A 60,948-nucleotide genomic window follows, 5' to 3' on the forward strand; every position below is an offset into this window, starting at 1 on the left:
TTTTTAAAGTCTTTTATTTGATTTCAATCAAAAAATGAAAAAACGTAAAATACAGCTAGAAATAATAACATGAGTACACATAAGATAATTTTGAAACATATTATATTTGATGAAAAAATTAATTTTGCAGCTTCGATATAAATACTTTGTACAAGAGAAAAAAAGTTTTGGTGTTTTGAGCAAACATCCAAATGCCCAAAAGAAAGCCAATTAGCCAAAGGCTCAAAATTATTAAGTCATTACAATTTTCTTCTTTGCTTTAACTCAACAAAAGTACGTGTTAATTCTTCTACGTCCAGGCTTTCAGTGAGGTCGGATTCTATCGCCATATCAGAAAGTGCATTTAATTTGCACTGGCTTAGAGAGTTTCGTAAATGGTTTTTTCACTCGTTTTAAGACAGAAAACGAGCGTTCACCGCTGCAGTTGGTGACAGCTGTACTTAAAACTGTTCTTAAAACAATTTCCATGTTTGGAAATATGTGCTGCAAGGCTCTTGCCATAAATGAATTGGAGAAGAGTCTTGAAGGATGGTTTCTATTTCGTCTTATTTTCGTTTTCCCTTTCCCTCTCTGAGTTTTCACTTTTTAAATAGAACTTAAATTGGACACACTCATCTAAGAAGCATTCTTCCAAATCATCAAACTAGCTCTTTGCATTTTGATTTGATGACGTTGTCTTCCAATGTCTCCAACTTCAACAAAAATCCAAACTTGTTGCTCGACGCCCGTGTAAGCGTTTGCCCTTTGTCGAGTTCTGTAGATAATCTATCTACAATTTTATTACGAAAAACACGTTGACTCGGAACATTTCTTTGGGGTCAACAGGCTCGTTATTTTCATTGTTGTTTGTAAATTTCATACAAAAATGTTACGTTTTCTTGCTCTTCTTTCTCCCCAATCACCTGTGTTAGCCAACTTTTCTGATGCTGATGCATATTCGTCAAAACTTGTTTCTTAGTTGATTTGACATCAGATTTGAGCGAGTCAAATAGTGCTCCTGCGGTTCCAAGGTCGATACTTTCGCGTTGCAGAGTAGCATTTACCTTCCAAAATCGTTCCATTACCTCTTTCCAAAAGATAAGTAAGAAGGGCGTTTTTAAGTTTCATCATTTTATTTTTTATTCCTTTGGCCTCTTGTCGAGTTGCAGGCTTTTCATTTACATCATTTATTATGGATTCTAGTGCCTTTATTATTTCTGTGAATGAATTTATAAACTGCTTTGAGGGCGTCGGCCCGAGCTGACCACCTGGTAACTGAAAGTGATTTTACAACTGGGAATCTATCTTTAAGGATACTTTTGAGAATCTCCCAGCGATGAGTTGAAGCAGAAAAAAAATTGTATATCCCCCCTGCACTAGGTCGAAAAAATGCTACAGCTTTATCCGATGCCTCTGCTGAAGCTACTCCAACTAAGTTCAAGGAGTGTGAGGAGCATGGAATGTAATCTGCCAGTGGACATTGTTCCTTTATTCTGGCTTGAAGACCAGAGTACACTCCTGCCATGTTAGACGCATTGTCACAACTCTGGCCACGACAATCTTTTAATATTAATACCATGACACTCTAAGAGATTTTCAACAAAGCTGTAGCCAACTGTTTCCGATTTGTGGCCAATGTTTGGGAGGAACTGTAAAAAACCTCTCAACTGGCGCAGTGTCCCCTTACCATTGGGCAAGACATATCGCACAACTACAGTAAGTTGATCTACATGGGCAATATCTGGGGTGGAATCCAGAATTATGGAGTAGTATTTAGCCTTCCTTCAATTCTCGGATAATACTTTTGAGCACAGTGTTGCCCATTATTAAAATTATTTCATCGCAAGTGAAATGTGAAAGGTAAGATGTACTACCTTGGCCTTTGTAGGCATGTTTAGATATATGCTGGGATAGAAATGGATCAAATTGTGCCAATAGTTCAAGTGCGCCTATATATGCACCGTTTCTGCTTGAACCGAATAAAATTGTCTGATCCTCTGGGGGGGGGGGGGGGTAACCTCTAGTAGCAAGGTATTTAATGGTCGCAACAACGCGTTTTAAAACTTCACGCCAATATTTTATATCAGATTCACAAGCTTCAACAAGTTTTTTTGTCTATGCGGTTTTCTACTGTAGCTCTACTGACATAAGATAAAACCGAATTTCGGTGGGCGGGAGAGTTTTCATGAGACCTGTAGTACGGCTACAGCATTTTTCCAGTCATTAAATCTTTCTTCACATAAAGAGGATGCAGGTGCAGGTGCCCAAAAAAAGTCTGCAATAAGCACAAAAAACTGATGCCTTTGAAGAAGAGTAAACAATCCAATCACGGGTTTTAATTTCACCATTCTTAAGGCGTTTTTCAAAATAACCCTTAGTAAAATAAATAACCACCTTTTTTTACCCCGTAAATCCGCTCGGAAGCCAAAAAATCAGCTTCAACATTTTGTTTGAACCCATTTTTAACTATGTGTTCTCTAGTTTTATCGTCTATGTTCCACAAAGCAGGGTCATTAGATATATTTATTTCTGTTTGGGACTCTGGCTCTGCCTCTAAAATGTCCGATAGACTTTGCAAGTTCTCTGAATTGGCAACACCAACACAAACAACACACCTTCATCTTCAAGTACATCATCCACGATCTGACTTCCCGATTCTGCTACATTAATTTCTCCAGTAAATGGACAAGCAACACTTACACTATACTATAGTATATGTGAGAAAGTAAAACCTTCACCTATCACTCTTCACACGCAGACATCTTAATTAAAACAGTCATCGCATCTCAAGCCACTACACTAAAAATAACTATCATAAGAACAAGAACTGACTCTTAATAGCATAATATACGATTAATATACGAGTCTGACAGTTACAATAATCAATAATGAGTAAAAAAAATATAAAACAAAGACCTGCTTGTAGTTAACAACTTATATAGATTCACATCACACAATCACAACGCTGACAACACTTCACGCGAGGACACGGCCAATGGCCGACAACCAAAACACATACACAGTGACTACTGACTAACAGGTGCAATGCAATTAGCTACTGTCTCGCGGAGTGGCTGGCTGTACGAGTTCAATCATTTGTCAAAAGGGGAGTCAACGTCGCACCCCCGAACCTAGTTGACCTTGGCCACCCGCCCCGCCGAGCGCCAACACCACCCGCCGCCGCAAACTTTTTTCTTTTGTGTACTTTAAAATTTATGCGCCCCCTAAAAATTTTGCGCCCTAGACCTGGGCCTAGTGGGCCTATAGGGAAATGCGGTACTGCTCCTATCGACGATAAAAATTGTTATATCTAATTCTATCTTCGAATAAAAGATATTCTTAAGTCTACTATTGAATTCGGCATGAAAAGTAAATTTAACTGAAAATGAGGTGAAGGTATTACGTTTTGAACGTATTAATCTCGGAACTTGTACCATATAACGGCTTTTAAAGTGTATTGTTTAACATTGTTTAGATGGAGGGCTTCCATTTGTATAACAACAAACTCTCCTGGATAAATCCCAAAAATGGCGAAATTGATCGGAAACTTAATCTTTAGAGATAATTATTATTACGTTGATATTTCTATTCAGTCTATAATGTTTTTGATATTGTAAACACAGCATACAAGTAATGTCTATCCTGACCAGTACAACAGAGAGTAGTTGGCTCCAGGTGAGACTGAAGGTGTTAAGCCCCGGTAATCCAAGTCGAGGGCGGGGGAGCATGCTCCACAAACACACGCCATTAGGGCCGCCGGGTTGGGCAAGGGTTGGAGTGCTAAGTGACAGAAATCCCACCTTCGTCCTGTTTAGTCTTGTCCGGTCCAGTCACCTTTTGAAATGTTCAATCCTGATAAGTAGGTGCTAACAGGTTCTTCTTGGGCCTTCCTGGAGACAGACCTCCGTTGTCTTCAAGACAAGACTTCGTTGTTCCGTGTTTATTCTTGGCCTCGTCAGAGTCCAGACTACAATAGCCACAGGCTTCTCCACTAATGGCTAGAACATACTGGACGTGAGAAGTCAGGTTTGAAGATAATTAGAGGAAACGCTATAGGAAAGGTGTTTTTCAGAGAACGTGTTTGTGGAAGGACTACAGAAGAACTTCGACTTAGTTTGTAAAACACATCTGAGTCACTGTCCTCAGGAGGGTTCACTTCTGCCTGGTTAATACCATCCAGTTGAACCTACACTGGGTGCAGCAAAAACCGATGTATCACTTAAATCTGGGCAATCGAACGGATGTCCAGGAGCGACACATCACTAACCGCAAATGTCGAGATATGGTGGTGCAAGGTTAGATCGATAGGTCTAGTCTACTGCGAGGAATGATTGTCAAAAAAATTGTTTAAAAATTGAAAATCTTTTTACATAGTCTCATATGTTTTATGAAGATCTATCAGGGCTCATATTGGAGGCTGAGGGTGGATGTGTAGCCGGGTACAAGCGGAAGGTTGGTGAGTGGTCGCGCCTCCTGAGTGGATCCTTAATAGAGGACATTTTATTACAAGAAAAGAACTCTGTGATCTAGACTCATCCCCTTGCAGAGATTTATATGGAGACTGTTTACCTAAAATTAATCAATTGTATCATTTGGGTTGTAATATTGTGGTTGAATCAATAAATCTTTCAGCGGTGCGTTTACGAGTATTTGTGGACACTGACTTAAATAATTGGACGATATGTCGATCCGTCAGTGTTTCTAATCTCACTGGATAGTAACGGACTAAATTTTCAGGTCAGTGAATGGATTTTATTTTTGTCAGTTGAAATAAAGCACACGTGTGCTTTATCCCGATATCAACGACAGGCTAACCACTGCTATAGCTCCAGTCTGACCTGGGCAAAGCCCTTAGGTGCCTAGAGATCGGCTAATTTTATCGGCCGATTTTTGAGTTTATGGGGCCGATCAATCGGACAGTACGAACGGCCTGTCAGCCTGCGCTAATTGGCCGGTCGTTATACAAGTTATAGCGTTGCCCGGTTAGTTACAGGTCGCCCGCGAGATATGGACGCCTTGTAACGGATCAGGACTCGTTAGTTAACTTTACTCTGGGTAAGTATGAATTTTACTTCGTAATAAAAGAATTAGTTTATTTATCGTAGTTGACTATGTTGTCTGGAACATAGTTCATGATTATTTAGTATAATGTATAAAAAAATACAATAATTAATTTATAATGACTTATTGTAGACCGTTATTAACTACACAATTTAATAAAAACTTGAAATCCTTGCTTTATAATATACTTACCAGTTGGTTTTTGAGAGTTCCAAGGTTTTTCAACTAATTACGTACTCTACTTGATTGGTAATTATTTGTTCAGTTACATACTTTTTCAGTATACGAAACACGTCGTTGTTTGCACCAAAACCTAAGTTTCATTTTTGTTACTTATATGTTATGAACGTGAGTAGGAAATAATGAAATATTTTTGTAATTTATATTACAAATATCCTACCTTTCTGATGACGTTTGCAGCACTAGGAAGCATAAATGTATTGTTTAAAGTAAGATTTCTTAGTTAAATAGTTGCGTGAGGAGTAATCTTTAATTTGTATAGTTAAAAAAGTTGTTTATATCCACTAGGGTAGCAATATAGTAGTTTTTGACTGCAGAAAAGTATAGTTTGGATTATTTTAAAGATAGCAAAAGAAAATTTTCCTCTTGATTTATGAAATTAACTTCACTAACATTAATTAAGACTCTTTTTATCGTTACAATTTTTAACGTAAATTCATACTTATAAAAAGAAGACTAAGACAATAACCTTTAAATGTATATATAAAACATATTTCTTATAATTATGGGACAACAATACAATGTAAAATGTTTATTTTTTTTATTAACGTTAAACATAACCATAAAGTGTACAAGAGAAATCTAAATTTGACAAACTAAAGAAGATGTTAGTGAGAGACCTCTTAAATGTTAACACACTTTATTTTAACAGTGTCTCTGGTTTGAGTGTGCCCTCAGTTTTCGAGTGTTGTGCTGTGAAAGTAGAGTTGCCCCAAATTTTAATAGTTTTAGGTATTTACAGGCCAACTAATCAAATTAAGAGCCATTTAGATTGTTTCTTAGAAAAGCTGAACGCAGTATTAAAACACATAACATTAAATTATCCTAAGAGCACAATAAATTGTAATCTCTGGAGATTTTATTATTAATCTATTTGGGAATAACAGTGATAAAACACAGTTCATAGATTTATTGAAATCATATAATTTACGCCCACACATTTTTGAACCGACACGCATAAGTAAACGATCTCGTACTTGCATAGACAGTATAATATCGAATATATATTCTTCACGTTATAAAACCGTTGTCTTTGAATGTGGTCTTTCCGATCATCTAGCGCAGTTTATGGCTATAGGTATAATTCCTATTAAGAATATAAGAGCTAATCATTGTCCTTCTGTTTCTAAAAAGATAAATTTTGTAGAAATAACATAACTAGACTTATATGTAATTTAAGAAATGAATCCTGGATCTCAGTATTTGACTTAACCAGTAAAAATAATGCAAATGTGACTAACGAATTTTTTAATATTTTTTTTATTTTGACTTGGCCTTTCCTTTGGTTGAAATGAGAAAATTTGGACCTGTTGGGAGGGGCTGAGTCACTCATGGGATAAAATATCGAGTGTCCGAAAGCGAGAGCTTCACCAGCGGTCAAAACGTTTGAATGATCTGATTTTCATTGCCTATGTAAAAGAGTAGAAGAAGATTTTTAAGAAATGTGTTAATGCAGTAAAAAGATTGCATGACAAATATTTATTGCGGAAATCATGTAATAAACAGAAAGCAGATGGGAATACAGGTATAATCAAGAGTGAGCTGAAGCAAGAGTCAATCAAACCGGTCATTATTCTGGGGGACTCAGGACTGTCTATAACTGACCTTTACGCTGTTTCATATAGTTTTAACAAATATTTCAGTAATGTTTACAACAAGTGAAATGTATGCCCAAACGCCCATTCTTGTAGACGATGTAATAAAAATTATATCGGAAATAAAGTCTTCTCGGGCAGCTGGCTGAGATGGTGTTTCTCCTTTCCTTCTAAAAGAATGTGCCTCAATTATTGCTCACCCCTAACCCACTCTCTAAATATGTTCTTTCAAACTGGAGTGCTTCCCGACAGACTAAAATTTTCATCTATCACTCCAATTTTCAAAAATGGCGAAGTCCGTGGAAAGCTATAGACCAAATCCATTCTTCCTGCATTCTCTAAAGTTTTTGAAATAAGCTGTTCGAAATTTTTTAACTGATTTCTTCGAAAATAACACTCTTCTTCATGACTTTAAATTTAGATTCCGGAAAAATAAAAACATACATTCCGCCTTGTACACCTTTCTTAATGAGGTCACCACTGCTGTGGATGAGTCACAGAGTGCCGTCGAAATATTCTGTGACCTGTCTAAGGCTTTCGATTGTGTAAATCATTCTCTTCTTATAAACAAGCTATCTTTCAAAGAAGTGCTAGAGTGGATGATTCCTACCTGGAGCCACTGCTCAACACTCCGATAGGACAGTTTCTGGGCCTCCAGATCGAGGGCAGTGTCACCTGGGGAGCTCACGTGAGAAGACTTTCACACACCTTAAATAGAGCCCACTATGCCATTCTCACATTATCAAAAGTCGTAAACCTGGACGTAATTTTGATGGTTTATCGTGCCTATGTATATTCTCATCTTCTCTATGGTATTATGTTTTGGGGATCTTCACACCATAGTCAACCATTTTTAAAATTCAAAAAAGAATAATTCGTGTAATTGCTAATACCACAAAGAGATCATAATGCAAACCTCTTTTTTCAAAATTAAACATACTTCCGCTCCCATGCATACATATCTATCAAACACTATTATTTGTAAAGCAGAACCCTCTCAGTTTCCCCCAAAGCTTTCACACTCAATCATCCTACCTTACAAGACATAGAAATAATATGATCCTTCCACTTCATAACACATCTTCTTACGAAAAAACACCTGGCTATATGGGAAGAAAACTTTACAATAAACTCCCAATATTCCTTAAAAACGAACCATCAATAACAATCTTCAGAAAAAGGCTCCGTGAGCTCCTCATGGATGGCATTTTCTATTCAGTAGACGAATTTCTTTGATGACGCTGGTGGGGCTTTCCGGTACATCAAATGCCATACCTTAAATTGGTAAAACATTGGCAAGTTTATTGTTAAATTAATTGTTATTGTTAGGTTTATTAAGTTTATCTGAATTTTATATTCATTATTTAATATCATAATATTCCATTACTTTTATCTGTTGCATATTTATTCAGTATCACTAATAATAATATAATTTTTATACTAGGACTTAAATTGAATAATATTATATCGACGAATACAACTAGTATGATTAATACAGTTTATAATAGTGGACAATATCACTTGTTAATATAGTACTGCTGTAATATGTAACGTCTTGTGAAAATAAAGACTTGAATTGAATTGAATCGAATACTGCTCCATGAAGTACAAATTGTTCCGCTCCAGTAGTAAGTTGATTTTCTACTGCAAATAATTAAGCACAATTAACATAAAATGCCTACAATTTTCCAACATGCTACTATATTATGCAGTGTACTTTTTCCAAGCTCGGGCTGATGTGCGGAAGCCCGATTGTAATTTGTAATCGGCTGTCGCACTGTTTTGTCGATACGGCGCTGTGACTGTCGGCCGAACACATCGCGCCGGAATCCAGATGCCATCACAGGTTATACAATAAGGTCTCGTTGCATTTATACATGAGCAGACGGGACTTTCCGATTTCGGAGTTTTTTTCGCTTCCGGGCCGGTACGAGTGAACGCGATACGGAATTTCGTTGCAAAAACCCGAGTATTCGCGTAGACCGAAGATATCATCGAGTGGCTCGTGGTGACGCGACGCTGCGCTTGGATTTTCTCCCATTTCAGAAGTAAACTTAGAAATCCAAAAACGTGTCATGTTTGGTACTTAATCCCCAAATAATCTGATAGTATTCTTAAACTTTTTTTAAATTTTTATTATGTAATATTGAGTTAGTAACGAAAAGTAGTTATTGCATATTAAATTAACTAAATTAAATTAAAATAAAGAAATTAAATATGGTGGATAATGTATTCGTAACAATAAAATACCCTGTTATATTTATATTCCTCTTCAATACCTATTGGGTTTAAATTTAACATTATTTACAGCAAAAATAATTAGTTTTTCCTGTAATGAAATTAAAATGTCAACAAGACAAAAGTCAAAAACACAAGACAAGTATAAAAGTTATTATTAGAACATAGTTATCTAAAATGTGTTTTATTTTTATAAATAAAATAAGAGATTATATCCAAATTTGTCTTTTTAAAAGTCTATAATAAAAAGTACAGCGGAAAATTGTTAAAACTACGTCAATTATTTTTTTTACTGACACAAAAATTTAAAGGGACACTTTTTATTGTTACAATTTGAAAATTTTCTTTAGTTATTATCCTTATTAAATAATACGAAGATGATTTGTATTTAAATTGATTTAAACTTTAATCAGGCTACTCTATGACAAGTTATGTATTTTTCTATTATAAAAACAATGAACATTTATACATATATTTTCTATTATAAGAGCAGTAAGAAGACACAAAATTTGTTTTTGTTTTTGATGGTGTGACTATTTCCACTTTATCTCGTAATAATTTGATTTATATATACTTGATGATCATTACCTTTACTTTTTTTCGATACTCTAATTGGTTGTTTGGAACACAAATTCTAAAGAGAAGAGAAATTTAGAACCTTCTCTCCACCCACATAAAGTATAAAACATTATAGTAAATTGTCTTCGGGATATTCAATTTTTCGTCAAACTGAGTTACCACACTGCGGGGGATGATTAAATGATGGTTAAATGTGAATTAATTTAAAACAAATCAAGTTCCACTGACGCAATAAACTATTTTGCTTGTTTTAGCACCCAAGTATTTATAGCTTATTTCGATGCAACCGAAAAATACACAAAACGTACAACCAATGACTAGTTATAAACATTGTAATTTTGTATGTATGTTTGCCTCATTATGTAAAATATATACAGTTGTATGTATGCAAATACTTCACTAAGTTATAGTATAAGTTGAAACATTTTGGTTCCCTTGCTGTGAAATTTCTGTTACTGGATTGAGTGATGTATTTAACTAGTGCGCAAAAAAATGTATTACAAAATAACAATGTTGTATTTTAACATGACGTTAGTCTAATACCACTATGTTTATTTATTTATTTATATACGGCATACACCATTTTACAACAAATGTTAAATCCGATTCAACAAGAGATAAATTATCTTATAATACAGTACAACAAGCAATAATATATTTAAAGATAACAAGCAACAAATAACTAACACCAACTATATGAACAATTAAAGAAATATGGCAATAATCACAGCAACGATTTATGTGTGTGTGTGTGTGTGTGTGTGTGTGTGTGTGTGTGTGTGTGTGTGTGTGTGTGTGTGTGTGTGTGTGTGTGTGTGTGTGTGTGTGTGTGTGTGTGTGTGTGTGTGTGTGTGTGTGTGTGTGTGTGTGTGTGTGTGCGTATAATATATGTATACGTGTATAATTAAATATAACTTGCAGTAGAATATGAAGTTTCGACAAGTAATAAAGTATCTTATAAAATATAATAACAAGCAATAAATACATTTATAATATTTAACAAGCAATAAAAAACAAGATAACAAGCAAATTATAAAACGTCTTATTACAGTACAATCACGATGCCAGAATGTTTAGAGAAGAATCACTCATGCACTCAACTTTTGTCATCACACTGATGTGTGACCCTCTAAAGGCGTCACCAATCAATCACTCATCACTAACTCTATCATTTGCAGTAAGAAGGTGCACGGCTTGGCTACGAAATCGAGCCACACCAGGAGAGAAAAAGTCCACAGATCCACCTATCTCATTGCCGAGTTGTAAAAGGCGTGGGAGCGTACTGCGTTGCTGGTATAACGTAGAGTACTGAAGCCTCTTAAACAAGTCCTGGGATCTTGTACGACCAGGAATGTGAAAAGGAAGCTCCAGTAACAGCTCAGGGCAGCCCACAACACCATTGATCAACTTCATGAGGAGAACTGAGTCTTGAATTCTTCTGCGAATGTCTAAGTCATAAAGACGGAAGTGAGACTTCAGTTAGTAGTGGTACAGGGACTTCAAGGTAGTTGTATACCATTCGGCAGCCAACTACTCTGATGAATCGGTCCTGGACTCTCTCAATATGTTAATTTGACAAAATCTGGCATTAGAACAATGTATGTAAATAATCAAACTAATTTTAGAAATTGAATAAAAAACCGTAGAGGTAATGTATTTTCATTGCTCTATTAAAATGTGATGTTTTAAACTCGCACCTCATAAATGTAGTAGAACAAAAAATTTGACATTAAAAAAGTGAAACGTGATCACAGGTGTTTTCCAGATATTTATGAGATATATTACCTTGGAAGCGTCTATGAGAAATTCTAAAGTTTACGTTGATTTTTGTAGGTTTTAAAGGGTCCTTTTGTAAATTTCCATAAGAATCTTTATTTAGTATATTTTTATGTATAAAGGGTTACATACATAATTTTTATTGTTAAAAAATCAGAGAAAAAAGCTGCACAATGTTAACTCAAAAAGAAAATTGTATGTAATATTTGACGTATGAAAAAATATATTACATAAAAGTACCCGCATTATAATAAAATATATTTAAGATGTTTCAAATGTCTGAGGTAGCCAAATTATATACAAGTTAGTTTTGGTTACAAGAATATATAGTGTTATGAGGTACAGAAATAAAAATCAAAATAATTATTATGTTTGAAGAGTAAAGAGCACAGTGTTAAAGTTTTGCCATTGCTAAGCAACACCGTTGTTTAATATAATTATTTCGTTAAAGTTAAATAATTATATTAAAATTAACTCTTATGCTAATTAATGTGTTTTTCTACCTTTTTATGAAGATAGCTGATGTAGAACAGTGTACAAGTCAGTTATTACTTCAAAACTAATAAAACAAAAAGAACAAGATACAACACTTCTACTTCAAACTCAACAAAGGCAATCATGTCGGATTCCATTAGAATGTCACGAATATCACTTGATCTGCAAGCATAACCCATTCTGAGGTATTGTACAATAAGCTGTGCACGATAAGACTTGCTCAATTCGAGTAAAACTTTCGAACTAAGAACAAAATTATTTGTTTGCAAAATTTGTTGGGAGCAATCTTTGCTACACAGAGGTTAATAATAAAATCACATATAGGAAACCACACATTGTTAACTAGAAGCAGGATGAAACAAAGTTAAAGACCATTAACATTAAAACAACTTATAGGCTTTTATTTGATTGATAATTTAAAGGTATTTGACCGGTAATAATGCTTTAGCGGTAAAGTACAAATTCACCATATCGTGAACTATCGCACTTTGAAAGTTACGCGATTTACACCAAATGGGTCGTCGATGCTTTCAGGGTTGTGTATAATTTTATGACATGGGTAAAAGAAGTAAATCCGTAGTCATCTTGAAAGGTTTTGCTTTTAACTGATCTTTATTCGTAATTTCTATATTTTTCTTTGAAAAGACATAAGAATAAGACTTTAGCTTAGTTATCGATCCATGTAAAACTACAATGCTCTTACTCATACCAATAATTTATGAACTTTTAAGTAAAGCAACAATACACACGGAAAAACAGATATTTTAAATTATATATGCCATTGATTTAATTAGATTTATTGGATTATATTCTGCGATAGAAAAATAACCAGAGGTTTTACCTCATAAAGGCTATAAGGGCTTATATAATTTGACGGCTAAGAGGACACATTTATAAAATTATGTTTCGCTCTAGAACGATGCTAACTTAAGTAAATAAAATAAAGGCAAAAATATTGCTAAAAATCAAATTTTTAATCATGGAATATGTTAAAACAGTTTATTTAAAATACAATTAATATTATTATTTTAATATAGTATTTGCTAGTTATATAATTCTTGTATTCGTAACCAAGACAAAAGATGCTCAACTTTATACTATTGATGTATAGTACAAATTTGTTACACATCGTTCTTCTTCTCTCAATTATGTTCATCACAGGCGATTGGGGCATGTACCTTCCGCTACAATGTCAGGGCGATAATTGACTTTGTTCAGACGTATACAGAATGAGCTGGACCAGCAGACCAATGGACATGGACCGACGCCATGTTGGATATGGAAATAAAATGGCCCATTGTTGTCCTAGGACTGTTGACTTTCTCAAGTGTTGAGATGTCCTTTCGGCGGTATTGCTGAAGGGTTTAAACAGGTCACACTGGGCGGTCACGCCTTAAACAAAGCTAAAGAATTCCTCAACTGGTTCTACAAGTAAAGCCTTACCTCTGAGTGAAAGATTACTAGGACTAGATTTACCTGGTTCCTTCATTTGCCGGAAGTTGAATATGGGTAGAGTGTTCGAAATGAAAGGACTGACATTTACTAACTCAGAGGTTAGACTTGGCTGATTACACTTACCATACAAGTATTGAACTGGTGCTAAGTAACATCCTGTGTTGTTTATATCAAGCGGAATGGTGCTGTGCGTCTGTCACAACCTTACCGTGTGACATTAGTAATGCTTTTAGCTCTCACAGACACTGCTGCATTAGACTGTTGAAGACAAGAACTGGTTAGTATAAAGGTCTGTTACTCGGAATAAGATCCTAAGTACTTCTCGCAAAGGTAAAATTTAACCAAGGGGAAAAATAGAACCAAAAGGGGGAAGTTTGGAGACTAGGCTGAGTTTTCTCAATAAAGAATCTGTACGTTTCTTAACAATCCATAGCTAATGTCGCAGGTTTCTCCAGGTTTTACGACTTTAGTAAGAAAAACAACTTGACTGTAGTTCTTTCAACTTGATAAGAATTCAAACATAAGCTATAAGACTATCATACACTTTTTCGTTCTTATGTTTTTCCGATGACCACTATATCTGAGGGGGTAGGTTGCAGAGCTTTAGGTTTTAACAAATTGCCACATTACCAATCAAAAGCAATAACTTGCTTCTTGGACCATTTCCTGATGAAAACATTACGTATATGCCAATCAAATCAAGCAGTTCAATTTACTGGCAGTGAGAACTCGATATGTCTGATTTTGTCCTTAGACTCTACTGTTAAAATCCTTTTAGTGCCAAAATGTCAGCTGTTTGATACTATTCTATAGTAGGAAAAGTTCATAGAAGATATACCCAAAAGTCATTTTATAAGTTTAGATTGTTTCCAATAATCATAATCGTTGAAAGAAGCGTTGGGTAACCTTTCAAGTTCAAATGAGACTCCGACTCAAAAAGAAATTTGTGATTAATTGTATAAGGTGAGGATATTTTTTCACTGTATTTACGGAACTGTCCATCTCATTGTGTAAGAAGTACCTGTAATTTGAAAGAAAAAAGAACATAGCCACTTCTGCAATTATGGAGGAAATTCGGTTTTACTGGTCGCAAGGTACTCAAACCCCTTGCTATCTGTTCTTACCTGTACATTTCCTACCTTACAAAGATATATGCACTACGTATCGGTCAATAGTCATCAAGCGATGTCGACGATTCAAATGTTTTCTAGAAGTGATCAAAATCGCGTACAGTATAAATGCAGCGGACGAAGAAATTCATAGTATATTTTCTCATTCAATAATTTTGCTCGCATTCACCTTCTCTAATTGCTCGGTCATACAGTTTAACTTCACCAAAAATCGAAACATTAAATGTTAGTAATAAGAATAAATTGTTTTCTTCCTGAATTGTTAAGTCACAAAACTAATCTGAATCGAAGTGTGAAAATTAAAACGTGTTTGTACTGGTATTAGTTAAATTTCAATTTCTCAAGCATGTATTTTTGTATATAACACTTGAGTTCATCATAATAATACTTTTCGTCATTACCATACATTATCATTACAAACTCGTTTTTATTGTAAATGTTCAATTATTGAGATCGTTAAACTTGTGAGCAATTAGTTTTTAGTTGGATTGGAAAGTAAATAACAGTAATTTTAAATGTCCAAAGTTCAAGTCTGTTACAACATTGTACTAGATATTTTAAGATTTGAGAAACACACCTTCATATAACAACATATGAATCACGTTACCGCGATACATTGTACAGCTATAGATGACACGTTAGGTTTGGGCAGCTTTTCGTTGTAAATTCCTGGAATAAAATATTCAGATGGCAAAATATTGTAACCTTCTTACACTATAGTTAACATATATTCAATTAAAGTTAGAAATATAAAACTGTATATAATGAAATATGTATTTTCTCATCAAATGAATAAACAGAGTTTTGCCTGTCTCCCAGGCACGCGCCTTGACCAGAAGGTGTCGGCGCCATTGTCATGCGCAGAGTTGACCGTCTGCTGCACCTGTATAAATATTTATCTTCAGTCAATGAGCTCTGCAGAGGTCCGTGCCTTGGCAAGACCTCCTCGGGAAAAACGACTTTGATCACTTACGTCACTAAATAGAAAGTCCAACCGGGTCTTGTAATGTTTGAGCATGGGCGGGCTTTCTGGAAATGTCAAACAAAAGCAATGCCTTACACCCTGAGTTTCAGGAGAGTTATTACTCAAATGTATCAATATTTTTTTGTTTCATTATGAGGCAAATTTTGCAATAAGGCCATTAAAAAAAAGTTCACTCCCAGGTTCACTGATTTTAAATGGATTTAGATTATTTATTTCACGGATGTCGAGACACTTAGAAATCCTTCCCATAAGCCCTATTTATAATTTTTAGGATAATTTAGTACACAGTTGTGCATAGTGTAATGGAAATAATCCTGCAACTAAAATATTACGTTCTGCATGGGGTCGTCAGAAATTGCATGGAGGCATTGCCAACACGCGGATGTGCTTATCATAATACATACTGCAACCTTCTGACCTTAAAATACCTTCAAAGCCACAGATGAAATTTTTGCCTTCACGGGTCCATTGGAAATATGTTTGACAAAATACCTTTGAATTTAGGTCAAAAAAATAAAATATCTTTGAATTTAGTTAAATATGTTATGAGTAGGTAGATAATAAATATCAAATTTATGAAAACTATTTCATACGTTATACATCTTGCACTACAACATTTTCACTATTAAGTCTTTAGATGATGAATGTTTTTTTTACGATACTTGTTTCGTAAATAAGAATAATCTCAGGAATTTTACTATATGATGACTGTTAACCAGATCAAGGTGAGATTTTTTAGCAATTGTCTCTAAATATTACATGTTCCATTTTTAAATTTTACATTTTGTATAACAATTAAAATAATTCAATGTGGATACACTCCCAAAATCAGAGCAAAACCATACCAACTTATTTTTTATGTACATCTTATAAACCGTAGTTATCAGATACAATTAAAAAAACATAAATAAAAACTCTCAAAAAAACAAATTGAATGATTCTTTTTTTGAGGAATTTGTTTTGTGTGTTGCCAACACTGCAATCTAGTATATCAGCATGAGTTTTCTCCATAAACTGTAACAAATTGTAATCTAAACACATTTTAATGGCCTGAGTTTAAAGTCTCGCTTGTACTTTTGATATAACTTGCTAACTTTCGGCCGTTCGCAAAGAGTTAAAACATTTTTATTTGATGGAAAATGAAACAGAATAAATCTAATTTAATATAATCAGGTGCCATGATCAGGACGCACAAGAACATCAGTTATGATTAATATTGGTTTATTAAAGGAAACAGACCCAAATTAAGTTGTTTTTAGATAAAAGCGTAAAAATTTGTATTTGTAAATTACGTTTTTTATTATTTATAACACAGTTCTGCTTGGGTGAAGGAAAATAAAGCTTTACCACTAAAATGCTTCTTTCTTCCTTTCAAGTAAACTACATCTATTGTAGTTTGTCATAGATATGTTCGTATACATATTTTTAGGAATCACATTAAGAATTTACAATTTCTTTAATACGTCTTGTGTTATTCGTTCTTCAAACATTTGAATTTTTATGGGATGCTCTTTGATTATTTATGGTAACATTATTTTTGAACACAATGTAATTTGGGGTTGTTTGAAGCACAAGATTGAAGTGTATCTTGACATACATTTTTAAAATTATTCCTTCAATTTTGCGTATATCATTTTCTAAATTGTTATTCCTGTTCATACGTTTTCGGATGTACCTTATACATTGAATTGGTCCTTGAAATTTAAAATTGGTATAAACCGGTTTTTAGGAACGTTTTGTAAATGGCTTAATGGTAAGTGAATACTAAGTTTATTATTATTATTATAAAACCCAATAAATAATGTGTCTGTATATGTGTTTTATAAATAATAATTAATTACTATTGCTTGAGAATTTAATTGTAAGACATTTACTTTACATGGAACAAGCAGTCGATGTAATTCTTAAATTATTGTTACACTTGCTCCAACCATTATCAATACTGTATTTTTTCAATATTTCAGTACAGAATTTTGATATTGGTTATAATTTTAAAACTTACCAGTCCTCATTATCTTCTCATTCAGCAGTTTCCTGAATATATCCTCTCTTCCTGTGCGGCGTTAGGTGCACTTTAACATTATATTTCTGCCGTCGTATCCTTTCAGATATCATCAAAAATCAGTCCTCTTCTCTTCATCCTTTTCTTTCCATTCCTTCTTGCAATTCTTTCAACCACCTATCTCTCAGATGTTCCTTCTTTGTCCTCTACCGTTTGTTCTCCTCTCATGTAACGTTTTGGTAATCTTAAAAAAAAAGTAAATATATGTAACTCAAGACTTTCTGTGAACCCACACTTCATTCAACCAATATTCTTCCTTTCTATCAATCTTCTTCATTATCATTCCGTAGTTATACAGTATATGAATACAACTATCACAAAAAAAAAAAAAAAAACAGAAGTTCTCTCAATTTGTTAGTTATTTTCAAATACGTCATGAGTTCAAAGTCAGGAACACAAAAGGTTTTTCTTTATCTTTCACGCACTATATATATATATATATATATATATATATATATATATATATATATATATATCAGTCATTACCCATAAACTTATTTTAAATTTGATATATTTTATAAATGACGAAACTATCATGGCTATCACGAATCAATTTATCTTTTAATTTTTAGTAGAAAGATTCAGGTTTGTCTAATATAATGATATTGTAAGAAACCGAATATCTTCTTTCCTGGGTATTTTCAAACTACCTAACATATTTATGTGCGTTTCAGATAAACACCTTCCGACTCCTCGATTATATGCAGCGTTAAAGAATCTGTAGTAAATTAATTTGTTTAGTTGCATATTGCATATTATACTTCAAATTGACATTTACAATTCTACTTTATTCTTATAAATATTCCGGAGTAAGAAACCATTATTCTTTATCGGTTCTTTAACCTGTTTAAGCTCAATTACTAATCATAGGACCACCCAAGAGCACAAGCTGGAGGGGATGATGGCTATCTAATGTAGGCCGGGGCAGGCAGGCAAGACTTAATTAATAATAGACACATTAAATAACGTCCCTTTTTCAAATATAAAAATGAAATTATTGAAGGTACCTCTAGCTTACGTACAGGCTAACTCCGCCCGTTTAAACTCAATTGCTTCATATTAGAAAACGTTTTGGTTTAAATTGTATTCTTGTGACATTATGGATTATTTGTATTACTTTGGAACAGTAGAATTCTTTATTCATTATTTTTCTTCCAGCTACTCCCAGAAGTTTTAATTTACTTAATCTGCTTAGCTCAGCATATTTACTTCAAGAATTCTCTTCTCTTCTGTCTTACAGAAAGTATGTCTTCTCGTCTGTCTTGTCTGCTTTCTCTTCGCTTCGCTTCGCTTCTTCCGCCCCTTTCATCCAACTATCCTTGTCTCCCTCTTCACCTCTTTCTATTAATCCTTCTCTCATATATCGTGGCAACCCTTGTTTCATCATCCACTTCTATGTCCACATAGCTTCAACCGCTCACTCTCCACCATTTGCAAATAAACAGGTTCGTCTAGTGATTTAATTCTCTATCCTATCTCTTCTAATCACCTACGCTGCTTCTGAGATACCTCAGTTCGCAACTTCACAGTCTGTTGGTACTGCCGATTAGCTCCATCTCACAAATAGGTCTGCTCCATACAATAATATGGATGTGTGATACATCTGCACATCATACATAACGAGCTTTTTTCATTTACAGAGGCACATTCTTGATCTATACACATATGCTGTTTGTCCTCCAGCTTGTCTGCTCCATACAATAATATGGATGTGTGATACATCTGCACATCATACATAACGAGCTTTTTTCATTTACAGAGGCACATTCTTGATCTATACACATATGCTGTTTGTCCTCCAGCTTGTCTGGTCCATACAATAATATGGATGTGTGATACATCTGCGCATCATACATAACGAGCTTTTTTTCATTTACAGAGGCACATTCTTGATCTATACACATATGCTGTTTGTCCTCCAGCTTGTCTGGTCCATACAATAATATGGATGTGTGATACATCTGCACATCATACATAACGAGCTTTTTTCATTTACAGAGGCACATTCTTGATCTATACACATATGCTGTTTGTCCTCCAGCTTGTCTGCTCCATACAATAATATGGATGTGTGATACATCTGCACATCATACATAACGAGCTTTTTTCATTTACAGAGGCACATTCTTGATCTATACACATATGCTGTTTGTCCTCCAGCTTGTCTGGTCCATACAATAATATGGATGTGTGATACATCTGCACATCATACATAACGAGCCTTTTTAATTTACAGAGGCACATTCTTGATCTATACACATATGCTGTTTGTCCTCCAGCTTGTCTGCTCCATACAATAATATGGGTGTGTGATACATCTGCACATCATACATAACGAGCCTTTTTAATTTACAGAGGCACATTCTTGATCTATACACATATGCTGTTTGTCCTCCAGCTTGTCTGCTCCATACAATAATATGGATGTGTGATACATCTGCACATCATATACATAACGAGCTTTTTTCATTTACAGAGGCACATTCTTGATCTATACACATATGCTGTTTGTCCTCCAGCTTGTCTGGTCCATACAATAATATGGATGTGTGATACATCTGCACATCATACATAACGAGCCTTTTTAATTTACAGAGGCACATTCTTGATCTATACACATATGCTGTTTGTCCTCCAGCTTGTCTGCTCCATACAATAATATGGATGTGTGATACATCTGCACATCATACATAACGAGCTTTTTTCATTTACAGAGGCACATTCTTGATCTATACACATATGCTGTTTGTCCTCCAGCTTGTCTGGTCCATACAATAATATGGATGTGTGATACATCTGCACATCATACATAACGAGCCTTTTTAATTTACAGAGGCACATTCTTGATCTATACACATATGCTGTTTGTCCGCCAACTTGTCTGGTCCATTCGATTACTTCTTTTTTATCCTATTACTTGCCCCGATACATTTAGTATAAGTACAGAAATACCATAATATGCAATATTATGTTATAGAAATAATATATCATCACGTGACTGTTTCCAATCAAGCACTGGATAAAATACTTTAGCTAAACCTCTTGACGTAGTCAGAAATAACACAAATATTCTAAAGAAGCTTATTCACTGTGCTTTCACTTAAAGACAATAAAAAAGGAGGATGATTTTGACAACTTACAATAATCCTTTAAATCACGAGATCGAATATGTTCTCCATTAACCACTTGGTTTCTTTCCAAAAAGGCAAGACATTCTAATTAAGATTATGTTTGGAATATTTATCATTTGATAGATATTTGAATCACTTGATGGGGGTTGTATCAATTTAATTAAAACTTTAATTAAACATAGTAAATATATTTTTACTGTGAACCTCCAAACCTAACTAGGCCTACTTGAAAAATCATGTGCAGTATTATAGAGAACAGAACATTTAAGAAATATTGATCATTGTATGAGTTTTCTTCGCCGAAAATCCCAGTTGTATAAAAATGTAACATTTTGGTAAATATTACAATTTTTTCCAATTGTTATAAAATATAATAAGTATTTTCTTATAATACGTTCTGGCGTGTGGCTTTCTTTACCTGAAGGCCGAGGTGTCTCCAAATATCCTGAGGTCAGTGATGGGGAAAATCCCATCCTCACACCTATTCCGTCTAATTGCACGTGGCCAAAAGCAAATGGCCTTCAACATAGACATCTTAGACCATTTCCCCATTTTCAATATATACCACCATTTCTCAAGTATTCTGAACTAATGTTATTCAGTGGAAGAAATCACCATCCTCGCATTCTATCCCATATCAATGCATTAAGTTTAAAATCTCTTGGACTCCAAGAGAGACGCCATATAATCCTTACTTGGGCAATATTCCTAACAGCGAACTTTAAATCAAGAGTACATAAAAGCTAAGTGTCGAATTTTTTCTGTTGGTGTTGCATAAACTAAACACCGCAACCTTTTAGACCATTTGGGCGAATCCCTTAGGTAGAGACCTAGAGTGCTTATTTAAAGAGGTTGCACAATAGCTCTGTAACAATTCATGACATTTTCAACAATCATTGATTAAAGCATTGATTGATTGGAGAACTGTTTTAGACGATTTCACAGTTTTTTAGTAACTATAGTTTATCTTGAATCTATATCTGTGTAAACTTTAATTGAGTCTTTTATTAAAGCTAGTGGGGAGGTACTCCAGCCATTCAGTAAAAGGTCCTCTAGAGGAGCATCCATATGGTAATATTAGTATCCTGAAATTAGAGCATTTTCTAAAAGAAAGCCCAAGAGAAACATAGATGTATATACAAAATATCTTACGTTAGTTTAAACACAGTCCTCAAATTCACTGATTTTCACTTTAGTTATTATTTTTATTTGCTCATTTTTTCTACCGTTCTCATTAGATGTTGGGTAACTTTAATTTAATTTTACTCAATACCTAACCATATGGCATAATTAACACGTTTAATAATTTATCTTACTAGTATTTATGGCTTACTGAAACAAGTTTGGAAACTTGTATAAATTCATTTTAGGAACAGAGAAGGAACTGAAGATTAGCTTATAACGAATTTAACCATTATATTAATTAACGTTCAATAACGAAAAATACTTATACCAATTTATGTGCATCATCGTCAGCGCCTCTAAGCAGTAATGTTTAACCTTCTATCTGCATGGTATAATATAGAGAAAGCCGACACGAGCCAACAAGCCACGGTCGAGGCCTAAGGCCGAATCGGTCGTGACTGGCTGCCATAACCTCTAGGCCTGAGGCTTGCTCTGCGCAGGCTCCGTGAAGGCTCGGGCCCCCATGCGGATGTCGCTCTGCGTATGGGTACATTTTCGCGAACTTGAGGATTGTAGGAGTCTAGTTTCACTGCAAACTTTAGAGCAATCGAAGTTAAGCATTCACATTTCCCATCTGTTATATAATGATACTTACGTAAGATTATTAAACACTATGACTAGCTTATTAAAGCTGATAAGTTATTAATATAACTTTTACTATTATTTAGTGCAGTAATACAAAGATCTTCAGTATTTTTGGTACCTCGAAATGTAATTAGATTAAATATCGTCATAGATAAATGAGAGTATGCATTTATCTATGATGTTACAACTAGCTTATAGTCTACAGTTAAATGCAGCATGTTACATAGTTACATAACTTTTCTCCTCCTTCTGCGACAAAAGGATATTTCGTAACTTTTTAGATACAAGATTCTTGCTATTTACTGATAGTTTAATTACACCATTCTCATAATACAGTTAGATATAGTCTTTAGTAAAAAAAATTATACAATTAGATAAAGTGTCGTAACATATGAATAAATATTGAATATTGTTAGCCCTGCAACAAGATCAAGATTGAGATTTAACTAATTTATAAACAAAATGTACTGAAACTAAATTAAATATCTTCAGTTTGTACTTATCTCTTGAGGTGGAAATTATAATTATACTTCCTACAAACTTTTTCTAATCAATATAAACCATTAACTTAAATCATGGTTAAGTTTCAAAATCCCGCATGAATCGGGAGCCGCAAAATTACGTCTACTGAAAACTAAAATGAATTTTTGTACCACCGAAAATTCATACTATCAAAGGTAGAAAGGTAAAGTTTAAATTATAGTCTGCAACATAAAATGTATGTAATACCACACGCCGTACATTACTTACACAGTTAAGGTGTTAAACGGTGTTTAACACGACATAGAACATTGCTTCTGATGTTTCCAGTTCGTTTGTGGAGGTAACTAAAAACTTCAAGGTTTTACGTAATTTCTAAACTGTTAAGAGTTCATGAAATACCCTTGACTACTTACATTACGCACTAGAATGTAATTTTATATTATTATAAATAAATCACTTTAAATTATATGTTTTCTACTATTGTTCGACCACAAATGTTCCAGTAATCATCTCGTACTTCTTTCATCTCGTTGGCTGTTTCAAATTCGTACAACAGTACGTTGATACTATGTGACCGAATATGATAAAAATAATATGTAGGCTATTAAATTATAACTTTTATATGTTTTCAATATCTGATTTGAAGGTACAAATGTGGAAAATGATTTTTTTCAATAGTAGAAACTTAAGTCACATTGTGAACATTAGCAGTACATTATATCACAGATGCAGCCTTTTTATCGACAAGGAAAATATTGATCGTGAACATCATCTACTACTGTTCTTTGATTAAAGGTTGTTATTGACGATGGATGTTTTGAAAGGAAGGTGGGCTTTTGGACATCCGAAATAATTATACGCAACAAAATAATTCTAAAGTATATAATACATACCGCATATCAAAACTCATTTAAACATCCATCTCCTCAGGTATAATTTGCTTTCAACATTACTTGCGAAATTAGATTGTGAGCATATTTCAGAGAATACCTAATGCAATCCGTCCCAGCAAACTGGGAATAACGATGCCACAATACCTATTTCTCAAATTCTTGGTTTTGAACACATTCTCTACGGAGAGTATGATCCAAGACAACCGATCTGAAATTAAAGAGACCAGCAAGGGTTTGCCGTTGACTATCTATTCGCGTTCCTTTCTTGTGTGTTTATTTTTTAATAGATGGTGGGATTGGCGTTATCATGATCCAAGTTCCTTAACTTTCATATCTTGAAAAGATAAGCTTAGAGATTGTCATAGTCAGTGGCGAACTGGGTTAAATCAAAAGTCATCCCTGCCCTACCCACCAGGTCTGCAATCCATCCGTCTGTAGTGTTATCATCCTCTTGTCCTGTGTTATCATCGTTATCAGTACTGTTCAGTTATTGTTTCTACCCTCTTTTCTATGGAAGCAACAAATTTATGGAAATGCCAACGAGGAGAGCTCCACTGCACTGTCGACTTCGTGTTCTGATTCATGCCACAGTGAATCCACATTTTTTCACTGAACTGTAATAGTAGGACAGTTTAAAAAATTATAAATCAAGGTAGATGCTGAACTTATCTAGGTCAACTCGTAATAGTTATGATCTGAGATCTTTCGTAAAACCGGGCGTTGAAGTCTCCAATGTTAACCAACATATTAATTTGATTGTTTGCCCCATTTCCCATTGCGGTTTTTAAAGTATTCTTTAAAATTTCCAGCACAGGAACCACTAACAGTTATCTCAAGAAGCTGCTGCAGAGGCAGTCGTCTTGATTTTAGCCTCGTAAGAATGACTGAACTAAAAACACTTTTACTTTCTATTTATGGTTGTATATTAATGTAAGGTGACTCAATTTCAAGATAAATTTATTACCCATCCAAACGCTGATTATCCAGAATAAAATATAGCATTATTTTGAAGTTTATTGTTATAAAACTCAAAACGTATACACGTTACCAGAAAAACTAAAAGAATGTATAATATTTTTAATAAGTAATTTTCCATAACTATATGACCAAAGATGGGGCTTGTAAAAATTTAATACTTTTCTTATAGTATGCAACTTCCTGTCGTTTCACTCTTCCTTAAAGTAAACAAATGTAACATTTCATTAATAAATAGTTGAACGGTAATTTGTAACTAAGACTAAAAAATTATTTTCCTTTTTTAATTTTGTAATTTTAATATAATATGATAAAAAACCAAAATAAATGATTAAGGACGAGATTTTTAAAATGTCTGCTATGAAGGTAATATTGAGTTTTAATATTGGTTTGTCAAAATTAAATGTACTTGAATTAAACTATTTAAAATCAAAACTACTTTTACATTCTTCAATACTTTGCTAAAAAGGTCACAAAAATAAATAAAATACACAGTTTAAAATAAAATTCACTTTTATTTAATTTCTGTACAATAAAATACATTTTTTCTATATGGAATGAGATCACAAAATGTACAAAAACAACGAATGTATTCACTTCAAGGCACCATGGCACATATATAGAAACTGTACAGTATTAGAATATTTCCAGCTCATGAGCAGGGCTGTAACTATAGTTCCTGACACCCTAGAAGAGAGGTATTTTAATACATTATATGTCAACCTATCTGGCGCTGCACAGATGGTCATTATTTAACCCCTATTCACCCAATAAACCTGATTGTTGAAGGGTGACATACTACCTATGACATACATAATCTCTTTGTAGTTATGGCCCTGCTCATGATATAAAGTATAAGACAAATTAAATTAAACAATAGGTTAGTGGTTAGCAAGAAACAGACAAGAACGAAATAATCTGTAGCAATACAATTTGGCACAAGGAATTCACAAAATATGTAAAAACATATAAAATATTTTTGGTATAAAATACTTACAGTAAAACATTGCAAATTCAACCCGAAGTAATAAAGAGGTAAGACAAATAATAGAGATTATTATAAAAAATACACCAAAAACAGATAATAAAAAAGCTCTTGAAGCATTTTAAAATAGTAAATTATTGTAAAAGAAAAAGTAATGTCAAATATTTCTGAAATTAAAAAAATTAATGAATAAAACTCAACAATTCACTATTTCCCAGTTTATCAATATAAAATATTGCACAAACAACAACAGAATATAAGTAACGACTTTATATCTAGTACTATACAATATACATCATATACAATAAAAATATAATAAACAAATAATTTCAAAAAACTAATTACAATATGTACTATTTTTATGTAATTAATTTTACATTTATACAAATGAATTAAAATATTTATACATTACTTTACAGTATAGTAAAATGCAATTCCATTAACAATTACTCTCTTTATAGATGTAAAACTTGCAACATACTTAAAAATTTAATACAAATAGGCAACAGTATTCTAATAATAATTGTTGTATTAATTTTAATCATACAACAATTATTATACATATATGGAATTTTAGTGATATGACATAAACAATAATGAACTGATTAATCTGAAATAAATCTAAGATAAGTTTGTATTAATCAATTAATAAATATGATTAAAATTACTATTGTTTTTAATGAATGAAACAAAATTAATACAATGTAAACAATTCTAATCAGAAGGTTAAAATAAGCGAAAAGTTAAATTCATTATTGAATTACAATTTCTGGAAGATAAATAGTATCTCTAGTTGAGAGTTTGGTTATGTAAAAGAATTATGCAGCTTTGTTAATAGAATGCCTGGTGATTTAACTTATATACTCTTGATAGTGATTTTAATATACAACAATACTAATTAAAAAAGAAACACTCCAATAACAACATTTTTACTTGTATCGGGCCTTTTGTTTCCAAAGAAAGTATTATCAGACCCACAACTGAAATTAAAGTGCTTATAATAGTATACACAATTTTGTGTTTAAATAAAATCACATATCATTAAAAAATTAAAGGAGAAAGTATTTTAAAACCAGGATGTATATTATATTATTATTGTAACAACTTTAATTTCAGTTGTGGGTCTGATGATGTTTTCTTTGTAAATGAAAGGTTTCACAAATTAAAAAAAAATATATTATTGGCGTGTATGCTTCTACAATGTACAAAAATACAACTTAAAATCAATTTAGTTGTTAAATAACAGCCTTAGAAAATTGGACAACAAAAGAGGAAACCCCTCTATCAGTTCACCAGCAATACTCGATTGGTCCAACTAAATAAAGTATTTGTACAAATACATTAAAATTATTTACAATCTGGTTTAATACACCTAACCTACACAGCATGGAACATCTCATGATTTTATCACAGAATTTAAAACACACATCAATATGAATGAATACAAAACAAATTAAAACAAGTGCCTAATATATGACCATTTAGAAAGAAGAAATGAGTAAGCCTAAGCCACTTCAAACTGAAAAGTAACTTCATAAACTCTTTTGTGAAATTAAAAAGTGACACTATTTTATGTTGTGAGAAAAAAAACCAAATGTTTGGTTTATTACAAAATATGTTATTTAAATTTCACCCAAAAATGTATTGCGAGTATTTCAAACATAAACAGTGAACTATTTATTAGTCAAACAATTTCAAGCACTATTCTTAACTTGTAAAGTAACAACAAAACATGGTATTCTATATTTTTCAGAAGGGTATTTATAGCACTGGAACCCTTCAGAATTGCAAAATATCGCGAATCAATGAACAATCAAAACTCATCAGGTGCTGATTCTACAAAAATACCAAAGGTCCTAAGCATATTCCTTGTGTTGCAATAAATTCACAATCTTTAAGGAATGCTTGTTTGGTCCATTTAAGAATAGGCTTTAGTTATTAAAAACTTGTTTGGCACGCCTAAAAGACGAAAGATCACAGCAACAGTGACGCCAAGAAAGGCACTTTTTCTTCAGAAAACACAGCACCAAAATATTCCCGAATGGATTAACTAATCAGAACGCAGTTTGCACTCCCACTCAGGTTCTCAGATCGAACTACTTCCACCCAGTCTTCCAGTCTTGGAGCGCAAGTGATGCTGAGATCCCCGAGCTTTCTTCTGGCCATGAATACAAATTCCCCGGTACCGTGCTTGGCGCCGCAATGTCCTGGCACCGTCAGTTCCACCAGGGTCTCTCTGCCTCCTGGCAGGACAGAGTTTTCCTCCTCTTCTTCCTCGCTTGACCATGACGTCACTCCTGAGGAGGAGTGTCGGAGGTGCTTGGTGACCTTTACCGTCACTGATGACGTCTGAGCATCTTCCTGGTTCTCGATAGCTCTGATGATACCTCTGGTAACTGGAAAAGAAAAGCACTTTAAAATCTCACTGTTTAGATAGAAAATAAGAAATTGAAGGTACAAAGAGTTACTTGTTAAAACACATAAGTTCAAATTCAATAATGTTTGTTAGCTGCACCATTTAGCCATCTATGATTACACAACATTCTGACTAAAAACTCAAGTTGAGCCTTCTGTTTTTTTTTTCTATGACTGACCAAACCGTTCATATGAGGTTCATTAAAGAGAGTTTTCCTATACAGGCAAAACAACCATCGATATATTGGAAGCACTCTGGATATAATGAGTTAATTTTAGAAACCAATTTAAAAAACCGAGGTCATTAACTTGAAAGTCCATCTCAAGATAAATAATAAAACGGTAAATGGAGGACTGATTTGTATTCCTAGGATTAGGTTTGATTTATTACTAAGGCTTTACCGTCCAGATTGAGGGGATTTATATTGTTTAGCAACTGCTGCCATAGCGACACGCGCTTTAAGTGATTGCTTGGACAAATAGCAAACAGCAAACAATGTTGTTGACTGTTGACGGACGAGACGAGGCAGCGATGGAAATATGGCGGCTGTTAACAGAGAGGTGATAAGAGAGTTGACACTGATAGCTAGGCCAACGTCCTCTGATAGCCTACGGCGGCGGCGCGCGGAGTTGGACAGATTGTGAAATGTTTGCTCTTAATTATTTATCATTGACAGATTGAATTATCTATTGGAGACGAAGGTGGATCTTGTGTTTACCGCTCCATGAAATATTTGCCAGAAATATTTGAAATTTGCACAAATTAATATTGCGTCCATATTTTTCGTGTCTAAAATAAGAATTTTGACATCCTAAAAATGGATTACTGGTGTTTTTTCATTCAAAGAGCAAAGATGGGCAGTCCCCAGAGGATTAGGAGGTCTGCAACTAATAATAAAAACCTAGTACATGGTAAGAAATGTAGATGCAACTCTGAAATTATAGAATGATTGCAGGAGCAAAGAAGGCACAACTAAATCGACCGTTCCTCAAAACACAACGCAATAAGCAAAATTATTAATGAATAATTAATTAATTTAACTAATAGAACATCTACAGATGGATAATCGCCAAAAACAGCAGTTAAAACCAAAATTGTTTAGTCCAAACTGTATAAATGAACGTCTCTGTTGGATATTTGCAACAGCTAATAGGATACTTCGTTTTTTTAACCAAGAGAGCGCTCTACGTCTATAACCGATATCGCGTATTAGCGATCGACCCGACCGCGTAGGCTATATAGGCACTAGCCGAACTTGAATTTTAATTTTATAAATTCTAGATTTTCTTTACCTTCGCCTTTAGTATTTATGAGTGTTTTTTGCAATTTATTTTTCCTTCTCACTTCCATTTAACACAAGAAAAAAACCGATCGCGGAAGAAAGTTCGATATCATGTAATACTCCCTATTAATTATAGTTGTGTGTTTTTATTTATTTTGCCGATAGTGGATCCAGAACAGGAAATAAGTTTAATAAAAGGATCACTTACAATTCTATGTTTTTAGAATATGTGTAATGTGAGTGGTTACTTACCAAGTTCGCTTGTGCAGTACGCATGCGTCATCTCCTCTTTGAGACACGGTCTGCATTCTGCAACAACAAACAATTGTGTGAGGGACTGCAGTTATTAGCGGGAATATTTATTTAGTGGTGGGAGATGGCAACAGTGACAGATCAGTTGGCACTGCAATTAGATCAGCTGGCAAGCTAACCGAGCAGCTGCCGCCTGCCGGATCCGGATGTCAATGCTCAGCCAGTGCACTGCCATATGATCTGTTTACTTGACCGTGTAATACTGTATAAATTATTCAGTAAGTATTCGTTGCCAATTTGTGGTTGAAGTTATTAAAACATTACTAATACGATGATTTCAAATCAGATTAAGCTTAGTGTGGTCGGATTTTTTAAAGCCGATTATAAAAAATATTACAATGTTTAAAATCTGCATTATAATTATTAAACATACATTGTTTTTCTAACATTTTGAGGTTTACAATTTGTAAAAAACTAATATTTGTAAGGGCTATACTTGGCTTACAAATAACGCAAAACTGTATGAATAAAATAAGTTGGTGGACTAGATAGCGTATTGTAACAATTCTTGAAAACGAAAAATATGCCATAAAATATTGAAACGTACATTATCATTATAAAAACGGTATTTTGCATAAACTAAATAGAGATGATTCCGCAAACACGGTAACGGCTTCATACATCTAAATATAAAAACTTTAATAAGTCTCATAAATAGCATCTAATATAATTAATATGAAATCATTAAGAAACATTAAATACTATTTTACAACACCTACAGTAAAAATGTTCTAAGCATGTAACCCTATACTATTTTCTTTTCAATAAGAAAATAAGATTATCTTAAAAATTTCACAACCGACCTGGGCATACTTAACAATAACCTGTGCTAATATAACATTTGTCGGGGGAGAATTAAGGAAGCGTTTTATATACACTATATAATAAAATAATCACCTTCAGCTGGGTCATAGGAGCCCTTATGTCTGGGTAGCGCTTCCAGATCATAGTACAGTTCGGCGACCTGCTTCGGGAAGGTTGCCGCTCCAGTGGCCTCCACGTACAAGGCAGCCTGGCCACCCCTCGAATGGAAACACCTCACTTTCTGCCTGTGAACATAAAAACATACGTTAATTTTTTTACAATGTTAGAGTATAGTTTATACCCTGTGTATACAAGTATAAACGAAGGCAAGTAAATAATTAGTCAACTCTCTTCAATTTCACTACTATTCAATTAACGAACATTGTACATTTAAAAATTCATTGGTCAAAATGGTGTTTTTAACATCCTTTAAAACTGCTTACGGTACATTTTACTATTTACTGTAAGAATGTGCCCTTTGTTAATTTTGTTTATATGAACAATTTGAAAACTTAGTATATTTAATTATCAGTGCAAATGGTTTGCATTGGAACTTTTCCTCCATAAAACTTTTTTTTTAACGTGAAGTTGTAATGGACGAAATTGAACATAATGATTAGAGTGGATATGATCGGATTTAAGAGACAATAATACTAACCTAGAATCTTCTTGGTCAATCAGTCTGACGAGTGATCTTGGGCCTTCCAGAAAGACGCGAGCTCCCGCCCATCCTGCGGAAGATTTGATGCATCCCCGGAATTCCCTCCCGGAGGAGCCCAGCCTCAGCAGTACCCTCAATGCACCTCCCGGGTAGCTCCACGTGACACGGCCCTGAGAGCACCTCAAGTATACAGGCGTCACGCCCTTAGCAGGGTGCAGGCCACTGGAACAAAAACAAAATCATTTTTATAAGATACTACTGTAAATTGATAGATTAAAAATAGATTCCAGAATACAATGTTTTGTTTCTCTCTCTCTCTCTCTCTCTCTCTCTCTTATAAATTGAACAAAACGTTATATCGTTTTAACAAGTTTTGGTGCCTACTATAGCAAGGATTAATAAATAATTGGGAAGAGGATTTCGAATTTGATTTCACAAAAATGATACAAGGTTTATAATTCTGACATATAACCTAGTTAAATTAACGATGGACTTGACAAAAACCCAGCTAAGATTTACTAATATTCATTACAAATGGTCGTTCAGAAGGAAGGGTGGGATCTAAGTTTCATATCGCGCCAGCAGTATTAGTCTTCGGAAGGCAGTAGTAATTAATTTTCACAAACTCAGCCTGCAGCATATAAGCCAGCATGATCATGGTTAATACTGCACGGAGCTAAAGCGTGGTCTGCCCAACAATGCCCGGGGTCCCCCGGTTTCCCCACACCTTGTACGGGCGGGCCGCTGACCTCCGTTGCGCCGCTTGGCCCCCGGCCCCCACAACGGGGTCGGGCTCTGGCTACACTTTCCCCACAACAAAAGATCTCTCCGGGCACCGAGCTTTGCTTTGATTACACCGAGCCGACCGACTCGCCTTAGACGGGTGCAGCAGCGCAAGATATTTTTGCACATAACGCACTTAGGTCCTCCACGGGCCGGATTAGTATCCGTCCACTCTCACATTCCGGCCTGGGCTGAGATTGCAAGAAGCAATTTCGGAGAGAGACGATAATTTGTATTAGACGCCGGGTCTCCGATCGCTCTTATGCTTCAGGTGAAAGTTACGCTCGTTGTACTGTTACCAAATAACAGTTATTTCAGCCAGTTGATACGTGTCGAATACGCTACGGCAAAAGTACTCTCCTCATTTCCGTACTATTTTATGCAGAAAGTCACATTTGTTTACGCATTCAAACAGTATTATCCAATGTTACATCGTTGCTGATGACGCTAATATTGTTTATTACGCTAATAAATGACCATTACATTTTGTAAATATTATTTTGAAATATATGTTTGGAAACATGTAGGTTTTGCAACTGGAATATGATAAATATTTCAAAATATGTACGCTGCTAATAGCGAGGTAAACGACGAAACAAGTAAATGTGTATGAGTGTATAGCCCAAGAGCAAGCGGATTAGGACAACAAACAACAACAAGAACCGACAATCAAACTTGAGGAACCACAAATGAGTTGTGGTCAGTGGCCATTCAATACGTTACCGGGGCAACCAACCATGAACCACTGGAGATGAATGAATGGATTTTTCTCATCGTTTTCTTCGCTTGGCATCGTATTAAGCGACAACCTCGTTATCAGTAACAATCATAGCAAAGTAATAGATTAAAAAAACTGTTGCATCATTGCTAAGTTAAATAACGACAATGGACAGTAAGTACTAAATAGAAACGTTACACCTCTGAGATAAATTATTTTCATTAATTAAAAAGACAGCTACGAGTTCTAAAGATGAAATAATAACGACACCGTTTGGAATGTAAAGCCAACGACCCGTCTTGAAACGTGTGGTATACAACCTGCGAGACAAAAAGTCCAAACAAGGCGAAGACAATGTCTGTTTATTATTAACATATTCCTTGAGTAGGTGTCCGCCGTCAGTTGGACCTTGTTTCACCCTTACAAGTCTCAAAGAGAAAAAAACAAAGAGTAACAAATGGTAGGACAGGAGGAGTGTTATATATCAAGGCGTTGGCCGACCGGTCATCCCACGGCCTTCCATATATCATCAGCTGGCTAATCCACTACCTCCTACGTCACGTGGTCACTGCCACCAGAACTGCTGTTCACTGTTTATGATCTAAACACAGCACATCGGCAAATATTTAGTATAAAGTGTATGCCAAAACAACGAACTGCTGCGGATTCTGACAATGAGATTTACGAAGAATCTTATTTTTTTGTGGTTACAAATCTATATAGGCATTACTCGATTTCTTCCAAAACGACCCCTACGAAAATATTTTGACTCCATTTAGACCTAATTGCAGAACTTGTATATTTGATATAAAATGTTTATGATAAGTTGAAAACCTGAATATACTACTTACTTTGATATCAATGTAATTTTGGATCAAATTGAAGAAATGTTTCACGGCGAATTGAAAGTCTATACAAAACAGAGAATTGTTTGTAAGCACAAGTCTTTTAATAGTTGAACCGCTAAGAGAAATATTTCATTGCATTGTTTTAGAATGTTCAAAGGCTCCACAAATTTGCCTTTATTTAAAGACAGTACGGTGTCCTTTTGGATCAAAGCATGTAAGCTGCAGGAAGGTGCTATTAATTGGCACTAATGTAGATCGCACAATAATATTCTCAAAGCCGGTTGTGCCAAAAAAACTTCATGCGGGAACATTATAACACGTCGAATGGAAGAGGAAGAAGTCGTGAAAGCAAACGGGAACTGAATTAATGCAAAACTAACGCTAAACCACCCCATCCGCCAGAGGTAATCTACGATAATTACGGGTTGAGAGACGAAATGTCAAAGAAACCCTCCGTCATCAGTCCAGTCACGACGGCGGGAGATTAACAAAAATAATGGTTGTGGTCGCGCCAGCGCGCGCAGTGGCTCCTCCATGCTGTCTCTGCACAAGACACCTGAGTGAGTTGCGTCGCGTCGTCTTGAGGACAAACTGAGTAACTTACCCAATAACTGAATTCATTCTTGGGTCAGATTTCAAAAACAACATCTAGAGCTGCAATTTTAAACCAGGAGTGAGATTTGGTACTTCTGGAATTTCTGATTATGACTTTATTAGCCTTAGAAGGTTTAGCCATTTATATGTTAAGAAGATTATCAAAAGGACAAAGGAGTACAGTTGTTACTTTGTATATTTGTACATTTAATGATCAACACATCAACATGTCCTTTTACAAAGTTGAAACCAATACTATACAAATGATCTAATGGATGAATCAAAGTATAATATTTAGATTCTAGATAATTCATATTTTCATGCTATTTAAACGAAACAAAATCCAGATTTTGGAAATTACCTGGTACCCATGTAGCCTAATCATTTAAAAAGTGATATAAGCATAATTGAAAAGTTTGGTTATGTATGCCTTAATAATTTAATTTAAATGTTTCATGTTTTTGCTCTAAGACCGTACATTCAGAATATTTTTAAATTCTCAAGTTTATTTGTAATATATTATTAATTTATCATCTTCAAATTGAATGCTCTGTACTTAATTTCCATTTTTTTCCATTTCTTTTTTTTTATATTTAAACAGGTTAAATGTTACCAACCTCTGAAATCCCTCTGACTTCCATCCATGTGTTCCCACTACAGGCCACACAGTTGTTGCATGTTACTCAAGTTTACTATGTGTAGCGTACAACAACTGGCCTGTCCTTGTTACAACAGCAAGCTAGCGCTCGTGTCTCTGCCTTTCACCCAGTTCACCTTTACGTGATCTTGACCCAGCGGCATGGACCCTGTCAGTACCACGGCTGTAGGTTACGGGCAACAGTTGTGAAATTATCGACCCAAAACCAGTTTTCCAATAGTACCTGGATGTGATTAATCTTCACAGACATATTTATCAATTCGAAACCTTTGATCTCGCTTTGCCTCGCCACTTACACAACGACAGTTTTTACATGACCCAGTTCAATCAACTGATAAGTCAGTATAGAACTTATGGTCATATCCAACTTTTACCAACACTGAAATAAAAGAATTCGAATAAATCTTGTAATAACTTTTTTATGATTCCTAATCCTGGTTGTCGTGTTCTGACTAATTTGTTCATCTTTTCATACCCAACACAGAAACCCGAGTTTGAATGTTTCAGTGGATTGTAGTTAAGATCACAACTGCACAGCGGACACTGGTCATGAACATCACATTCTGGATGAAATGGCTAGAAAGCCTGTTTGGACATTGTCCAGCAAAGTTAATTTTGCAGTTAGAACTGGTGAGGAGGCTACAAATCATAATTCAATGTGCGGCCGAACTAAACAGCAGTAACTGTAGTTTTTTATGTATTAAGGCCATCAAAAGGTTTAGAGGGTCTCCAAATGAGAAAGATCGCTCGTTGCAGGTCTGATGCACATATGAATCACAGAAGAACGAAGAGTTGAAGATGATACGTAAATCCTTCACTTCGGATCAACTTCTAAATAGTGTTATAGGAATTGAATGTTCACTACCTTATTTGGAATTACCTAATCAGTTTACTACGACGTATAAAATTTCATGGGCAGAAAATTCGACAACGTTTCGAACCACTGCACTGCGCGTCATCAAGTGGAGTGATCGCGTTTCGCGCAGGGCGGGTCCATTACGCGCAGGTGGCCAGCGTCAAGGTTCGCCGCGTTCACTGTGGCTGTTCCGAGATTACATTACATTCCTCCTGTTCTTTTGTCACTCACGAAGTCAATGAGCGAGATCCCGGTCCACGAACAGGCGCATGCGCCCATTACTGTATGCGCCCATTATAGTCGGCGACAAAGGGAGTGTTATTAACCATTGTGCGCATGCGCGACCCGGTCGGTCGTGCGCGCTCATGTTTTGTCATGTTAATTGTTGCCGAGAGGACTGCTGCGCTATAATTAGCTAAAAAGTAAGGTTAGAATGTTATTAGCCCTCCTGTTGTGTTCAGGACAATTTACTCCGGTCGTAATGCACGTGTTTTATTTGACTCCTCACTAATGTTTTGTCGGATTGAATTTCTTCAGGTAGTTTGTTTTGCATTTAAATTACCTCTACTCCTTCCATTTATGTTTCGTCATTTTCTTTTTGTTTTTATTTAAGATTAATGTATATATTTTCTTACAATTAACATCACGTCCAGCCATTTATTAGAAAAGTAATTAAATTACGTAATATATTTACGTAATGACGTTGGTGTGCGTCATTGTAGATTATAGGCCTAAAAAGATCCGAGTCATTGTTGGATATTTCACTTAAAAGAATCAACACCACGACAGCCTTAAAAAATGTAGGTTGTTACTCGGGTTGCGGAAGTACACTGTCCAGATGTAGTATTTCCCACCAAACAGGCCCATTGACAAAGGACCTATGAATGAAGATGAGATACCGACCGAGTGGCACCTGTCCAGCGGCATTTTGCCGAAAAAATAAAGGTTCGAAACTATATCCCTACGGTACGCCACATCACGGATAGTCCCGACCCTGTTCTACGCGATATCGGGTGACCTCGGGGGTCAGACAACCCCTCCCCCGCCAACCATATGTTGGAGGCCGTCCCAGCGGTGCCCGGGGGCAAGCAAGGCCTGGGCGCCAACTGTAATAAATCTTCTGGGACTAGCCACAGGGTATCCTGCATGCAAGAACTCAGATAAAAATGTGAGCGAGGGTAAATTATGATTACTGAAAATATTTTTGAATGATCAACTCTCCTCAATATCAGTTAGTGTATTATTAAGATAAATTACGTTCTACATAGGAGAGCAACACTTCTTTACTTAATACTTTCCTTCTTGCAAGGAGAGGATACTGCTATTCATTAAACTAAATACTTTTCAAATGTACATTTACTGTGTTCTATAATCGAGCTGTCATAATAAAACGAGATCATGCTCTGCTTGAATTCAGTAATTTTAAGTAAATCCAAAACAGAAATAAATGGATGAAAGCCCAATTCTTACTTCGAGTGAAGTAGCATTCACTACAAGACAGTCAAGAGGACGAAGCGGTTATTAGGTAGGATTTGAATGATTCAATCTCCGGTCTTGATATTATCGCCGGAATGAATAATTAATTATCAGACTAATACATTTTATCTGTGTTGGTTCCATCTATATCTGATTCTGAATAGAGAATTATACTAAAAGCGTTGTGAAGACGATACATAAGGGGTTAAGTAGAGAATTACTATTTTCGTTTAGTTCAGTAAGCCTCATGCAAAATAACAACTCATTTGATTGCATTTTTAATAAATTTAAAAACATTTGAACTTCAAATACTGATGGTAAAAATTTGATGTATAATCAAATACCAGACGAAATTTATTTCAAGTAGCCTATGTGTACACGAAATTGTACCATCTCTTATTTTATTATTGATTATAACAAATAGAGAAATTATGTCCCTTTTTGAATTGCGAAAGAAATCTGTTTTGACAGTTAATACTCATTATCTACTTTAGCAAAATTAAGTCCAAGCCTGTGGCTATAAATGTTACGATTAACAACACCCACCGATAACTCGGTGAATTTTGAAATTATGGGTCGATGTAACTAATACGTGTAAGTTATTTTATTTAACATTTTGACAAAAGATTCGAAATTCCGCCAGCCCTCGAGGAAAATATTTACGTTACAACTTCTTAAATAGGTTTTCCTAATAGAATGGTTTAGTTTTTGTTTAGAATAAAAAGTGTGATAACGTGTTGAACAAAAATATATTTTTCGTTTCTAACGCTCTTGACTTTCCTATGCAACTTAATTACAAAGATTTTATTAGTTCACATCTAAAAGCTAGATGGAAGTAGCGTAAAGGAAAACAGAGAAATGGTTGCCTTTCCACCACAACTTTATAGCAGATCCTGAAAACTGCATTCACTCAACTTATCCGCTCAAGATGAATGAATCAATGTTAAAATTGATAGACGAAATCGATTTAGGTGACAATTTCAATATAATAATCTATGTGAGAATTTAACGATGGCAGTCTTGGCGTCAGTTTGAGATATAATTAATATATATATATGTTAAATTACAAAAGTAAGTATAAATGGTTATCTCGTTGTCAATTTAAAAAAATATAGCTGACATTTTGAAGACAGAATTTATACGTCATGTAAAAAGTTCCTGGCGGAAATGATCTGCCTGATGATTTGAAGATCTGTTATAAATGAGCTAATAGTGAACAAGACAGCTTCCCTGCATCTCACATCAATGTGGTGAGGATACAAACCAGAACGACCTTGCCCAAAGATTCCACGGTAACCCCCACAAATTGCCCACCCGAATCACCACTCCATGACCCTATTCCTCAGTCACGCACGTTATCCCCCCCCCCCTCTATGGTCGGTTACAACACCAGTCGTGCCGCCGAATCATGATCGTGAGAATAAGAAATTGTTAATCACCTGCTAAATGCCAGGCTACAACCCGGAGGCAACCAGTACCGGTCAACAGCAGGCGGCACGAATACTCAACACATCTCATAATATTACTTCAAACTATTAGATGTTACGTTAAGGTTCTATGATTTCCCGATTCCGCATATTTTACGTTTTGTCTATCGCAATCATTTGCAACTGATCATTCATTCTTTAGTTTTACTATTTGAAATTGTGAGCAATTTTGGAAAATAAAATTGCAATCTTACGTACTGAGAATTTTGGCAGTCGTTGCTTCCGTGCTTAATAAAACATCTTAACAGTAATATCGTTGCTGTAATGGTCATTCATTCCAAAGTAAGTAGTTGATTTATTGGTTTTCCTATACATAAGGTAACAATTAATGCCAGAGGATAATAAAATGAGTATTTATTTTCTACGTATATTTAATACTGTAGAACCCATTCTTTTGTAACAAAATCCTGGATCATCCTTGGATGTAAATCCTCACGCCGCATCTTCCCTTTCACTCTCCTTGTTTCCGTCAAGTCTTCCTTTATTTTACAACCTTCGTTCCCGTCGCTATCGTAAGCTTTCTGTTTATTGGCCCGCAAACGCGAGATTTCATTACTTCGTGACCGGACTATCTCCGCAGTCCCACGGTTACGCAAGCAATCCTGTCAGGTTCTGGTTAGACGGTACGGGCATTTCATTCATTGCTGTGTGAATCCTAGATATAGACGGTAACACAGAGCGTTTCTATGATAGAAGGGAAGAAATCGGATGATAGAACGGGCTTGAATCCCTTTAAGACATTGGTAACAGACAATAGCTAAACACTTTAGCCACGAGTATAAAAACGAAAAAGGTCTCAATATGGATCCTTGCGGCACACCAGACAATAGCCGCGGAATGCTGAGTCATAAATGTCACCCAGTGAAATATTGGAATTGGACTGATTTGATGACCACGACTGTAACCCACAACACGGCCAGAGACGCAGGCGACGCGGCGCGAGCTTTTTACAGAGCAATTTTAGCGGTGACACGGAGCCCCGACAGTCGGCTTGACCTTGGCGGCCATTTTGGACCAGCTGTTGGTATTGACAAGTGGATGTTTGATTGTTGACAACTGATAAGGCTGCAGCGACAACACAAACAAGAGATTAGCTCCAAGATCTCCTTCTTACACAACCTAAATTTGTTTGTTGTTCGACAAGAAGAAGAAAATTCCTCGTAATACAGGAACAGATAAACATCTTTGTTTTCGTTGCGACGACGTTGACGTGTCAATAATAGACAATTTAGAGGATTTCCATTCCCTGCTGTTTTTATTTCGTATTTTATGTATTACAAACAAATTGGTTCTGTAATAAGGATTTAATCTCTGGCTTGTCTCGAAAAAGAAATTACTACTACATAATTCAACTTGAAAGCAATCGATACAAGAGAATCGCCATGTTATTAATTTATAGATAACAGAAACGAATGATGAATATTAAGCGCAGATTAATGTGTTTGTAAGACGTACCTAGTATATTTGGTAATAATATGTATTTTATGGGAATTACAAATATAAATATAAAATTATGATAACATTTGGGGAGATTATCGTATTTAGGTTTAAACTGCCAGTTATGATTTATAGAATTTACAGTTAAAAACTTAACCAATCTTTAGTTTAATGTAAAAGAGACAGTACACTTGTCACAGTAAAAGAAGAGAACAGGTGGAAGATATCAAGAGGCAGTGATATTTTCCCTCCAACCCCCCCTCCCTATCTGCGGCCGCCCTACCTGCGCTGCACATGTTGGCACCACTTGTCTCATTCCTGCACCCTCCCACCCTACATAGCTTAGTCACCCTACACGGGAAACGGGCGATTTGTAGCGGGAAGATAATGGGGCACAGATCTGTTCCTTGCGGGACCTTCTGTTGTGATTTTTGTTCCGAGCTCCTTTGAGGAGATACGGATTATATCCATACTCCGGTAAAATCGTAATCTATTCATCCTTTAAAAGCACCATGACTCGATAGGTGTGCGATTACATCTTTGTAGCATAGACAATATATCCAACTGGCGTTTTACACAAACTGAATCCAACAAATATTAAAAGGATCCGGATTGAACACACTAGTAAGGGATAATATTACGTTATTAGAACCTTAATTGTATTATAACAAAGCGTAATTTCATTACAGCCGGTAAAGATCGGCTATTGATATAATATTCCATGACCTGTTTAATTTTAAGAAACATGAAATATATTAATTTATAGAATACTAAGATTATGGGCTAATAATGAATAACCTAGTGCTGAAAATCTTTAAGTTTATATGCATACCTTGAACGAACTTTGAAGTATAATACGATCGCAATTTTATGTGGTAAACCCTCATTGACCACGATCGTTCATAATTTTTATCTTGTTGAAAAAATTCGTCGGTTCTGGCAACCTAAAGTAAAACGTTACGATTGTGACAAACACATTTCGTAGTTTCGTGAACTGCCATCTACTGTCTTCTTAAGATGTATTGACTCATAAACACAACATTATTGTATTATTGTTTTATGCTTGAGTCACACTCCAGTATGGTAAAAATAACAAGTAATCTTATCTCAGTAATAGCGAATTTATTAAAAACAAACTACCGTCCATATATTTAAGGGCCTATTATGCGGCTGGAGTTTGCGGTTTTTTTTACAAACCATCAACTGTTCTTTCAACAAAGGAGTTATTATTTTAGTACAGGAACGTTTCTTGCTCAGATTAATCGATTTTACATCGATAAATAAGGTGACATCGTAAATCCTTTAACACCGTACTTTGCACTCGTACCACTTTGTCCTTGGAGATTTACGAGGGGGAGTAGTTGGAGGTAAGGATTCAATAAGAATTAATTTAAATAAGATGGCGCCAGAAAGACAGGACCGCCCACTGTACAGACGAGCGGAGCGTCACTGTAACACTCCACGTACGACCATCTGTTTGTTGGGAACGCAGAAAACTGAAGGCGTTTCGGGTGATTTCACCGGAACTCGCGGAGAAGGTAAGGATGGATCGGAAACAACCGAAGAAATCCGATTAGAACGACGTACCTGGGCCTGATGGCGCGGGAAATGACCGGCTGATCAGCGCATGGGGCATTGTTGCCATTCTCCGTGCAATTACCGCCATATGGCCTCCAGCTCTGCTCATGCGTACCTAGTACTTTGTCTGTATTACAAGTAGGATGTTCCTTCACCGCAATCCTTAAGGTACACAGATCGCACCTTGTCACACTTTTAACAAGAAGGAAGGGCCTCGTTTGTGAATTTAAAACACGAAAACATTAAAGTAATTGCAGTTGTCTAGTTGTTAGTATATTTTCGCACTTGTAAGTCTTCAACTACATAATAGTTGGACAACTTACTCTTCAGTCTTCAGACTCAACGAGTCTTCAACAACTGAGGAGGAACCATTTTTAAGAGTGTAATGAGTAATTAATTTGAGATTTCAATCTTTCCCTAACCAACATTAAAGCCAAAATTAATTATATTACGCAATTTCTCATATAAAACTAAAAAGAGCTTTTCTTAGTAGGTTTGATGAAAATGACATATTCAGACGAGCATTTTATTAAAAAATCACTATTCCAGATATTACTGCAAACAATGAAGGACTCATCTTATCGATTTAGTACGGGCCAGTCACAATAGTCTGCTTTACATCTCGGATTTTTTCCCTATTAAATGGTATCTTTTAGTTTAGACCAGGTATTTTTTTCACAACAAGAGGAGCAGTGAGAAAGTCTTTAAAAAGTACTAAGAAAACGATCATTGCCCAACACTTAGGATGGGGATGTACACTGATATCATCATTTTAGTATCTATCTGAACTACAAATAGATCATTTTGGTTTGTCAAAAACCAGTAATAATGACTCTGCAAGTCAAATTATGTTGTACTGCTTCCATCAAGATTAGTACAGAAAAGTTCAACTGCGGAGGTGCCAAGTGTATTTATAAGACAGGATTACTAGATGTCTGCCGATTGAGAGTTTTACATTTTAGAACAAAAATGTCGAAAGCCGTTCAGTAAAGAGTGATCTACAACGACTGCGGGAGAGGTTTCAGAGAACATTTGGTCAGCTAACGGTCTCCAGAGCACCTCTCGCCCGGGGAGAGCCTAGCATGGCTGTGGCAGGGCGCGGCTGTGGAGCACAATTATGTAAATCCACTCGCCCGCGCCCTGGAGATAAAGCTTTTATTGTTACAAGCACAACAATACAATGGCCTATGCCTTGGTCACGTGACGGCCAGAGTACCTTTGTTGTCTGGCCGTATCACGGTCCGAGTGGGTTAAGAGGGTATTGATAGCTCTTAGTCTTTTATTTGTTCTTGTACTATACTTTTAGTGGAGTCGTTCGTTGGAGGGCCACACTGACGCCACTCATGATTACCCCAGTAAAACTTTTAGGTCCGGCATTGAGAACACTACAATAAAAATCTTTGAAGCAGTCGTACTGACCTTGACAGCTGACTAAAGTTTAATCTCGGGATATACAAATTGCAGATCAAGTACAAGTTTTAAATTTAAATATACCAATCATAACTTAGCCAAAACTTAGGTATTGGCCATTACTATCAATAGAATCAATGAACCAGTTAAATTATTGGTATTTGAATCATCACAAACTGTGGTCTCACACTAAATGGAATGCGAGTCAGATAAAATGTAGGAGATAACAAAGGGAGTTGTTGAAAATGAATAAAAAATTTTAAATCAGTTTATTACGTTTACTTTAGTATTCCTTTTGTAATTTAATTGAAACAAAAAAAAAATTGCTAACAGGCTTAAATCCAGTTTATTTAACACTTAATAAAAATAAGTGGCCACCGATAAAAATAACCACCTGCATATCCAATTTGTGAAATACTGATATGAAAGTGTCTTGATTTAGGGAGCAGGTGTGGGACCATTTTTGAATTGATTTGCAGCCTCTCGCTGAGGGTTCCCATTTCACAAGGGCGGATTGAACAGGAAACACATTCATCCCAACATATCATTGTGTCCATTGCCGCTACACACTCGCCCCCTTACGACCTCACCACCCCTTGTCATATTTTAGCCTCCCGGCCCTTCCTTAATTGGCTTCCCTCCTTGGAAGATTTTCTAGACTGTTTATTTTTCTTTAGGGACGAATTTGAAAGTAGAACCAATCGAGTCAAATATTTATGAAGATGTTAAGGCCCTTTTTTACTACCAGCTGTTTAGTAAGCACGAGGAAAAAAATAAATATTGCGTCACAATTCAAATTCCCAACACTCTTCCTCTATGAGATAACCAAATTAATGGCATAAAGTTGGTTGGGGACGTGTTGGTCCCTGCTTAGTTTATAATAAGGTTGTGTAATCAAAATATTGTAAACATTAAAACAATGGAAACTCAAGCACTATGATCGGTTCCGTAACCATTGCGTCATAATTAGCTACACATAAACATGATTGGAGTTCCCCAAGAATTAACCTTGAAACCACTGCTTTTCTCGGCATGATAGGTCAACTACACACCAATCTGCACGACGGTTGGGATTCAAAAGGTTCGGGTGTAATTTCGATTCCCACGAGATAAATCAAACACGGAACCGACCTTGAGAAAGAGCGGGATGTTGATGAAGACGAATGACTGGAGAAACAGAGGAACATCCATTAGACTCCAACAAAGAAAGGTAGGTACCAACTGGGGTTCGCTAATTTCCCAAACCGGTGGTTTCAAACGGACGCGCCGCCGTTTCCTAAGTGTTTCGGTTACCGTCATCAGACAACCCCGGCGGCGCCCGGGCTCTAGCCGCCTAAGGCCACCCAGTTTAAGCTAATGACAGAGGCCCACTGAAATTTGATAATTGCGCGTAACAACTGGGTAATTGTCTAATGTTGGTTTGTGGCAGGCTTCGGAAATTGACACTGTTCTTAGAACTTCGGGATTTGGTTCGTCCCGCTAGCCTTCAATTATACTACACCGTCGATCCAAAATGGTCATTTTTTAACCATCGGACTGTGTGATATCGAGAACTGTTTCTTCAGAAATATTAAAGAGGAAACTCAATTTGCACTCTTGAATAGTGTTGGGTACCAATAAATAATTTTAGAAATACATCAAAATTTCTCTTACGACATCAACAGTCGTTTTAGACGACTGTAATTATGAAGCAGTTACTCCATATCCTTCAACAAAAAAGGTACGTTAACGATCTAAAGGAAGGGAAACGTGATGCCATTTTCACTCGAAGAAGGTTTACAGCCACTTGGGCCAGTAGTGGAGCGGTGCTCATGTGCTAGGGTATTACTGTACACTGGGAAAGTCGTAACTAGCACTCGTGGTGAAGTTTACAACAGCTAATGACAGCCGGACAGAGAGGCAAGGCGTGGTTAATGTGGCGCTGGCTCATCCGAGCGTAGAAGAAACTAGGCGTTTGGCTTCTGGTAGACAAAATATGCTCTGCAAATGTCGACCTAACCCGTTTTACGTCACATTTACAAAAATGTGAATAAAGAATCACAAATGAGTTTTTTATTCTCCCACGCCCATTGTAATAAAAAAATTACAATCTAAGAGTGTGGCTAAATGCAGCTTTCTGTTTCTGAAGGGCAGAATAATATTTAAAAATATAAACCTGTGGTATTATTGCCTTACATTTCGGAAAGGGTATATAACACATAAAGGACTAAAATATTGTTGGCTTATAATTTAAACCAAAACTTACAACTCCACAACTTAAATTGAGGAATATACATACATTATGATTACTAATACACAGTATAAAGGTGTTGACCCTTAGAAAAAATATAATAAAAATGCTCTTACATTTGTAGAAAGGTAAATGTCATCGGCACTTTTGATAAGTGTCTGCCACCGCGTTAATGGAGTTGGAACGTGTAATTTTTCATTATAAATTAGAACGAGCCGGTGCATTAATCAGACCAGCAATTACCATATTGATGTCTTAGGAGGATGAAGTGTGCAGCGGGAATTTTGGGAGTGGAGGCCATGGAGGGGCCTGGGGCAAATCCATTTGGTACCTGTCAGTCCCTGCGTTATTAGACTGGCCGGGTCGTCCTGTCTCAGTAATAGAATACAATAATCGACTGTCCAACTTTCAACTGGACCATTTGTTCCCTTGTTCTTTGGGTTTCTCTACTGATATTCTTCTGTCAGACTGATATAGTTTAGAACACCTATTACGCAAGAATTGTAAATGGAATTGGTTACTTGTTCAAAGACACAAGATAGTAACAACAAATCCTATGCTTAATAATAGAAAAGCACATTTTGAAACATAAACGTAAACATGTTTTTGGTCTGGTTGAATCTGATCTTGTTATATGGTGAAGCATGTTTATGATAATCATGAATCATGTTTGAAGGAGTGGTTAGTATCGACTTCTGTAGTGCATCATTTGTGATCGTAATCCAGGTGTACGGAATTTTATTCATTTGGAGCGTGTTTTGACTTTAGCTTGCACGTCGATTTTCCACTCAGATACCTAGGCGTACTGTAAGTAAACACAAAATAAGCTCTAAATTTACTTACGTCTTACCGCTGTAGGGATAAAGAATTGTCTGTTAACTGATACCAAACAATAAACAAAGGTGGTTATATCACATTGATATTCCACACGTAACGTGCTGGCAGCATGGATACACCCAAGGTCAGAAGAACAGTATTGGACCGGTGCCAGAACCCCGTGGTCGTCCATTGCTTCATTAGGGATACTGGGAGTCGTTAATTGATGAGTTATTGCCATTGCCCCTGTTTTGGCCACCGCCGTTACTTTACTTGTAAAACAACTTTCTTTTCACCATCACACGACACACCAACCTCTACGCATTTCAATATAACTGTTCTTGATTCAAACCAGTTAGAGCGCGTGGAGAATTAATTAACTTCCTTTCCAAAGTATTTTTAATAAGGAAATGGCATGTGCTATAAAAGACCTCATTCGCCAAATTAGTAGCACATTATCTGATCAGAATTCTGTTGCAGTTAGTCGCCCAGACAAGGATAACTGACTGCAAATTCAAACGGAAAGTGTTTAAAAACGACATTCCCAAACAAAACTGAAAAAGGTGGATTTATGAAGGGTCGAGAGTAACTCAAAAGTAAATTTGTTCAGAATAATTACAACTGTCGTAATAATAGGGCTCATACAATTCATACAAATGCAAAGCGTGGGTACAATGAATTTATTCGTATTGGCGTTAATTAAAGCAGAAAAACAATAATTCTTGTCTGATACAAAATGGAAAGACAAATAGGAGTATCTTCACAAAAACGGCAACAAAAGCCATCGGTGGCAAACCTAAAACTTACATTGGCCATTTAACCACAACCCACGAGGCCACTTCTGCTATTGTGTAGCCATTTTCAACAAACAACCTGACATGGGATCAGATCTCTCCGAAAACCTGATGGACTCTGACGTGGGCAAACCCCTGTCAATGGCTCGTCCAGGTAATCCGCAGGACCATCCTCAGAACACTAATTGCTTTCTTTGTTGGACAGGTAAGAATTCGCTCTTTGACGAAGAAGCAGCCAACTAATAAGGAACAAGAAGGGTTGTCTTGTTAAATATATTTCAAAGATATCCTTTTAAAATGGTCCTTTTCTTGTTCAGTAGATTTCAATTATTGCGGATTTTCTGGTTATGGTTTTTGGTAAGCCTCTAATAGGAACCCATTTAGACAAAGCTACTTCACCAACCATGTCGATACATTAAAAAGGTCACATGTGCAAATAGTAGTATTTAGAATAATAAATTGTGGGTGGATACAATGTGAGGTGAATACAGTTTGCCATCGTTCCTCTGGTGAAGGCAATTCGGTTAGTTCCGAGAACAATGCTTTGCGGAGCATTATCTTTACAAAACCAACAAAACTACCTGTATTGTCTTTGAGTAATAAAACAGACTTAATTGTAAAGGGAAACGCTGCAACAGTGGAACTAAGAGTAATCTCTGTAGACGTCTGAGAATGACACGTTCAAACAAGATGCTGGTCACAGATCCTCGTGACAATGCCGTACTAATGGCAGTCTTTAAGGAACTCATCAGTAGTCGAACAGTTGTTGACCATTGTCCACAGACCACTCAGGAATGTCCCTCGGCGCTAACTAAATATTGAAATGCTAATATTTGGATATTAAAATGCAGGGAATGTCGGAGCGGTGGCTTTGTTGGTATGCGTTTTACACAGGATATGACAATGAAGTGATCATAGAACAAGCTCCTTTGTCTCCTTGCATTTTGATGTGGGAGGTGGAGTAGTCATACCACTCAAGTGCTTCCGAAAAATCAAGTGGTGAAGAGGTTGGACTTTTTGGAACAATAGTTTGGGAGGCAGAAATATTCTCTAATTTGTCACGACTCGACAAACAAACTACTAGTAAAGGAATCAATGATATTGATAAAAGTCAGATGGTAAGAATGTTAGCTTTGCTATTAACTACACAATCGACTAATTTAGGCCCGTATTGTTTGTTGCAAAAAGGCGTTCAACAAGTGCTATGATTTTCCAAATTTAAATTAACATCGCCTATAATAAATAGTTATAAAATATATTTACTATTTTTATTAAGAATAAATTCTCGCTTTAGTTTAGTTCATTCCAGCTAATTGTTATAAAATAACGAACTATTAATTTACCTTTTTTAAAATATATAAATTATTCCTCGAAAGAAAAAAAAATACATTAGGCCTACTTTGTTGCCAAAACATAGACTATAGGCGACTTAAAATAAAGGGGCCACAGTGTCTAATGGCTACCAACATTCAATTGATTCGTCTTCAGAGACATTCCAATGCAATTAGCATAATTAACCCCTGCTCTTCCACCATATGGTAGTTAACCCCCCCAGTCAGGCCATCCTCCCCGCGCTAAGGGGCCCAGTGGCCGGGCTCCGGCAATCCCAGATAATCAGAACTGGTTCGATGAATATTTAGCCGGTCATAACGAGCGCTCCAGGCTGCGACGCGGGGAATTATCTCAGCCTTGATTTACTCCCTGCCTAAAGGCAATACAACCCGTTTCACTTTTTGCCTCCGCCTCCACGAGATGATTTCGTCATACAATGAAAGCGTTAAAATTTAATGGCTCGAGTGCTATGATTACCTGGCTTTTATTCTGGTCCGTTTTAATTTAACGTCGCATAAGAAGCGGTCGAGGCCGCAACAAAGAATTATTTCAGATATAACTATAAGTCTACTTCGGTAGATTTGAAATTTTTGTTTTATTTTATCGCTATGAAATTGTTGGTGGGCTGAAGTATTATGGTGGATAAAACACCAAGAATTGTCTGATATTTTAAGAGTGATTGGTCACTGCTTCGGAATTTTTCGACCTTGGGAGATCTTATCGATATTTTACAACCACGAGAATCTTTTGTGGAGCACATGGCCGAACAAATTATAAGAGACCTCCATTAAGAAACGTTTGGGTTCGCCAAACTAATGAATCAACTGAAGCATATTTAGAAGGAAAGGCCTCTTAAGCGCTGAGTCATTCTGACAAAAGCCAGAGATTGAGGTTAGGTCCAGACCGCACGAGCCGAGGACGACGATATCCAGATGGCTGTCCTCTCGGCACAAATCGGAGGGACTGAACAACTGATCTGTTCACAGCTGTTTTGACACTTCCAAGGAACTCGTGAGCATATTAGGTCGTGATATTTATGTGGCAGGGGACGATGGAGTAGAGATGGTCGGGGATACGAAAAACAACTATATATTCTTCATTATAAAGTAATTAACGTTATGGAAATGACGTTTTAGTTATAAGAATAACTATAACATTTCCTACAAAGCTTTGAGAAGACGGTGTCTCTAATAATTCCTCGCTACAATAAATGTAAATTAACCAAATAAGAACAAAGAAATAGTTTAATATAATAAAACAGACAGAATAAAATCCTACAAAACAATAACAAATGGTACAAAAAGCCAATTTGAATAGATAGTATCAAGAAAACGGCAAGAGAAACCTAAAATAAACCCCCACGTGCAAGGTGACCTTCAGTACGTTGCACGATAAACTACTATTCCACATACAATCATACATATATGTAGAGAAATACGATATGGGATTAATAACAGCCATATCAAATCAAGAGAGAAGGAGAGATCAAGCCAGGGTCAAAACAATACAGCTCACAGCGTGAGCCTTACGGTCATATATCAGAGGTTATACGGGGAGAAGAAGAAGAAGGGCCTGGCTCTTGTCCGTCCACAGCCCGCTAAATAACGCGGCACTCCTGTGGCGCTCCCTGGCCTGGCTAATATATCTGGTAGGCTGTGGAAATATTTTGAGCCTCTTGACACTTAACGGCCCAGGTCGCGAGTCGGATGGACATAAATTTGTCTGAATTTATTTTTTTATAATCTGTTCCTTTCTTCCTTTTTCTTCTCTCCAGTGACCGGGCCAGCTACGAGGAAATTGTGGGTTATAATAGGCGCTTGAATTACCATAGAAATATTTTAGAAAATTGCTTTATCAAAACGTGTTTAAATTTATGGAATACAGCTTCGGAGTAGGTGACACACGACGCCCTTTAGTCAGCTGTTCAAATATTTGCTAGAATGGATGGTCTGAAGTTCTGAAGCCTAGACTAGATCCTATTAACGCATTACCTCACCTAGGTTCAGACATAATGTAGCAAAACCGATGTTTAAGTTCTCTTTGAGACGCCACAAGTCACGAACAAAACCAGGTACTTTAAATTAGTACTTCTTGCTACTTTGGACCACTACATTGCACTGTCACTAAAAAAATGTAACAAAATTGTCAAACAAATTATTGCATTGTAAACAGGATAACAGTAAGGGATGATCAGACAGTGACAGCGTTGAAGGCTTTTGATTTTGGTAATAAGTATAATCGCATTTTTATAATGATATTTATGTGGCAAATAATATGAATATAAAATAAAAACCTGAATTAGCCGTAATACTACAGTTAGTTATATAATACAAAAATACGTTTATGGTTTTCCTGCCTTAAATCATTCGAATTTTTTATCAATCAACTGTTTTTAAGCGCAGCTAAACTACTAAGGACAATATTTTTAATGTATGTAGGCAATACAAATTTGCACCACTTGGGAATGGTTAAAATTGTAAAATACTTTTTTAAGAAATCGATCCGTTCAATAGAAATTACTCACCTGAAGTGATATATCACGACTTAACGTATTCATTCTTTATCTTCATTATCGGTTTGTACAAATTGTAGATTAAGGTCAATTGTTTTGTTCTAACCAAATCATATACGTATTTACAGTTCTTGCCACAGGAATCGTTGGTAACAGTAAACATTCAGACAAAACGCGTGGATTACTTACTTGAGATAGTTGACAGCTTATTTGAACGTGTAGGCAGTATCACTAACCACGACTGTAGTAGACCTACACTTGTGTCAGTCGTCTTGGGCACGAGCCGTCCTGCAGTTAATCGAATAGATTCTGAGGCCCGTATAGCATAATTGCTCAATAAAGACCGATTCAATTCCTTGCCTCTTGTCCACAGACCCCGCGCCGATGCGGCACGCCAGAAAAATGCCGACAACGTTGCCGAGTACGGTTAGAAATTTAGCTGAAACCTTCCATATTGTCTAAAAACTATTACTTTACACATTACTTTAATGTGGCTTTCGATATTGTTATTTTTTCGTAGGACTACAGGAGAATTTCTTTCCCTTCGAATGCCACGGTATCTTTCAGAATGCTTTGTGGTTTTCGATGAACGCGAACATATTTTGCAAAAGTAGTCTTTCTGAACAATTATCCTATAAAGGGCTAAATTATATAGAATTAAAATAATATGTGTATGTGCTTTTACAACCTTATACATATTATGCAACTGCAATGGTTACAGAGCGCAAGCACTAGAAAAAAGTGGAAGAATTTTTCAAGGTTGAGCAGCCATTGCCAAGTCAAATTAGCATTCACTCAGAGCTCTAAGTTAATTATCCTAGAATGACTCCAAGGCGATGTCGATAGTAGTGACATTGCAGTAGAAGTTAAACAAATCTCCACTTGAGAGAAAGTGCAAAATTGATTTTAGTTCTGAAGCGAATCGAACCGGTTAATCACCATTATTCGCAGAAATTGGTCCAGAGATAACGACTAGTTCCAAGATCTGCCCGCGGTGGTTAGTTCTTCGGAGCAATCACCGGTGGCTGTAATTAGTTATGTATGCAGATGACATGTGACTGCACGGCGAGCAGCAAGGCAAACAGAACATGAAATCCAAGGCCGTCTTCTTGGCAGAGTCCGTCCACGTCCTTTCATGGGGCGTCTGCACGGGGCATTGTTGGAATAAGAATTGAAGACGGACGATGAACAGAATCGAAAGCCCGGTTAATAAACGACCGCCACTCATTCGACTGTATGTGTCATTTGGTTTCTTATGGAGACCCATTACCACTTGTAAGTTATTACCTTTGGGTTAACTGGACTGCAGCTGCCAATCAGATATTCGATCGTTGATCAAGAGAATTCCAGGCAATAACCGACTTATGGAGGTAATTTCAATAATAGTTCCTGATCACACTTCTTTCTGATACAACTAACTTTGCCCAGCAACGAAAGCTTTGATGATAATTTCATGCCTCCAAATCAATGACTTCCCTTATAGAACCTATTTGTGAACACGAAATACGATGCCCAACTGATTAAGAACACAACCAAGTGACACCACCACAATCTGCTGACAGAAGTGGTCGTAAGACGATGAAAATCTGGTCTTCAGGATATTAACAGTAGACATAGTCTACATTAAAATCTCAAGTTAGAATGTAATTTCTACAAAACCATTGATTCTCGTTCTTTTCATTCATTTTACGACCATTCTGTGATGGGAATTACTTACTTTATCTTTATTAAAAATTACTTAATTTGAAAATAAACAGATCCCTGAAATAGGCACATGTAGATGGATAAATTACAAAGAATTGGTATATAAAAAATTTGATACATTTACTTTTGACTTGCTAGTTTTCATGTCACTAACAAAGTATTTTTTACTATTTATTATTTCCACACCTTAATCTTGGAATGTCCGTAAGCAACGTAAAAAGGAGATTAGAATTGCATTTTTTTAGTAAAATTAGTCACTCGGTAGGACGAAGACGCCTTTGGTAAGTGGCTTTTAGAGACCGACTCGGCTTCAGGTGGGATTACAATTCTCCATAATGACATACGGCGCTCAGGTCAGTAAGCGGCAATCACATGAGATTAGACATTCCTGGTCGGCTCTGCGCAGTCGTGAACTTCGGAATAGTTCGGGAGTCTTCGTAGACGCTCCGACATATATACTCTGTACGACTGCGTATCTTCGGCAACGTTCGCATCTTTTCGTGGAATTCACTATTGTTTTTTTAGCAATCTTCTCACTCTCCTTAATTACCTTATATTCTTTGTAAGTAATCGGAATCTATTGTAATTCTACTTCGATAGATGGAGTAGATTGAAATTTGTGAATCGGGTTTAGCAATTTCGAAGTTTTTTTAAACAAGTATTTGAATAGGATTTAAGATTTTGAAACTAAGGCTACATTTGTTTTTATGTTAAAGGTTGATTGTCCATACAATTTCCCAACCTCAGAGTTTGCTACTATTTTAGAATAGTCTAGATGTTCTTGGATTGAAAAAATAAGAATCTGGACCAATCTTTGGATTGAAGAGACCATTCTCATAATTTGTTGAAATCGACGAAAAGTGACTTTATTTGTGAGAACAAAAGATGTCCAGAAGCAGTGTAATTCAGTGCGTGACGGGCCTCAGAAAAGGTGTTATGTTTGTCTTTAATTGGTATATTTGTACGTCGAGACCCAGTAAAAAGTTTGGAATCGTTAATAAGTTGGCATGAATCATGTGTACAGATCAGCTTGTTGTCTGATGAAAATGGTGATATTCTTATTGTATACTTGGATACTGATCAACAGAGAATGGACTGACCAGAAATAGTTGTCCAAAACAGGAAATGGTTGGTCATAGAACAACAAACAAAACAAGTTGTGACAATCGACTGCTGACACAGCTCAGAAACTGACCTCTTGTACGGTGACGTCATCATTGCTACATGGCCACTTGGCAGCTGCACGCGTCTTGCTCAACTCACCATATAGAGCAGAACTGAGCAAATGATCTCCTACAATTACTAATCAGTAGATGCACCACGGCAAACAAAGGGTTCAATGCGGAGCTGTCCTATTATACTTCTGCAATTACATTTTCCTAGTTTAAATTGGTTCTAACGCGATGGATTTGTTTGGAAAAAATCGTAAATCTGAAGTAGACAGAACTTTTAATGAATATTTTACGACGTTCACTTTAGACGCAACGTTGTATTTTCTCATTTTGTACTAAGTTAAATTAAGTGAAAATTAACTTGAATGCTCTGTGTAGTCTTATTATTACTCATTCGCATTTTGATATTAATTGACGATTCCAAAATTTCCATTTATATGGCTAATACGAGTATTCCATTATATATTACAATGTCAGGAATGAGTAAACATATTGCAATTTGGGGACAAACAGTGAAATATCCCGTACGTTTTGTGTATAAAAATGAATGAAAATGAAAATTTAAAGCTACGTCTCTTGATTTTGGACAAAAATAGACAATGAATGAAATATAATCTTAGTTATTAGTCAACAACAAACATTCATACGTGTCTTGTAAATCAATCGTAATGTTCGTGGGAACATTAGAATAGAATGATAGATTATTGAAATATCTTAATCGACGTTTCGAGACCTAGATCTATTTTCGTATTATAGTGGGGAACTATACTTATGTAAAACGGGTGCTGACAGCAATCAGGTTTAATGGAGGGATAATTCAGTTGGCTCATTATTGCCGACTGCGCATACGCTGTTCTCCCAGCGCATTTGAAGCCAGCGGCACATATTCTCCCGTAAGCACGTTGTTAATCACTCAAGGTGCCAGTATAATCGACCGAACGCGGGTGAAGGGGCCGAGATGAAATGCAAATTTGAAATTTGGAATACCATATTCCTCATTGTTATTCAATCAGTACTGGTACTTTGAATGATGGATTTCAAGTATATATATATATATATATATATATATCTTATATACTGTGCAATGTAAATCGGGCTCGTAATGTAAATAGTTATACCGAATGCCAACGTGGTTCTACGAGGAAAATAAGGTGTGATTTCCGTTATTTTAGACTATACGATACACTGTTTAAATATTTGTTTGATCAAGCTATAATACAACGAGAAAGACCTTGAGTGTTCTCTCCTAGATGGAAGTTGGCACGATAGCACTTTACCACCAGAGCACTCTAGAGGGGCGGTCAGACGTCAGGTCCGCTATCGAGCCGAGGAGAGCCCGTCACTCGAACAGCAAGAGGTGCCCAGTAATTAGACGGTAGTGCTGCAGAACGTGGGCTACCTCAGGGTTCCATTCTGAGCCCGCTGCTATTCCAATAATCTTTTTTCTATATTCTAATGAACTTCAAATGACTATCGATTGTTCGTCTCTTTTCTTGGTTAGAAGATTAACTCTTGATTTCAGCAAGTATTCAAATCCTAACGTCATGAACTAGACAATTGTTTTTAAAAGATTAGCAATAAATGAAATGCGATATACATACCAGTACATAAACGAAAAATTATTGTGTCTTAAGAAAAAACGTGCCAAAATCGTGACACTTTACGTCTTACCTGTAAAAAACTATTTCTAAAAACAACTTACAGTACTCAACAAAAAGAGGAATTTCATGTTTTTATACAGATGTGAGCAGTTCCCCATAAAAAGTTCGACCCCTCATTAAATCTACGAGGAGGTTTTTGAACCATCTCAAATAGCTAGACTTGCAGGGCGAGTTGGAGTTCAGAGGCTTCCTGGACCCGAAATCTCTTAAACTGAGCAGCCCTTCTCGTGTTACCGGTGACAAGTCACATTATCCGTGCACCTCTCCTCCTGCCCGGTTTGGTCGGCACGCACTGCACGGTTAAAACAGTCACGCGGTTAACGCACATTGACAACCTACCGGACCCTGGGAGCTAAGGAATATTTTAGAAAACCGATATATCGGTTGTTCCACTTTATTGTACACTCGATGTTAATAATGGTTTATTGGTGATATTTTAATCCCGGGAGAAGTAGTTTAGTGGTAACCACCACAGGGATATTCAGAAATGGATTATTAGTAGGAAGATTTCATTAATAAACAGTACAATGCCTAATTTTAACCGAGTGATCAAGGAATACTAAATCACGTTTCCATTACCAAATCCCAAATCCCATCACTTGATCTCCTAAGGGTAACGTGGACATTATGTTGAGACTACATGAAATGTTTAAAATTATTAGGGGCTTCAAGTGCCTTATGAAAACCCTGGCATCAAGCCATAAAACTCCAAATTGTACACTATACAGGCACCTATGTAGTTCGGAAGTTACACAAAGCAAGGAGTTTGCATTAACAATGCGCCATATCATGGACAATTACAGACCCAATTTAAACATCGGGTTGGATCAAAATGTAAAATAAACTGGCGAAACAACTGCCCTATTCTCTCTGATTTAGGCTATTAATTAATATAACATCTTCCACGGTTCAATTAGAAATCATCAAAGACTTACAATATTCATTTCACGCGGAGAATTTGAATTTTTTACGGGGTTATGATGAAAAAAGTATTACATAACGGATATATTTCTTTTATTGAAAAGGTAGAGTTCTGCAATCCATCACAGCTTTATATAACGAAGATTTTAATACAGTGTACATTTATAAATGTCGAATGGGTTTAGGAATGTTACGTCACAAAACCTGTTTGTTTTCTATGACGTTGGTGACAAAAGATACCAGAGCACTCACGTTGCTTTTTATTTACTTTAGAGAGTGCTATCGTGGACTTTGGCACTGGCTAAATAAATTTACAAAGAAATTATTTGAACTCTAATTTAGATAAAAGACAACTGAGTCGAATTTTCCTACTGGTTTTACGAAAGTTTTTATTCAACAATTACACAAAACTGTCTAAAATAATGACCGTTGTTCCTCTTTCAAAATAAAGAAACAATTCCGAATTTACATTCCAAACACATTTTGCAAGAAAATTTTCCAAAATAAATTTGCTGAAGTAGAAATGTGTCACACCAACTAATTAAATATGGATGTTTTGGTTTAGACGTCCGAATTTCAGCGGAATCATTCGAGCTGTTCATCATAAATCACGGCTTTACAATTTTAAAACATTTTGAATCTCAATTGAACCTAATTACGTATGATTTTTATAAAACTAGCCTCATCTGTGTTCGTATAAAGTTAGCCATAACTTCAAAACAAAATAATCTGACAAATCTTTTGCTAAATTAATTTGATGAACTAATTAATTTTTACTTTGAAGAAACAATAGGCTTTAGTTCCATTGTAAAATACGCACAACTAATCATTACAGTTTTATTAATTAACTGGTTGAATGCCTTTAAAACGACAAAATAAACTCTGGCAAAATTATACTTAGATTGAAACTTGATAGTTCAGTTATTGATATGAACAATTGATGTGCTTATTGTCAACTAATTTAACCGATTGGAAAAGCACCAAGTACCAACTACGTAAGTAGCCTATATATAAGAATATATAATACGCTATTTAACCTATTTTAGGCTTCAATTTGCTTGGATTCAGAAATGTCACCATCTAATTAACAATTTTAAAAAATGGGATAACGTGTCATAGCATACATTTAAAAGGCTGAATAAATTTATTAAAAAATAATATATTGATCTCAAGGACTCAGTTAATAGTGACTATAATTGAGTTAAGTTCAATGTTTGTCTGTTGTATCTGTCTCGCACATGGCTCAATTCATTCAACACATGTTAGTAACCACATTACTTTTTTTGGTTCGTGCGTTTTTCATCTCCATTCGTAACCCTACCCGCATTTCAAATGCTTTAATGCACTTCCTGTTTCTTGCTGGAGTTCAACGGCTCAACTCGAAGTCTATTCGAAACGTGCTTAAATGTCTCCTATTTTCTTGCCCTCAAATGAAGAGGATTAAGTAATACATTATTGTATTAATTTTTGAAAGAGAAAGTTTTTCTGAAAGATTACTGAAAAAAATATAAATAATAGGCGTTATAGTCTTAGTTTTAGCGTAAGTATTCGGCAACGAAATTTTGTTATACGTAAGGAGGATGACTGGTTCGATGAAAATAAATTAATAGCACAGCCCTTGTTACAGTCTGTAAATATATCTTCATAAGTATCACTGTTGAATACCGCAAGGTTTCACTTTAAATCCGTTACTCTTTAATGGCTACAACCACTGCAGATGTATTTCTAGACATGGCAGCGCTTCCGAAAATAAAATCAATTAGGACTTTCAAAAAGGACCGTTTTGGTTCAATAGCCTCTTGTTGGAGGATATTGCGGACATTCTCCTACCTTTCCCTGTCTCTCTCTCAGTCTGTCGCTTAGCGACCGTAGTAAGCCTCCACTCAGATTCTGGGGCTATTGACCATACTAAGGGCCACAACACACCATCTGTCCGCCCGCAATACAATAGTTTCAAAAAGTCCTTTTTGTGTGTAAAGGCAGGTGCATTACGCCGTGGTGTCCATCAATGAACTGGTGTTCTCTTGTTCACGGATTCCGCCAGTTTAAACCCAAACTGACATCTCTTGAATGTGATTCTGTGGAAGAACTCGGACAATCCTATGCGGAGTTGAATTCAGTTGTAAAGGACATATTGTTGTTAAGAACTACAATGTCTTTAATTAAATTCAATATTACAATAAATTAATAACATTTAACCTCCTTATTCATGAGTAACGTATTCAAAAGGAGCGTTCACAAAATTGAATCTTTCGATATTAACAGAATGTAATGTTTTACATCCCATCGGTTTCGGTATTCAAGCCTTGGTATTGCTTAGAAACGTGATAAAATAAAAATAAATAAGATTAATTTAACTTTGATTAACTTAGTCTCTAGTTCGGATAGATGTCATGTACTGAAAATCATAAGACAAACGTAATTATAGTTTTGTACTGTACAAAGTTTGTTTCCATACGCAAAATACAAACTTAATTGAATGGAATATAATTCTAAAGATTTTTATGTCAATACACTCAAAGTGTGAACAATTGAAAACTTGAATTTTACCAGGGGAAAGCAGGTTGGAAGGGTCCCTATATCGCACCTGAGTATAGCCGATGGCATATTTATGGCTTTATAAGTTTATTAGAGCCTGCCGAAAGGTCGAGGGTTTATTGCCACTGTAAAGTCTACCTTGCGATATGGCAGGGCTATTGGAAAACGCAAGGTGCAAAAACCTCTCTCGCTCTGGACAACAACTCTACCTGCAGGAAGGGAATTTATCATTTCCACGTACGCACCCAACATATAGCCTAGCATTCTCTCTGTTAGGCCCGGAAGTGAAGGAAGGAAGGACTTCAAATATTTCGATTGACAGGAAGTAGCCTTTAATAAAACCTCAGGTATATCAGGACATTTTTTAATTCTTTTTGAATTTAGATACTGTAGATTTGTTCATTCTGTAATAAACGAACGTGGAAGTTCTTGTACCTACTTCTTCAAAAATGTAGTACTCTAGTACTCTTTATATTCACGATTATATAGAGTTTTCTCCAAAAATAAATTATTCTATGCCAGGCTACCACACAATAGCATTAAAGATTAATTGGTATTTAATGAACAATGATTATCGACTTTCGAGCATGAATTGCGCGGGAATTGTTTGGTTTATACGAATAAAATAAACGAAGGCGCCTACGGCTAAACTGTCACTTTCTGAGGTTTTTTATTCCCCAGCATTTAAAAATTAGTTAAGCTGAATTATTAAGGCTTTATACGCTACTTATCGTAGATAAGTAACATAATACAATTCCACGAAACTGTAACTATTAAACGTTAGTGTTATCAACAGAAGTGTTTATGCTAAATATAAAAACATTGAGATAACATTAATCTCTTCTTACCTTCCACTCCAGTCGCACTCCTCTCCCATCACTGTTGCCAGAGAGGCACCGAAAAATGTAAAAGTCCAGACGAAAACCGCCAAAACGGCGCAGACGGAAGGAGTAGTCCGTCCCGGTCTTAGCCTTCCTCTCGGCCTCCTGTACGTCATCGCATCCGTCACGTCACCACCACTGAACACATGGTAATCCAAGGGCACTTTTGGGAAAATCGCGAGGATTCGAAATCGGTCGGAAGTATCGTCACTTTTTTGTCGCCATTTTTTCACAATTGAAAAACTCCCGCCTAACCTACACGGAATATTATACAGTTTTTATAGTTAGTAGAAATAATTAAAATTGCACAGTAAATAAGAAAAACATTAAAACAATCACAGGAAGACAAGCACAGACCTCACCTCTTCGTTGTTCGAAACGACACTGACTAAACTACATCTGAGGCCCGCGCTGGGCCGACAGTCAACAGAGCGGGGGAGGGGAGAACACAACAAGTGGGTGGGAGGGGGAAGAGAAGGGAACCCCTCTATCCCTCGCAGACTAGCACTGTACAATACCGCCTCTACGATGCAGGTGGGCGTCGACTAAAAGCCTTTATCAAAATTCGATCTGGATTTATTGTGCATTAAGGCCCTTTCAGCGCGGCCCGTCCCTCGCATCTCTGCTCGACTGTATTCTTCTAGAAATTGACCACCGAGGGATAACTGTATCTATCAACGTCGGGGTTTTGAGTTTTGAGGGGTTCTTTTACGGTTTTGGGCTAGATAATCAATCTAGATTCGATACAGTCAGTTATAATGCCATGCCAGTTTGGCACTATCCATATTTCCGAATAATATTTTGTTTTTCAGGACATTTATGCGGGAATATCTAATGTCTACAATAGCTTACTTACTTGCAATCGAAGTGGGCTACTTTTAGCAATAAAAAATATTTTATAAATTGGACAAGAGTAATCTAATTTTTTATAACTTATTAAAAGCCTACTCAAAAACTATTGTTTTAATATCCTTAATTTACTTTTTATAATGCGTGCTAAAGTTTAGATGAAACCCATATTTTATTTTGAATTCTTAGGAAAGTCGGAAAGTAGAAAACAGAAATTATGTAATGAATGAGTGAGTGCTCGTTAGCTAAAGCATATAAATAATGATCTTTCAAATCGACAGTCAGGTTTTACTTAATTAGTGTAAGCAATTAAGTATCACACACGTATCAACCTACATAATTAGAATACATGTAAAAAATTAATCTAGGATCTTCTATTGTTCGAT

At 35.9% G+C, this 60,948-nt stretch overlaps 1 protein-coding gene across 1 annotated transcript; it reads right to left on the minus strand.

Annotated features, from left to right (window-relative positions):
• Window positions 1-25,342: 25,342 nt before the first annotated feature.
• Window positions 25,343-60,120, minus strand: LOC124353895 (meteorin-like protein). The gene is made up of 5 exons (XM_046803945.1): window positions 59,681-60,120; window positions 31,305-31,529; window positions 30,740-30,891; window positions 29,783-29,839; window positions 25,343-28,228 (listed from the first exon to the last, which is right to left on the minus strand). The coding sequence occupies exons 1-5, from the start codon at window positions 59,827-59,829 to the stop codon at window positions 27,879-27,881; spliced, it is 933 nt and encodes a 310-aa protein (XP_046659901.1). The 5' UTR covers window positions 59,830-60,120; the 3' UTR covers window positions 25,343-27,878.
• Between the last annotated feature and the right edge of the window lie 828 nt (window positions 60,121-60,948).

The sequence above is a fragment of the Homalodisca vitripennis genome, chromosome 2, assembly GCF_021130785.1.
Source record: "Homalodisca vitripennis isolate AUS2020 chromosome 2, UT_GWSS_2.1, whole genome shotgun sequence".
Lineage (NCBI taxonomy): Eukaryota > Metazoa > Arthropoda > Insecta > Hemiptera > Cicadellidae > Homalodisca > Homalodisca vitripennis.

Coding starts and splice junctions, on each gene's coding strand:
- LOC124353895 (XM_046803945.1), bottom strand. CDS start 59,829: ATGACGTACAGGAGGCCGAGAGGAAGGCTAAGACCGGGACGGACTACT. Junction 31,530..59,680: donor GAGTGCGACTGGAGTGGAAG/GTAAGAAGAGAT, acceptor TTTTTGTTCCAG/TGGCCTGCACCCTGCTAAGG. Junction 30,892..31,304: donor ATTGACCAAGAAGATTCTAG/GTTAGTATTATT, acceptor TTATGTTCACAG/GCAGAAAGTGAGGTGTTTCC.